This window comes from Dama dama, chromosome 24 (assembly GCF_033118175.1).
Source record: "Dama dama isolate Ldn47 chromosome 24, ASM3311817v1, whole genome shotgun sequence".
Classification (NCBI taxonomy): Eukaryota; Metazoa; Chordata; class Mammalia; order Artiodactyla; family Cervidae; genus Dama; species Dama dama.
In genome coordinates this window covers 49,887,237-49,958,850 of record NC_083704.1, presented here as the reverse complement: position 1 = coordinate 49,958,850, position 71,614 = coordinate 49,887,237, and the positions used below count along the sequence as shown (strand labels likewise).

The 71,614-nt window shown below is 45.6% G+C and overlaps 1 protein-coding gene across 5 annotated transcripts; it reads right to left on the bottom strand.

The window, feature by feature from the left end:
- Positions 1–36,214: 36,214 nt before the first annotated feature.
- On the bottom strand, positions 36,215–57,575 carry WNT5A (Wnt family member 5A). Of its 5 annotated transcripts, none has more exons than XM_061128339.1 (5): positions 56,237–57,575; positions 50,203–50,336; positions 48,693–48,943; positions 44,268–44,560; positions 36,215–40,988 (listed from the first exon to the last, which is right to left on the bottom strand). In XM_061128339.1, exons 1-5 carry the CDS (start codon positions 56,240–56,242, stop codon positions 40,530–40,532), a joined length of 1,143 nt encoding a protein of 380 aa, XP_060984322.1. In that variant the 5' UTR covers positions 56,243–57,575; the 3' UTR covers positions 36,215–40,529. The 5 variants fall into 5 exon arrangements, with proteins under 5 accessions (XP_060984322.1, XP_060984327.1, XP_060984325.1 ...); XM_061128344.1 differs by lacking the exon at positions 56,237–57,575 and adding an exon at positions 54,412–54,517; XM_061128342.1 differs by lacking the exon at positions 56,237–57,575 and adding an exon at positions 52,327–52,403.
- Positions 57,576–71,614: the final 14,039 nt, after the last annotated feature.

The window sequence follows — 71,614 nt, the reverse complement described above, 5'->3', positions numbered from 1 at the left end:
CTGTTTGTATATTTTGAAAATCTCTTATAGAACACATTATTTGCAAATATTTTTTCTCATTACGAGGTTGTCTTTTCATTTAGTTTGTGTTTTCCTTTGTGGTACAAAAGATATGAAGTTTTAATTAGGTCCCGTGTTTTTGTTTTTATTTTAATTAACTTGCAAATGGACCCAACGATATGCTGCTGTGCTTTTTGTTATGCTATTCTGCCTCTGTCTTCCTCAATGAGTTTTATAGTATTTACTCTTGCTTTTAGTTTTTTGTATATGGTAGTACAATGTGTTCTTACTTCATTCTGTTGCATGTAGCTGTCCAGTTTTCCAGGCACCACATATTGGAGAGGGTCTTTTCTCCATTGTACATTCTTGCCTCCTTCATTGTGGGCTGACTGTAGGTCCATGGAGTACTTCTGGACTTTCTATCCTATTCCTTGATTTATATTTTTCTGTGCCATTCGCATACTCTTGATGACTCTAGCTTTGTAGTGCAATCTGAAGTCAGAGAGCCTAATTCCTCCAGCTCTGTTTTTCCATCTCAAGATTGCATTGTTTATTGGAGGTCTTTTGTGTTTTGAGGGAAATTTAAAAATTTTTTGATCTGGCTCTGTAAAAAATACCTTTGATGATTTGACAGGAATTGCATTAAATCTGGAGAATGCCTTGGGTAGTACACTCATTTGAAAAATATTGATTCTTCCAATCAAACACAGTACATTTTTTTCTTCTGTTAGTGTCATCTTCTATTTATCAGCTTCTTAACATTTTTTGTTTTACAGGTTTTTGCCCACTTTGGTATGTTTAATCCTAGGCATTTTATTCTTTTTGATGTAATGGTAAACAGGATTGTTTGATTCATTTCCTTTTCTGGTCTCTCATCATTAGTGTATAGAAATGCAACAGGTATCTGAATACTAACTTTGTATCCTGCAACTTTACTGAATTCATTGATGAGCTCTTATAGTTTCCTGATAGCATCTTTAGGATTTTTTCTGTATAGTATCATGTCATTTGGAAACATTGACAATTTAACTTCTTTTCCAACTTGGATTTCTTTTATTTCATTTTCTTCTATGATTGCTGTGACTAGGATTTCCAAAACTGTATTGAATAAAAGTGATGACAATGGACATCCTTGCCTTCTTCCAGTTGTTAGAGGGAATGCTTTCAGCTTTTCATTCTTGAGTACGATGTTAACTGTGTGTTTGTCATTGTCATTCAGCAGCTAAGTCATGTCCAACTCCTTGCAACTCCATGAACTGCAGCATGCCAGGCTTCCCTGTCCTTCCCTATCTCCCTGAGTTTGTTCAAACATGTGTTCATTGAGTCAGTGATACCATCCAACCATCTCATTCTCTGTCACCCCCTTCTCCTCTTTCCTCAATCTTTCCCAGCATCAGGATCTTTTCCAATGAGTCGGCTCTTCCCATCAGGTGGCCAAAGTTTTGAAAGTTAAGCTTCAGCACCAGTCTTTCCAATGAATATTCAGGGTTAATTTCCTTTAGGATTGACTGGTTTGATCTCCTTGCAGTCCAAGTTACTCTGAAGAGTCTTCTCCAACACCACAGTTCGAAAGCATCAATTCTTCAGCACTCAGCCATTTTTATGGTCCAACATCCATGCATGACTACTGGAAAAATAATAGTTTTGACTATATGAACCTTTGTCAACAAAGTGACGTCTCTGCTTTTTAATATACTGTCTAGGTTTGTCATAGCTTTTCTTCCATGGACCTAGTGTCTTTTAATATTGTAGCTGCAGTCACCATCTGCATTGATTTTTGGAGCCCAAGAAAATGAAATCTGACATTGTTTCCACTTTTTCCCCATCTGTTTGCCATGAAGTGATAGGATCAGATGCCATAATCTTCGTTTATTGAATGTTGAGTTTTAAGCCAACTTTTTCACTCTTTTCTTTCAACTTCATCAAGAGGCTCTTTAGTTCCTCTTCACTTTCTGCCATTAAAGTGGTATCATGTGCATATCTGAGGTTATTGATATTTCTCCCAGCAATTTTGATTCCAGCTTGTGAGTCATCCAACCCAACACTTCATATGATGTATTCTGCATATAAGTTAAATAAGCAGGATGACAATATAAAGCCTTGACGTACTCCTTTCCCACTTTTGAACCAGTCCATTGTTCCATGTCTGGTTCTGTTGCTTCTTGTACTGCATACGGGTTTCTTAGGAGTCAGGTAATGTGGTCTGATATTCCCATCTCTTTAAGACTATTTCAATTTGTTGTGATCCACACAATCAAAGGCTTTAGCATTGTCAGTGAAGCACAAGTAGATGGTTTTCTGGAATTCCCTTGTTTTTTCTATGATCCAACGTATGTTGGCAATTTGATTTCTGGTTCCTCTGCCTTTCTAAATCCAGCTTGTACATCTGGAATTTCTCAGTTCAGATACTGCTGAAGTCTAGCTTGAAGGATTTTGGGCATAATATTGATAGCAAGTGAAATGAGTGCAATTGTATGGCAATTTGAACATTCTTTGGCATTGCCTTTCTTTGGGATTAGAATGAAAACTGACCTTTTCCAGTCCTGTGGCCACTGCCGAGTTTTCCAAATTTACTGGCATAATGAGTGCAGCACTTTAACAGAATCATCTTTTAGGATCTGAAATAGCTCAGCTGGAGTTCTGTCACCTCCACTAGTTTTGTTCATAGTGATGCTTCCTAAGGCCCACTTGACTTCACAGTCTAGAATGTCTGGCTGTAGGTGAGTGACCACACCATCATGGTTATCTGGGTCATTAAGATCTTTTTTGTCCAGTTCTTCCATGTATTCTTGCCACCTCTTCTTAATATCTTCTGCTTGGTCCCTACCATTTCTGCCCTTTATTGAGCCCATCTTTGCATGAAATCTTCCCTTGGTATCTCCAGTTTTCTTAAAGAGATCTCTAGTCTTTCCCATTCTGTTGTTTTTATCTATTTTTTTACATTGCTCAGTTAAGAAGGCTTTCTTATCTTTCCTTGGTATTCTTTGGAACTCTGAATTCAGTTAGGCATATCTTGCCTTTTTTCCTTTGCCTTTCTCGTCTCTTTTTTTCTCAGCTATTTGTAAGACCTCCTCAGACAACCACTTTGCCTTCTTGCATTTCTTTTTCCTGGAGATGATTTTGGTCACCACCCCCTGTACAATGTTAGGAACCTCTGTCCATAATTCTTCAGGCACTCTGGCAACCACATCTAGTCCCTTGAGTTTATTCATCACCTCCACTCTATAATCATAAGGGATTTAGGTCATACCTGAATGGCCTAGTGGTTTTCCCAACTTTCTTCAATTTGAGCCTGAATTTTGCAGTAAGAAGCTGATGATCTGAGCCACAGTCAGCTCCAGGTCTTGTTTGTGTTGACTGTATAGAGTCTCTCCATCTTTGCCTGCAAAGAATATAATCAATCTCATAAATGGTCTTTATTATTTTGAGGTAGATTTCCTCTACCCATTTCCTGGAGGTTTTTTTTTTTTTATCATTAATGGGTGTTGGATTTTGTTGAAAGATTTTTCTTCATCTATAGAGATCATCATGAGAGTTGGACTATAAAGAAAGCTGAGCACCAAAGAATTGATGCTTTTGAACTGTGGTGTTGGAGAAAACTCTTGAGAGTCCCTTGGACTGCAAGGAGTTCCAACCAGTCAATCCTAAAGAAAATCAGTCCTGAATATTCGTTGGAAGGACTGATGCTGAAGCTGAAACTCTAATACTTTGGCCACCTAATGTGAAGAACTGATTCCTTGGAAAAGACCCTGTTGATGCTGGGAAAGATTGAAGGCAGGAGGAGAAGGGGATGACAGAGGATGAGATGGTTGGATGGCATCACCGATTTGATGGATATGAGTTTGAGCAAGCTCTGGGAGTTGGTGATGGACAGGGAAGCCTGGCGTGCTGCAGTCCATGGGGCCACAAAGAGTCGGACACGACTGTGACTGAACTGAACTAAATAGAGATCATCAGAGGGTTTTCATTCTCTGGCTTGTTCATGTGTTGTATCACACTGATTGGTTTGTAGATATTGAAAAGTCCTTCCATCCCTGGGATAAATTCCACTTGATCTTGGTGTATTTTGTTTTAATGTATTGCTGGATTCAGTTTGCTAGTGTTTTGTTGAGGGTTTTTGCATCTATGTTCATCAGTGATATTGGCCTATAGTTTTCTTTTTTGTGATATCTTTGTCTGGTTTTGATATCAGTGTGATCATGGCCTCATAGCATAAATTTGGAAGTGTTCCTTCCTCTGTAGTCTTTCAGAATCATTTCAGAAGGATAGGAGTTAACTCTAAATGTTTGGTAGAATTTGCCTATGAAGCCCTCTGGTTTTGGACTTTATTTGTTGGAATTCCACCCCCCCCCCCCACAGGAGCTTTTGCAACAGTTTATTACTACAGAAAGAGGTTATTTAAATCCAATAAAGCACTATCCCCATTTAACCTTCTTTATGAAGAGGTGAGCTTAGCTATTATAAAACATCTCTCCAAGTTTGGGCTTCAAAATAATTATGCAGACAAAGATTTGACATTGGATAAGAACATGGGTTTTGCATTCAGAAGGTCTGAATCTTTGCTCTCATTTACTTAACTGTCTAATCTCGGGAAAATTAACTCCTACCTTCCCTCACTGAGAAATAGAGGAATATTGAGCCAGTAACAGTGCTAGTGGGAAATAAATGTCATAATGTAAATAAAACACCCAGTCTAACATCACAGCAAGCATTCAACAGATGGTAACTGTTTATATCAATTGAGCTATTTTAGTTTGCAATTAGACTTCCCTGGTGGCTCAGATGGTAAAGCGTCTGTCTACAATGTGGGAGACCTGGGTTTGATCCCTGGGTGGGGAGGATCTCCTGGAGAAGGAAATGGCAACCCACTCCAGTATTCTTGCCTGGAAAATCCCATGGATGGAGGAGCCTGGTAGGCTACAGTCCATGGGGTCGCAAAGAGTCGGACACGACTGAGCAACTTCACTTACTTACTTAGTTTGCAATTATATTAGAAAATTGAGTTCTTTTATATCAATTGAATTATATTAGTTTGCAGTTGCAACCTTTCCTTTTTTCTTTAGTTTCATTCTTTTTTTTTTTCTCCAATTATTTTTATTAGTTGGAGGCTAATTACTTTACAATATTGTAGTGGTTTTTGCCATACATTGACATGAACCAGCCACGGATTTACATGTGTTCCCCATCCTGATCCCCCCTCCTGCCTCCCTCTCCATCCCATCCCTCTGGGTCATCCCAGTGCACCAGCCCCGAGCACTTGTCTCATGCATCCAACCTGGACTGGTGATCTGTTTCACACTTGGTAATATACATGTTTCGATGCTGTTCTGTCAGATCATCCCACCCTCGCCTTCTCCCATAGAATCCAAAAGTCTGTTCTATATATCTGTGTCTCTTTTTCTGTCTTGCATATAGGGTTATCATTACCATCTTTCTAAATTCCATATATATGCATTAGTATACTGTATTGGTGTTTTTCTTTTAATCAGATTCAATTTTAGTAATTGCGATTGTGTTCATCTATTTCTTCCTGGTTCTGTTTTGAGAGATTGTCCCTTTCCAAGAATTTGTCCATTTCTTCCAGGTTGTCTGTTTTATTGGCATAGGCTTGCTTGTAGTAGTTTCTTATGGTCCTTTGTATTTCTGCAGTGTCTGTTATAATTACTCCTTTTTCATTTCTGATTTTATTGATTTGAACTCTCTCCCTTTTTTTGATGAGTCTGTCTAAGGATTATCAATTTGTTGTCTTTCCAAGGAATCAACTTTTAGTTTCATTGATCTTTTCTATTGATTTCTTAGTCTCAGTTTCACTTATTTTTGTTCTGATCTTTATGATTTCTTTGCTTCTAGAAACACTGAATTTTGTTTGTTCCCGTTCTCTAGTTGATTTCAGTTTAACATTGGTTGTTTGAGATTTTTCTGGCTTCCTTAGATAAGCTTGTATCATTATAAATTTCCCACTTAGAATCGCTTTGTCTCTTCCCCATAGATTTTGGATTGGCATGTTTTGTTTTCATTTGTCTCGAGGTTCCCGCCGCCCCCCACCCCGCCGCCCCCGGTTTATTCAGTGATCCTTTGGTTGTTTGGTAGCATATTGTTTAGCTTCCACATGTTTGTGTTTTTTGCAGTTTTTTTTTTCCCCTTGTACTTCATTTCTAATATCATAGTGTTGTGATTGGAAAGGGTGCTTCATATCTTCTGTGCCCAGTATGTGATCTATCCTGGAGAAGGTTTCACTTGAAAGTGCATTGTGCTGCTTTTGGAGAGACGGCTGTATAATTATTATTTAATCCTGTCTGGTCTAATGTGTCATCTGAGTCCTTTGTGTCCTTATTGATTTTCTGGGTGATCTATCTGTTGATGGAAATGAAGTATTATAGTTCCCCACTATTAGGTTGCGGTCAGTTTCTTCTTTTGTATCTGTTAACAGTTGCCTTGTATATTGACATGCTTCTGTTTTATGTACATATATTTACAATTGTTGTAGCTTCTTCTTGTATTGATCCCTTAATTATTATGTAGTGTCCTTCTTTGTCTCTTGTAACAGTCTTTAAAGTGTGTTTTTCCTAATATAAGTATGCCTCCTCTAGTTTTCTTTTGATTTCCCTTTGCATAGAATACCTTTTTCCATTCTCACATCCGTGTGTAAGTGTGCAGATCTGAAGTGTGTCTCTTTTAGAAGTTGTATATACGGGTCTTTTTGTATCCATCCAACTAGTCTGTGTCTTTTTGTTGGAGTGTTTAACCTGTTTACATTTAAGGTAATCATCATATGTACGTTCACATTGCCATTTTTTTAATTGTTTTGGGTTTGTTTTAGTATGTCTTTTTTCCCCCCCTTTCCTCTTTTGTTATCCTCTCTTGGTATTTGATGTGAAAGTGGAAGTGTTAGGCACTCAGTCATGTCCAACTCTTTGCAACCCTATGGACTGTAGCCCTCCAGGCTCCTCTGTCCACGGAATTCTCCAAGCAAGCATACTGGAGTGGGTTGCCATTTCCTACTCCATGGGATCTTCCTGACCCAGTGATCAAACCCAGGTCTCCCAAATTGCGGGCAGATTCTTTACCATCTGAGTCACCAGGGAAGCTTCCTCCAAACTGGAGTGAGTAGCCATTCCCTTCGCAAGGGGTCTTCCCAACCCAGGCAGGTCTCCCACATTGCAAGCAGGTGCTTTACTTTCTGAGCCACCAAGGGTGTGTGTGTATCTATTATAGATTTTTGGTTTGTAGTTACCATAAGATCTAGAAACAGCACTCTGTAAATACATGATTGTTCTAAGTTGCTATCTCTTAATTGTAAATATCCTCCATCTTTACTCTCCTCTCATGATTAGTGTTTTTGATAATTGTATTTTACATCTAATTATTTTGTGGGTCCGTTAACTTATTATTTTTTATATAGATAATCTTATTACTTTCATCTCTTAACCCTCCTACTGGTTTGTGTGTGGATGATTTCTCTTATTGGATGCTTGCCTTTACCAGTGAGCTTTCCCATTTTATCATTTCCTTGTTTCTAGTACTGACCTTTTCTTTTCCACCACCTAAAGAACCTCTTTAGTATTTGTTGTAAAGCTGGTTTAGTGGACTGAATTTTAGCTTTGATTTGTCTATAAAGATTTTGACTTCTCTATCAAATCTGAACATGAGCCTTGCTGCATAGCCTTATTGACTGTAGATTTTTCCCGATCATCACTTTAAATGTATTGTGTCACACCTTTCTAGCCTGCAGAATTTCTGCTAAAAATCAGCTAAGCCTTATGGGAGTTTCCTTTTATGTTCTTTGTTATTTTTTCCTCATTTCTTCTCACATTTTCTCTTTATTTTTTTTTTTCAATTTGATTATTGTGTGTCTCAATTTGATTACTATGTGTCTCATTATGTTCCTTCTTGGTTAATCCTGAATAGGTCTCTGGACTTCCTGGACTTGGATGACTGTTTCCTTTCCCATGTTAAGCAATTTTTCAGCTACTCTCTCTTCAAACATTTTCACGGGCCTTTCTCTTTCTCTTCTCCTTTTGGGACCCCCCATAATTTCTTTCTCTTCTTCTTTTGGGACCCCCAATAATGTGAATGTTACTGTGTTTGATGTCTCAGAGGTCTCTTAAACTGTCCTCATTTCTTTTCATTTTTTTAATCAATATTTTTCATTGGCGTATGTAGTTGATTTACAAATGTTATGTTTCTGCTGTACTGCAAAGTGATTAATTTATAAATACATATTCTTTTTATATATCTTTTTGCAATATGGTTTATCATAGGATACTGAGTATATAGTTCTCTGTGCTATACAATGAAAGTGAAAGTCACTCAGTCATGTCTGACTCTTTGTGATTCCATGGACTATAACAGGCCATGGAATTCTCCAGGCCTGAATACTGGAGTGGGTAGCCTTACCCTTCTCCAGGGGATCTTCCCAACCCAGGGCTCAAACCTAGGTCTCCCACATTGCAGGGGGATTCTTTACCAACTGAACCACAAGGGAAGCTGAAGAATACTGGAGTAGGTAGCCTATCCCTTCTCCAGGGGATCTTCCCGACCCAGGAATCAAACCGGGGTCTCCTGCATTGCAGGCAAATTCTTCACCAGCTGCGCTATCAGGGAATACTTGTGCTATACAGTAGGACCTTGTTATTTATTCTATCTGTAAAAGTTTGCATTTGCCAAACCCAACCCCCCACTCCATCCGTCCCCCAACCACCTCCACTTTGGCATCCAGAAGTCTCTTCTCTAAGTCATGATTCTGTTTCTGTTTCATTGATTGGTTCATTTGTGTCAGATTTTAGATTCTGTATGTGTGTTTATAATGTGGTATTTGTCTTTCTCATTCTTCCTTGCTTCACTTCATTATGATAATCTCTAGTTGCATCCATGTTGCTAAAGCTGGCATCATTTTGTTCTTTATGAATGAGTAGTGTTCCATTGTATGTATACACCACATCTTCTTTATCCATTCATCTGTTGATGGACATTTACGTTGTTTCCATGTCTTGGCTATTGTGAATATTGCTGCTGAGAACACAGGGGTGTGTGTATCTTTTTGAATTATCATTTTATTTGGGTATATGCCCAGGAGAGGGATTGCTGGATCATATGACAAATTTTTAGTTTTCCAGGGAACCTCCATATGGCTTTCCATAGTGACTGCACCAACTTACATTCCCACCAGCAGTATGGGAGGGTTCCTTTTTCTATACTCTCTCCAGCATTTGTTTTCCCTAGACTTTTTAATAGTGGGCTTTCTGACTGGTGTGAGGCCATACATCATTATAGCTTTTGTTTGTATTTCTCTAATTACCACATTGAGCATCTTTTCATATGCCTATTGGACATCCTTATGTCTTCTTTGGAGAAATGTCTATATTTTCTTCTGCCTTTTTTCCCCCTTTTTTTAAAAATTATTTTTACTTTAAAAAATTTATTTTTTAATTGAAGGATAGTTGCTTTACAGAATTATGTTGGTTGCTCCCAGACATCAAGATTAATCAGCCATAGATAGACATACGTCCCTCTCTCTTGAACCTCCCTCCCCATACCTGTTTTTTTTGATTGGGCTGTGTTTTTGCTATTGTTGTTATTGAGCTGTATGAGCTGCTTACATATTTTAGAGATTAATTTTGTTGATTTACATGCACCTGCCCAGCTTTCAAACACCATTTGCTAAAGAGACTTATCTTTTTCCCATTGTACTATATTGTTGCCTCCTTTGTCAAAGATGCATTGACCATAAGTGTGTGGATTTCTTTGGGGGTTCTCTATTCTGTTCTGTTGATCCATATGTCTATTTTGTGCCAATACATGCTATTTCGATTACAGTAACTTTGTAATATTGTCTGAAGTCTGTTAGGATTATGCTTCCTGCTTTACTCTTTTTCATAAGGATTTCTTTGGCAAATCTGGGTCTTTTATAGTTCCATATGAATTTTTGCATTATATGTTCTAGTTCAGTGAAAAATTTTATAGGTAATTTGATAGACATTTCATTAAATCTGTAGATTATTTTGGATAGTAGGGCTGTTTTAACAATATCAGTTTTTTAAAGCAAAGAGCATGGGGATTCCTGGCAGTTCAGTGGTTAGGACTTGGCCCTCCCACTCCTGGGGTCCTGGGTTCAATTCCTGGTCAGAGAACTGAGATCCCACCAGCTGTTCAGTATAGCCAAATAAACAGACAGAAGAGCATGGAGTATCTTTCCATTTCTGTGAGTCATCTTCAATGTCCTTTATTAATGTTTTATACTTTTCAACATATAAACCTTTCATCTCTCTTGTCAGGTTTATTCCTAAGTATTTTAATTTTCTGAGTATGATTTAAAAGTTATTATTTTTTTACATTCCTTTTCTGATACTTCATTGTTGATGTAAAAAGGACATCCAGTTTCTGTATATTAATCTTGTATCCTGCTGCCTTGCTGAATTTACCAGTTCTAGGAGCTTTTGTTAGGTGTCTTTAGGGTTTTCTATGTATACTATCATACCATCTGCACATAATGCCAATTTTACCTCTTCCTTTTCAATTTTGATACCTTTTATTTCTTTTTCTCATGTGATTGCTGTGGCTGACATTCCAATGCTATGTTGAATAGAGTTGAGAGTGGGCATCCTTGCATTGTTCCAGATTTGAGCAGAGAGTCTTAGCTTTTCACCATTTAGTATTATGTTGATTGTCGGTTTGTCACAGATAGCATGTATTGTATTGAGACATGTTCCTGCTAGACTCACTTTGGTAAGACTTTTTTTTATCATGCATGAATGTTGAATTTTGTCAAATGCTTTATCTGCATCGATTGGGATAAATATGTGCTTTTTGTCTTTTATATATATGGTGAATCACATTGGTTGATTTGTGTATGCTGAATCATCATTGTGATCTTGGGATGAATTACACTTGGTTGTGGTAGATGATCACTTTTATGCATTGTTGGGTTTGATTTGCTAATATTTTGTTGAGAATTTTTGCATCTATATTCATCAAAGAGTGTAATTTTCTTTTTTCATGGTATCTTTATCTGGTTTTGATATCAGGGTGGTGATAGCTTCATATTAATAGAATGTTGTTGGGCGTGTTCTCTCTTCTTCAGTTTTTTGGAAGAGTTTGAGATGGGTCAGTAAAAGTTTTTCGTTTTATGTTTGGTAGACCTGTGAAGCCATTTGGCCTAGGATTTCGTTTGCAGTGTGTTTTTAAGTTACAGATTCTATTTCACTTTTAGTGATCAGTCTGTTCAAAGTATCTGCTGCTTCTTGGTTTAGTTTTGGTGGATTGTATGTTTCTAGAAACTTGTCCATTTCTTCTAAGTTGTCAAATTTGTTGACATATAATTGTTCACGGTATTCTCTTGTGGAATTTTGTATTTCTGTGGTATCAGTTGTTATGTCTCCTTTTTCATTTCTTAGTTTGTTTATGTGGATTCTCTTTTCTTCTTGACTAGCCTGGCCAGAAGCTTGTCTATCTTGTTTATCCTTTCAAATAGCCAACTGTTCATTTTATTGATTTTTTTCTATTGTGTTTTATCTCCTCTCTAATCTTTATTTCCTTCCCTCTACTGACTATGGTTTAGTTTTGTTTGTTTTTCTAATTCTTTTAACTGGTAGGTTTGGTTATTTGAAACTTTTCTTGTGTTTTGAGGAAGGCCTGTACTGCTATGAATTTTCCTCTAAGAACTGCTCTTGGTTCATCCCATAGATTTTCTATGGTTGTGTTTTCATTGTCATTTGTCTCAACATATTTTTATTTTCCTCTTTAATTTCCATGTTCATACATTGTTTTTTCTAGTCACGCTGTTTTTTTTTTTGTTTGTTTGCTTAGTATCCATGTAATCATTTTTTTCATAGTTTCATGCTATTTAGTCAAAAAAGATATTGAGATAATTTCTATACTCTTAAAGTTGTTGAGGTTTGTTTTGTTTCTTAGTATGTGGTCAGTCCTAGATAGAGTTCCATGTGTACTTGAAAAGAATGTGCATTCTGAGTTCTGTGGATGTAATGTTTTGAAAATATCAATTAAATCTAACTTCTGTTGTACCAGTGGAATCTTTGTTGCCTTATTGATTTTCTATCTTGAATATCTGTCCGCTGATGTGAGTGGGGTGTTAAAGTCTCCTACTATTGTTGCGGTCTTGTCAATGTTTCCTTTTATGTCTGTTAGAATTTGTTTATGTATTTGGGTGTGTCTATATTGGGTACATACTTGCTGACACATGTAAAATCCTCCTTTTATCATTACATACTGTCCTTCTTTATCTTTCTTTATGGTCTTTGTTTTTAAGTCTGTTTTTTCTGAAATGAGTATTTTGACCCCCACTTTCTCGTATTCTCTGTTTGCCTGGAATATGGTTTTTCATCCCCTCACTTTAAATCTATGTGAGTCCTTTGCCTTAAGGTGGATCTTTTGTAGACAGCATAATATAGGCTCTTGCTGTTTTCTTCAATCTGCAACTCTGTGTCTTTTGATTGGACCATTTAGTCCATTGAAACTTAAGGTAATTGTTGATAAATTTGTATTTATTGCCATTTTATACCTTGTTTTCCCATTCATTTTATGTTTCTTTTTTATCACTTCCTTTTTCTATTTGTGTTTCTTTTGTGGTTGATGATCTCCTTTGTATTACACTTACATTCTTTTCCTTCTGGTTTTTGTGACTGTATTGTCTCTTTTTGATTTATGGTTACCCTATTTTCAAGTATGCTACCCCCTTCCTGTATGTGCGTACCTTAAACTGGTAGTCATATAGGCTCAAACAGATTCGGGGTGGAGGGATCTATATTTTATTCTTTTCCTCCCCCACATTTCATGATTTTGATGTCCTCTTTTACATTTTCATGTCCATCCTTTTGCTGTTCATGGTGGTCATTAACAGTTTCAGAGAATACTTTTGCTTTTTTAAAGATCTGTGTACTGGCTTATTAAGTCATTTGCTTTTTAACTGAGATTTATATTTTCCCTATAGATTCTTACTCCTTTTCTATTTAGAGAAGACCTTTCAATATTTCCTTTAAGATAGATTTAGTGTTACTGTATTCCTTTAGTTTTTTCTTGTCTGAGAATTTTTTTCTCCTACTCTGAATGATAATCTTGCTAGGTAGAATATCCTATATTGTAGATTTTTCCCTTTCATAACTTTGACTATATCTTGCCACTCCTTTCTGACCTGCAGTGTTTCTGTAGAGAAATAAGCTTTATGGGGGTTCCCTTGTAATTAGCTCTTTATTTTTATCTTGCTGCCTTTAGAATCCTCTTTATCCTTAACTTTTGCCATTAATTAACATATGTCTTGGTGTAGGCCTGTCTGGGTTCATCTTGTTTGGAACCCTCTGTACTGGTAAACTATTTCCTTTAGATTTGGGAGGCTTTCCACCAAAATTTCTTCAAATATATTTTCCATTTCCTTTTATCTTTCTGCCTGTTCTGGAATCACTGCTATGAGTAGATTGGTTCACTTTTTACTATCCCACAGGTCTCTTATATTGCTTTTTTTTTTTTTTTTTTGGCTTTTCTGCTGTCCTGATTTGGTGATTTCCATTATTCTTTCTTCTAGGTCATTTATTTGTTCTTCTGAATTACTTATTCTGCTATTCATTCATCTGAAGTTCCTATCTCTGCAAATCAGTTTTCTATTTTTTCTTGGTTCCTCTTTATAGTTTCTAGTTCCTTTTTATGGTACTCTGCATTTCTATCAATGGTAGAGTTGCTCAGTCATGTCCGACTCTTTGCGACCCCATGGAGGACCCCAGGCTCCTCCGTCCATGGGATTCTCCAGGCAAGAGCACTGGAGTGGGCTGCCATTTCCTTCTCCAGCAGATCTTCCTGACCCAGGGATCAAACCTAGGTCTCCCACATTGCAGGCAGATGCTTTACCGTCTGAGCCACCAGGGAAGTCCGCATTTCTATCAATAGCCTTTCTTAATTCCTTAAATATTCTCATTGTACTCAGTTGTGTCCAACTCTTTGCCATCCCATGGACTATAGCCTGCCAGATTTCTCTGACCATGGAAATTTTCAGGTGAGAATACTGGAGTGGGTTGCCACTTCCTACTTCAGGGTATCTTCCCAACCCTGGAATCGAACTTGTATTTCTTGTGTCTCCTGCATTGGCAGACAGATTCTTTATCATTGTACCATTTTCATTATATCCTTTTTTAAATCGGTCTCTTCTAAAGAAGAGGTCTCTTGCCTTATTTGGCTTTTCAGGGAGTGGTTTCTCAGCTTCTTTATTTTATTTATATATCTCTTACCTTCCGAGTTTAGAAAAAACAGTTATCTACTGTGGCCTTTGTATGTGGGGGCATCACCGTGTAACTTGTCTGAGTTTAATATATCTGGTGCCAGGGTTGTTTTTAGTATAGATGCCTATTGCCTCTTTTCTCAGCACATGCTGATCTTCATGCACTTGATAGGGGTATGCAGATGTGGCAGTTGATGCCTGGTCTTGACGTGCTTGGTGGTGGTGGAGGCTCAGGGGACCCCTGGAGCCCGTGATGGGAGTGGAGGCAGCTCTCACCACTTGTGGAGTCCAGGTGGGCAGACTCTGTGCCTGTTCCTGGTGTTTGGGCAAATGGAGGCAGCAGTTCACAGCTTCTCCAGGAGGGTGGTGGCAGCAGATCATGATCCCTTGATTCTTTTTTTCTATATTGTGTTCCACTGCAGTGATTTCCACTGCTGTGTCTTCCAGCTCACTGATCCATTCTTACACTTCATTTATTCTTCCATCGAGTCCTTCTGTGTATTTTTTCATTTCATTTATTTTATTCTTCAACTCTGTTTGGTTGTTAATATTTTCCTTTTGTTAAAAACTACATGTAACTTCTCACTTTGTTACTTCTTGCATCCTTTGTTTTCCTAAGTTCTTTGATTGTTACTCTGAACTCTTTCTTGTATGGATTTCCTTTTCCAGGTAGATTGTCTGTCTCCATGCTGTTCAGTTGATCTTCTGGGGTTTTATCTTGTCCCTTCATCTGGAACATATTCCTCTCCCATCTAATTTTTTTCTAAATAACTATTTGTATTTTCATGATATGGTATGTTTTGTTTCTCAACCTTGGAGAAGTGGCCCTCTTTAGGGGAAGTCCTATGTGTCCCAGCAATGCACTCCCCTCTTGTCACTCAAGGGCTAGGGACCGGCTGGCCCCAGAGTAGGTTTTGGTCTTTGTTTGCAGACTCAGTTTCACAGGCTGCGGGCTTGTAGATTTTTGCCTCTGGTGTACCCTGGTAGATGAGGTTGATCTAGAGGCTTGTGCAGGCTTCCTGGGTTGAGGGGCTCTTGCCTGCCCACTGGTGGGTGGAGCTGAGTCTGGGCCCTCTGGGCAGGGCCATGTCAAGGGGCATGTCTAGAGGTGGTTATGGGCTTAGGAAGTGTTTAGGCAGCTTGTTTGCTAATGGGTGTGGATGTGTTTCCACCCTGATTTTTGTTTGGCCTGAGGCATCCCAGGTCTTGGTTCTAATGACCCAAGTAAGATGTCAGCCTCCAGCGAGAATTTATGCAGATGAATACTCCCATAATCTCTGCCAGCAGTTTCTATGTCCCCAGGGTGAGCCACAACAGGTCCCCACCAACTACCCAGGGCACCCCGCCAAGAATAGCAGGTACGTCTGGCCCAGACGCCTGTGAAGCTTTTGCCCTGGTTTCTGGTGCATGTGAGACCTTCTATGTACCCTTCAAGAGTGGAGTCTCTGTTTCCCCCAGTCCTATGGAGCTTCTGCAGTCAAGCCTCATTGGCCTTCAAAGCCAAATGCTCTGGGGGTGCCTCCTCCCAATGCTGGTCCCCCAGGCTGGGGAGCCTGACATCAAACTCAGAGCTCTCACTTCTGTGGGAGAACTTCTATGATATAATTATTCCCGTTTATAGGTCACCCATCCAGGGGATGTGGAATTTGATTATATTGTGTATATGCCTCTCCTACCATATCATTGTGGTTTCTTCTTTATGTCTTTGGATGTAGAATATCATTATTGATAGATTCTAGTGTTTTTTATTGAGCCCATCTTTGGGTGAAATGTTCCCTTGGGTCTCTAATTTTCTTGAAGAGATCTCTAGTTTATCCCATTCTATTGTTTTCCTCTATTTCTTTGCACTGATCACTGAGGAAGGCTTTCTTATCTCTCCTTGCTATTCTTTGGAACTCTGCATTCAAATGGGTATATCTTTCCTTTTCTCCTTTGCCTTTCACTTCTCTTCTTTCATAGCTATTTGTAAGGCCTCCTCAGCCAGTCGTTTTGCTTTTTTACATTTCTTTTTCTTGGGGATGGTCTTGATCCCTGTCTCCTGTGTAATGTCACAAACCTCCATCCATAGTTCATCAGGCACTCTATCAGATCTAGTCCCTTAAATCTATTTATTACTTCCACTGTATAATCATAAAGGATTTGATTTAGGTCATACCTGAATAATCTAGTGGTTTTCCCTACTTTCTTCAATTTAGGTCTGAATTAGGCAATAAGGAGTTCATGATCTGAGCCACAGTCAACTCCTGGTCTTGTTTTTTGCTGACTGTATAGAGCTTCTCCACCTTTGGCTGCAAAGAATATAATAAGTCTGATTTTGGTGTTGACCATCTGGTGATGTCCATGTGTAGAGTCTTCTCTTGTGTTGTTGGAAGAGGGTGTTTGCTATGACAAATGCGTTCTCTTGGCAAAACCCTGTTAACCCAGGCCTTTGCCCTGCTTCATTCTGTACTCCAAGGCCAAATTTACCTGTTACTCCAGGTGTTTCTTGACTTCCTACTTTTGCATTCCAGCCCCCTGTAATGAAAAGGACCTCTTTTTTGGGTGTTAGTTCTAGAAGGTCATGTAGGTCTTCATAGAACTGTTCAACTTCAGCTTCTTCAGCATTACTGGTTGGGGCTTAGACTTGGATTACCATGATATTGAATGGTTTGCCTTGGAAATGAACACAGATCATTCTGTCATTTTTGAGATTGCATCCAAGTTCTGCATTTTGGACTCTTTTGTTGACTATGATGGCTACTCCATTTCTTCTAAGGGATTCTTGCCCACAGTAGTAGATATAATCGTCATCTGAGCTAAATTCATCCATTCCAGTCCATTTTAATTCTCTGATTCCTAAAATGTAGACGTTCACTCTTGACATCTCCTGTTGACCACTTCTAGTATGCCTTGATTCATGGACTTAACATTCCAGGTCCCTATGCAATATTGCTGTTTATAGCTTCAGACCTTGCTTTCATCACCAGCCACATCCACAACTGGGTGTTGTTTTTGCTTTGGCTCCATCTCTTCATTCTTTCTGGAGTTATTTCTCCACTGATCTCCAGTAGCATATTGGGCACCTACCCCCCGGGGAGTTCATCTTTCAGTGTCCTATCTTTTTGCCTTTTCATACTGTTCATGGAATTCTCAAGACAAAAATACTGAAGTGGTTTGCCATTCCCTTCTCCAGTGGACCACATTTTGTCAGAACTCTCCACCATGACCTGTTAATCTTGGGTGAAAGAGGAGAGTGAAAAAGTTGGCTTAAATCTCAACGTTCAGAAAACTAAAATCATGGCATCTAGTCCCATCACTTCATGGCAAATAGATGTGGAAACAGTGGCAGACTTTATTTTGGGGGGCTCCAAAATCACTGCAAATGATGACTGAAGCCATGAAATTAAAAGACGCTTGCTCCTTGGAAGAAAAGTTATGACCAACCCAGACAGCATATTAAAAAGCAGAGACATTACTTTGCCAACAAACGTCCGTCTAGTCAAGGTTATGGTTTTTCCAGTGGTCATGTATGGATGTGAGAGTTGGACTATAAAGAAAGCTGAGTGCCAAAGAATTGTTGCTTTTGAACTGTGGTGTTGGAGAAGAGTCTTGAGAGTCTCTTGGACTGCAAGGAGATCCAACCAGTCCATCCTAAAGGAAATCAGTCCTGAATGTTAATTGGAAGGACTGATGTTGAAGCCGAAACTCCAGTACTTTGGCCACCTGATGCAAAGGACTGACTCATTTGAAAAGACCGTGATGCTGGGAAAGATTGAAGGCAGGAGGAGAAGGGGATGACAGAGGATGAGATGGCTGGATGGCATCACCGACTCAATGGACATGAGTTTGAGTAAGCTCCAAGAGTTAGTGAGGGATAGGGAGGACTGGTGTGCAGCAGTCCATGGGGTCGCAAAGAGTCAGACATGACTGAGCAACTGAACTGAACGTTTTTTAATTGATGGCTGTTTAGCAGTTAATTGTGATTTTGGTATGTTCATGAGAGGAGTGAGCTCAAAGCTCTTCTGTTTGTTGGGAGAGTGTGTAATTTCCTTGGTTCTGTCTTACTGCAGTAAAGATTTGAAATGGTGGACCAGTGTTACAGCTCAGTTACAGCTCTGAGTTTTATTCAGCAAACAAAGGATAGTACACCCTTGAGGTGTGAGGGCGGGCTGACCCCCAAGGAGAGACCTCAATCTGTCTTGGCTTCCTCTTTTTATGTTTTGTCTCCTCCCTCCCTGAGCCTGCTCTGTGCAAATTGGGCTAGCCACAGGAAGGAGATGTATTTGTTTCACCTGAGGTTCTCACTTTGGTGCATGGATTTTCTTTTGTTCCATTTTCGCAGGCTTTTCTCTTTCTTTGCCTTTTAGCCACTGCCATTTGGGACTCTCTTTTCCTATTCTAACAACCTAACATGTTGATACTTCACCATCTTGTCTCCCATCCCACAAAGGAAGTTATAGTTTCTTGAAATACATTTTTTATCCCATTTTGTCCTTCTTCTTCTCCTTGGATCCCTATTATACATAGATCGACTCATTTTTCTTGTCCCATAGGTCTTGTATATTCCTTTCATTTTTTTTAAATTTGTCTTTATATCTGGTATTCTCATTGAGTGATTTCCATTATTCTGTTTGCCAGACTACTTACTTTTTCTTCTGCATTATTTCATTTGCTATTTATTGACTGCAACTTGGCTTCATCTCATCAAATGCATTTTCTAATTGGCTCCTCCTTATAGTTTCTAGTTCCTTGTGACAGTGATCTGTATTTCTGTCAATAGCCTTTCTTAATTCCTTCAGTATTTTTATTATGTCCTTTTTTGAACTAGGGATCTACCGTGCTGGAGAGGTCTGCTTCATTCTTCACTCTTATGGGAAATTTCTCTTGTTCTTTTAATTGGGAGTGTTGCCTCTGCTTCTGCATTTCTCTAACACTATGAATTGAGAAACAGTTATCTACTGTGGTCTCGAAATGCTGTTTTTATGTAAAAATGTCCCTTTGTAGCCTGTTGTTGTTGTCGTTCACCACTCAGTCGTGTCTGACTCTTTGCGACCCCATGAACTGCAGCACACCAGGCTTCTCTGTCCTTCATCATTTCCCAGAGTTTGCTCAAACTCATGTCCACTGAGATGGTGATGCCATCCAACCTTACCTTGTCCTTTGTCATCCCCTTCTCCTGCCTTCAATCTTTCCCAGCATCACGGTCTTTTCTTATGAGTTGGCTCTGGGCATCAGGTGGCCAAAGTATTGGAGCTTCAGCATCAGTCCTTCCAATGAATATTCAGGATTGATTATCTTTAGGATTGACTGGATTTTCCTTTAGGGTTGTGATCCACACAGTCAAAGACTTTTGTATAGTCAGTGAAGCAGAAGTAGATGTTTTTTTCTGGAATTCTGTAGCTCTTTGGATGATCCAACAGATGTTGGCAATTTGATCTCTGCCTTTTCTAAATCCAGTTTGAACATCTGGAAGTTCTGGGTTCACATACTGTTGAAGCCTAGCTTAGAGAATTTTGAGCATTACTTTGTTAGTGTGTGTAACTGTGCAGTAGTTTGAGCATTCTTTGGCATTGCCTTTCTTTGGGATTGGAATGAAAACTGACGTTTTCCAGACCTGTGGCCACTGCTGAGTTTTCCAAATTTGCTGGCATGATGAGTGCAGTGCTTTGACGGCGTCATCTTTTAGAATTTGAAATAGCTCAACTGGAATTCCATCACCTCCACTAGCTTTGTTTGTAATGATGCTTCCTATGGCCACTTGACTTCACATTCCAGGATGTCTGGCTCTAGGTGAGTGATCACACCATTGTGATTATCTGGGTTGTGAAGATCTTTTTTGTATAGTTCTTCTGTGTATTCTTGCCACCTCTTCTTAATATCTTCTGCTTCTGTTAGGTCCATGCCATTTCTGTCCTTTATTGTGCCCATCTTTGCATGAAATGTTCCCTTGGTGTCTCTAATTTTCTTGAAGAGATCTCTAGTCTTTCCCATTCTATTGTTTCCTTCCATTTGCACTGATTACTAAGGAAGGCTTTCTTATCTCTCCTTGCTATTCTTTGGAACTTTGCATTCAGATGTGTATATCTGTGTAGCCTGCATGAGTCTAGTATTTTTAATGCAAGAGCCTTTTTGAGTATGGGTTCCTACCACATCTTTCCTTGGTGAGCTCTGGCCATGATTGTCTGATGGGAGTCATGACTGGTAGTGTGACCAGAGCTGGTCAGGATGTTGACAAGGGTCTCTTCTTTGCTCCGTGATTTTCAAAGCCCTATCCAGGGTAGGATCTGCTCCCCAGCTCTCTCTCTGACTTGCAGTGTGAGTAGGTGGGACTGGAGTGCTTCAGCTGGGAGAGAATCCAGTGAGTATTCCTTCACAGGAGCCTTCCACCAGGAAGTGCACCTGTATCGTCACCCATCACCCACTGTGCCCACTGCCCGAGGGCACTCTCACTGGGCCCTGCCCTTGGCCATGCCTCAGCCTTGGAGATGCAGGCAGTCAGCCCAGATGTCCCTCGGGCACTGAGCTCACAGCCTCCAGTGCAGATCCATGGAGGTCAGGTACTGGAAGAAGCTGTGGTCGCATGCCTGGACCCACCGTGGAAGCTATGAGGTGAGCCCCGACCCTGGCCTCACCTCCACATGCTTGCAGCCACAAAGCCTGCAGCAGCTGATGCGGATGCACCCCACCATGGGAATACCTGCAGTCGGCTCAGATGTCACTCAGGCATTGAGCTCACAAAGGTGCCAGCAGCATCAGTCCTCCAAAGCTGCCAAGATACAGCTTAAGTTTCAGCCCCACTTCTGAAATCACATGGACCAGGGTGACTGGCTCAGAGTTTCAGCCCCGCCTACACGTGTGGTCAGCCCATGGCTGCACACCCGCAGACCTCATAGAGGTGGAGCCACCCCCACTGTGAGCCCTCGGGAAAGAAGGTGCAGTGGTGGGCCTCACCCTTCTCTCTAAATGTGCATTAACGAGGGGGCTTCGATGGTCGACCTGGGCGGGGCTTCCATCCTGCCTATACCTGCAGTGCAGCCAGGGGTGGATACAAATTCTATCCCCTTGGGGTTGTCTCCCCACAGCCAGCCCCAGTCCTCTCTGCTGATCTTTTTGTTGAAACCTGAGTTTCAGCACCCAGCCACTGCGCACGCCAGCAGGTGCAAGACTCAGGCTGTGGACTGCAGCCAACAGAAATGGCCAAGGTCCACGTGGTTCCTCTCTTTTGACCCACCACAGGCTCATTGCCACACTCTGCTCTGAGCCTGTGAAGGTCCTTCCTGTCCTGGCTGATCTCCCAGCTGTTGAAGGGGGTTCCCAGAGTGAGGGAACCTCTCCTGTTTCCTAGCACCCTCTCAGGGGTGCAGGCCCCATGTTGAATCCATTTTGTTTCCCCTTCCTTTGTACATGGTCACTTGGTGATCTTTCTTGCAGGTTTATTATTATAAATTATAAATTAATATTATAACAATATTATATAAGTATGATATAGTTATAATATTATTATAAATTAATTTTAATAATTTAATTTTGACTGTGCTGAATCTTCGATGAGACCTGGGCTTTCCTCTAGTTGTGGTGAGTAGGGGTTACTCTCTAGTTGCAGTATGCCAGCTTCTCATTGCAGTGGTTTCTCTGGTTGCGGATCACAGGCTCTGGGCTGCATGGGCTTCAGTAGTTGCAGCTCATGGGTTCAGTCGTTGCGGTCCCGAGCTCTAGAGCACAGGCCCAGTAGTTGAGGTGCACGGGCTTAGTTGCTCTGCGGCACGTGGGATCTTCCTGGACCGGTGCTGGAACCGGTGTCACCTGCATTGGCAGGCGGGTTGTTTACCACTGAGCCACCCGGGAAGCCCTTTCGTGCAGTTTTGATCCTAGGAGATCTTCTGCCAGCATTGAGTAGGTGTTCTGTGAGCATTTTTCCATATGTAGATTTTTTGATGTATTTGTGGGAGGAGGAGAACTCCATGTCCTTCTGTTCTACCATCTTGATCTCTCCCAAAAGATATTGAATATAGTTCCCTGTGCTATATAGTAAGACCTTTTTCTGTATCTATTTTATATATAGTGGTTTGTATCTGCTAATCCCAAACTCCCGATTTATCCCTCTCCACTCCCTTTCCCCATTGGGTAACTCTAAGTTTGCTTTCTATGTCTGAGATTCTATTTATGTAAATAAGTTCACTTATATTGTATTTTATATCCTACATATAAGTGATATATGATACTTGTCTTTCTCTGATTTCACGTAGTGTGGTAATCACTGTCTAGGTCCATTCATGTTGCTGAAAGTGGCATTATTTCATTCTCTTTAATGACTGAGTAATATTCCATTGTGTATATGTACCACATCTTCTTTATTCATTCCTCTATCATTGGACATTTAGATTGTTTCTTGTCTTGGCTGTAGTGAATAGTGATGTGATGAACATAGTGGTGTAAGTATCTTTTCGAATGAGAGTTTTGTCTGGATACATGCCCAGGAGTGGGTATTTGTAAATCATATGATAACTCTACTTTTAGTTTTAACACATTACTAACTGGGTGATTTTTGCAGGAACTAATGCCTGTGACCAGCAATTCGTTATGTGTGAATATTGAAACACCTGCCTTTGAGTAAATATCAACAATTTCTTGCATTTAATGTATTTGTTTGAAACTTTGTAGATGTCTCGCTAAAGCATGGCTCAGATGGTAAAGAATCTGCCTGCAAGTTGGAGACCTGGGTTCAGTTCTTGGGTTGGGAAGATCCCCTGGAGAAGGAACTGGCAACCCACTCCAGCATTCTTGCCTGGAGAATTTCATGGACAGAGGAGCCTTGCGGACCGTGGGTCACAAAGAATTGGACACGACTGATTGACTAGATGATGTGACATAGTGTGATAGGCGGTGTAGCAGACACCTCTGTGCGGGGAAAGAGAACACCGATTACAAATACATAGTGTTTCCCTGTGCTGGAAGAGCAGCCTCTGTACTTTCTGGCAACCTTTTATTTTTAGTCCTGTGGGTATTACTGCGTCTAGAATGTGTTCTTTTGTTTTACCTGATACTCAGTAGGGTGGCTGTCTGCCGGGGGCTCTTTTAGAAATGCCACAAGAAGGACCAGGTGTGGGACTACCACTGCATTCAGCAGAATGGTCAGTGACCCATTATCTAGGTGCTGCCAAGAGAAATTGCTTGTCAGGCATTTTATTTGGAGCATTAAGGCTATAATAAATTTTAAATGCATTGAACAAACTACAGTTATTCAAATAGAAACCCACTGTCTTATACCATTTTCAAGTTTTCCAGAGGATATTAAAGTTTGCCAGATACTGATGGATTGATCAACTCCTTTCATATATTTATTATACTCTAAATGTGCCAATGGGGTTAGTTACGTGATAGCCAGTCCTCTTGTCTTTCCGTGTAAGAATTGCTTCCCCCTTCCATAAGAATGTCATTTCGCCCCTCTGTAGATTTTTAGATTTCTCCTTAAATTGGTTTGGTAGACCATGATTCTCTCTTATAGTCCAACAAACTCTGGTTTTATTTTTCAACAATATTTCAGATGTGGACACACACCATTATAATAATTGTCTTGGTAAACATGGCATGGTTCCCTGACCCAAAATATGGTTACTACCAATAATATTGTTTCTTAGTTTCTTCCCTTCCCCTCAAGGTATAAATCTCAAGGTTGCGTATATGTCCACTTTCACTTTCACTAACCATTCTGACCAAAATTCCATATTTTGTGAGTTTTCCTGGATTATAGGTTTTGAATCAGAATCATCCGCTTCACTTTTATCATTGTCTCATCAAGTGATAGCTCTTGTGTGAATATATACAGCAATTGAAATTTTGGTAGAAAATAATCCAGAAGAGGCTTAACTTTTGAAATTCCCTCTGTAGGAAGTGGAGTTGCCAAGTTGTCATTAAACTAAAGAAATGTCATTATTTGTTTGAATCTTCTTCTTGTCATAAACTTTGGAAAGATAGATGTTTCAAGTAAAGTATCAGTCAACCAATATTTCCACTGTGATTCTTATTTGTCCCATCAAAATTATTATCCAGGAAACTTCCTCATGTCACTAGTGGCTATATCAGTCCATTTTAAGGCCTTACCATAGTTTTTATATGATTTTGCATTCTGTTGGTGATACAAGTTTTGAGAAGCAACCAGCTCGAAAAAAGTCACTACCCGAAATTAAATCTGTTATTCACAAACACTGTGGGTTATTACATTCAGTAGTTACACCTGACACACCTAGAAAGTCTTCATGAAATTCTGTCTTCAGTCCACTCTTGTGCAGAAGCAAAGGCGCATTCTCCATCACCATGCATTCCATTTTCACTGTCTGTATCAGAATCAGTAAGGTTTTTTGTCTTTCTGTTGGTCTAATATTCACATCGTCTGAATCAGAACTATATTCTGAAGAACAATCATCTTCTGAGATACTAGTATATATGTTGCTTGAACAATCAGAGAAAATATTTGCATAAAATTCACTGAAAGAAATCTCCACTCATTTTTGCAATTTTTTTGTGATGAGTCATTTTTGAAAATTTTACGGTAATAAACTTGTGTCTATAATGTTCATGATTGGTACAAAAACCTAATGGAGCAAAATGTGAATGATGATGACAATCATAAGTTATATAATAAACCTGTGATCGATTTTAAGCTCTAACAACTTCGCACAATAATGTTAATTGTATCACTCCCTAAAAACGTATTGATATGTCTCTAGTCAACAATATTCAAGTAGCAAAAGGCATATTAATATGTCTCTGATCAATAATGTGTTAGGGAACCTCCATGCTATTCTCCATAGTGGCTGCACCAACCACGTTCCTGCCAACAGTGCAGAAAGGCTCTGTTTTCTCCACGTCCTCTCCAGCATTTGTTATTGATAGGCTTCTCAATGATGGCTGTTCTGACCAGCATGCAGCGATACCTCACTGTAGTTTTGATTTGCATATCCCTGATAATTAGTGATGTTGAGCATCTTCTCATGTTCTGATTGGCCACCCATATATCATCTTTGGAGAAATGTCTACTTAGGTCCTCTGCCCATTTTTAAGTGGATTGTTTTTTTGTTATTGAGCTGCAAGAGCTATTGGTGTATTTTGGAAATTAAGCCCTTGTCAGTTGCATCATTTGCAGATAGCTTCTCCCCATCCATCCATACATTATCTTGTCTTTTATTTATGATTTTCCTTTGTTGTGCAAAAGCTGCTAAGTTTTATTAGTCCCATTTATGTATTTTTGTTTTTATTTCTGTTGCGTTGGGACACTGACCTAAGAGAACATTGCTGCAATTTATATCTGAGTGTTTTGCCTATTTTCTCTTGTAGGCGTTTTTGGGTGTCATGTCTTAGGTTTAAGTCTTTGAGCCATTTTGAATTTATTTCTGTGGATAGTGAGAGGATGTGTTTAACTTCATTGATGTGCACGTGGCTGTCCAATTGTCCCAACCACACTTGCTGAAGACAGACTGTCTTTTTTCCATGGTGTATTTGGGGAGGGACAGAGCAGGGACAGGAGCAGAGGATGGGACGGGAGATTGCTGACACTAACTTTAATGCTTTTTGTCAACCATTTTGAAAAGTGAGTCAAGGAAAAGTTGTTGATTATCTACCTTTCTCATTTAGATGAAATGAGCTTTAGCAAGTTGTGAACATCCTAGACGGGAAGTTTAGGTTTATGTCTGGCTACAGACTGTTAGCAGAAGGACTTCAATAGCAAGTGCCTTGTACTTTAGACAGGGTCTTATCCTTGAGAATCAAACCTGTCTGGCTAGCTGCCTTTCCTCTTTCCTTATCTACTTCCTTCAACTTCTCCACTATGAATTCTAAATGGAAAGATATCATTTTAGTAGAAAGCCCCAAATCTTCACCACAATCTGCAAGCTCTTCTTGACCTCCAGCTGAACTTCCTAGCCTCGCTGGCCACCGTTGCCTCCATTCTTGGTCATCTAGTCCCACTGGCCATCTTCCAGCTTCTCAGACATGCCATACCACAGAGGACCTTTGCATTTGCTATTTCTCATGGCTGGAATACTCTCCCGACTCCACTCTTTCCAACTCTGCCTGTGCCCAGGGTACCTCCTACTTATTCACTGAGCTTTGGTTTAATCCCCAACTCAATTTTCATTTCTTTGAGGGAAACCTTCCCCGGTCCCCCGACTGGGACGAGCTTCCTCGTAGAAACTCTCAGAGCACCGAGAGCCCTACATGTCAGGCTCCGCTGGCATGTTCATGTCTCTGGGTGTACTGGTTTGAGTGTCTGTTTTCCCATCTGGTTAATCCCATGGCAATATAGACAGTGTGCGCTAGTTCACACCTGATTCCTCAGTGTCTAGCACACAGCTTGGTTATCATAATATTTTGTGAGTAAAGAAACGGATGAAGAACTGTCATTTATACCCAGAAAAACATCCACTTAAGACTGATGGTTAAATAAAAGCATTTTCCATAAAATAAAAGCTAAGATAATTCCCACTAAGATAACTCACTAAAAGAACATCTAAAGGCTGTACTTCCAGCACTAGGCAAGGTCAGTACAAATCACAGATGGTCTGAGAAACAAGATCTTGGCAAATATGTTGGGAAATCTAAATGAACACTAACTTTATAAAATAATACTTGCAGTGTCTATTTTAGGGCACTAAACAACTAACACACTGGTCAAATAAAAGCATATACATTAGGAGAAAAACTAAAATTGAAATCATCTAAGAACCTCACGTTGTTTGAGATGAGGATCAAGGTACTGATTAACATTTGACTGTCTTCAATATAAATGTTTAAGCATATTAGGCATCCACATTATCAAAAAGTAGGAAATGTGGTTTTCAAAAAAAAAAAAGTCAGAAAATGGAATGAGGAAAAGGAAACACTACTCACCCCAAAGAAAAAGGAAGATAGATGAAAGAAAGAAAGTGAGTGAAATTTCTCTCAGTCGTGTCTGACTCTTTGTGACCCCATGGAATAGTCCATGGACTTCTCCAGATCAGAATACTTAAGTGGGGAGCCGTTTGCTTCTCCAGGGGATCTTCCCAACCCAGGGATCAAACCAGGTGGATTCTTTACCAGCTAAGCCACCAGGGAAGCCCAAAGAAAGAAAAAGTAGGACAAATAGAAAGCTCAAAATATATCAATGATCACAGTCACTGTAATGAACTGACTTTTAAGTTAAAAGACAAAGAGTAAAAGGTTGTCAGAGTAAAGAAAACCCAACTCTGGATGTTTAAAAGAAATACTCAAAATCTAAAGATTCAGAGCAGTTGAATAAAAGGATTGAAAGAGACAAGTACCAACCAAAAGAAGACAACCATAGCCATATTGATACCAAACCCAATAGACTTTGAGGTGCAAACATTATTTGATATTAATAATTGTACATATAAATTATAAGTTTATAATTATGAATAATAATAGTAATGAAAGTTCCTGTTTGCAAGCAAGATAGCAAGTGAACAAATAAGTAAGATGCCCTTAATTCATTTGTATCTTCAAGTCGTTGAGAAAACACGTCCATGGCAAGGGGGCAGGCAGCTCCGGTGAAGCCCAGGGGGAGCTCCCTCCCAGCTTCCTCCGTTGCTGGGACGCACTGCCTGCCAGGAGCCTGCGATCCCGCTTTACCACAGCCTCGAATGGAAGGACCTCCCTGTGCTCACCACAGCTTCGCTTCCCTGGACTGCTGGCCGAGGGGGCCGATCTCCACTGCTGTTTGGCCCAGCTCCTCAGTCACCCCCGCTGAAGGCCACAACCGCTCAGCCACACGTCCTCGGTCCCCTGTTCTTCCAGCCCCAGGTCAGAGACGTAAGGGAACCCACATGCTCTGTGTCAAGTAAACATCCTCCAGCTATCCCTCCTCTCCAGGCTTCACCATGTATGCGTGTATATAAGCTTAGTCCCTTCAGTACTGTCCGGTGCTATGTGACCCTCTGGACTGCAGCCCGCCCGGCTCCTCTGTCCATGGGATTCTCCAGGCAAGAACACTGGAGTGGCTTGCCACGCCCAGGGGATCTTCCCGACCCAGGGATCAAACCCACATCTCTTACATCTCCTGCTTTGGCAGCCGAGTTCTTACCACTAGCACTCTGATTCCCCCCCACCCCCCAAGCTTCACCCTGTGAGTCTGACTTAAATTCTTTATCTGTTCCCTCAGCACTTTAGAATAATTGTCAGCACTGAGCACCGTCCCAAGTACAAAGAAAAAACTCCTTAAGGGTCCTTAGTCTGACATTCAGGAACTATCCTAGCACATCCTGCTTCTCTGACTCCCGGGCAGGGAGGAGTGTGATAACAACTGCCAAACTCCTGAGCGACCCTCCACCCTGGGACCCAAAACTTCTCTAATTTCAAACCTGAAGGTAGCCGACAGAGATCGTTTTCCACAGTTTTCCCAGGCATAATCACACATGTCAACCATTATTTCATATATCCTTTTATATGTTAAAATGACTTATTTGAAAAAAATTCATTATCAATATTATAACATAAACATTAATCAAATTAAAAACTGACTCTGCTGCTGTGAACACTTTTGTGCCCTGCTATTCAGACATTCCCCACCCACACACACACGAATAGTTTTCCCCATTCATTTCCATTATGAAATAGAGCATTTAGTCTAAGGGCAAAATTGAGATGAAGACCCCTGGATATCAGCAAGTCAGGCGTGTGACTCACCCGTTAAAATCACGTATTCTCAGGACTAAGTTTTCCACTGAAAAGTTGCAAAATCAACAACACGTTAAATAGTAAGAGAAATGGTTTCCCCCCAAAAGAAAATAAAACATAGCTCTTTGAATCAGTTATCTGTGACTGCATGACAGACTGCCTCAGCACCCCCAGACGTCACAAAATGCAGTCCTGAAACGGCATTGCCCTGCAGGAGCCGTGTGTGCGCTCTCTGGACACCTCATCAGAACACTCTCTCTCTCTTTTTTTTACCCCCCTTTAAATTGTGGCAAGAACACTTAACAGGAGATCTACCTCTTAACAAAGTTTAACTGTACAATACAGTATTGTTAACGGCAGGCGCAGGGGTGTACAGCAGGTCGCTAGAATTTATTCTTCTTGCATGCCTGAAACCCTATACCCTTGAACAGTGGCCCCCACCTCCCCTTCCCCTCCATCCCCTGGCAACCGCCCTTCTGGTCTCTCTCTCTGTAGGCGCTGGACTATTTTGGATGTTTCATGTAAGTGGAATCACGCGGTACCTGTCCTGGGACTGGCTTCCTTCACTTAGCATCACGTCTGTCCTCCAGTTTCATCTGTGTTGTCACGTATGGCAGCATTTCTGGGCTTTTTGTTTTCTTTGAAGCTGAATAATATTTCCTTGTGTATGTACGTTATCCATTCATCTGTTGATGGACGTTTAGGCTCTTTTCAGATCTTGGCTGTTGTGAATAAAGCTGCAGTGAATATGGGAGTGCAGATAGCTTTTTGAGATCCTGATTCAGGTTCTTTTGAATAAAGACCCAGAATGGAGGTTGCAGGGTCCTATGTTAATTCTAGGGATTTAGACCCCAGGAGTCAGGCTCAGCTCCCCACCCCCACCCCCAAGCGTGCCAACTGAACAGTGGCAGATCCCCGCTCAGGGGCCTGGTATTCAACCTGGCAGGGAGATTTCTAGAAACACAGGAGACCTGGGAGTGCACATCTGGAGCAGGGGTTTCAGCCTCACCCAAGGCGCCCAGAAGGAACAGACTTCCAGGACTCCCTCTGAGCACAATGAGTCTGACGTCCAAAAGAGGGCTCCAGCATCTGTATCTTAGAATATTCCAGCTGATTCTAGAGCACTGACAAATGCGGAGCACGCAGCAGAAGGCAGGTCCGCGAATCTCTGATCTGAGGTCCCCGGAGCCACCCCATGGCTGGAGGCCTCGTTGGCTTCCAGGAGACCTGACACCATCTTCCACGGAGCGGTGGTTTCCTCCAGTTGGAGCGGGATTCGGGGACTGCCGCCCAAAGAACCGTGACCAACCTGGGCCAGAACCGACGGCACTCTGCACGCCTGAGCAGTGACAGCTTCCATTTTGCACTTTGCAGTCGTGGCAGTTCTTGTGGCATCTGCCTCTCTGGGGGGTATTTTCCCACGTCTGGGCATTCTCCGTACGAGTAACGGGTCCTTGCAGCAAGACAGCTGTTATGTGAGTTTCACGTTCTCCATCCTGGGGAAGCTGCACCGTGGATGATGTCTTTCTGGTTTAAACCAGCCCCTGTCCACCGCAGGTGCTGGTTCCGATGGCGGCGGCCCCCGGTTCCTCCTGCTGGTCCATCTTGAGCGTCTAGTGGGTCAAGGTGTGGTTCCGGGCCAGTGCTCCCAGCAGAACTGTTCTCAGAGTGGGAAAGTCCTGTAGCGTCTCCGTCACTTTGGCTGTGTGACTGTTAGGCATGTGAAGCGCAGCTAGTGCAACTGAGGAACTGGATATTTTATTGTTGCTATTTTTTAAATGAATGACATCGTCTTTCTTTCTTTGGCTGTGTCAGCTCTTAGCTGCAGCATGTGGGATCTTACTTTTTTATTTTACTTAAATTGAAATAGCTGTATGTGGCTAGTGGCTCCTGCACTGGACAATGCAGTTCTAGACACTTCACCTAATCAGTTATTGCAAGGCAGGAACACCCAGCTTCCTGTTCCACATGAGGAAATGGATACTCAGAGAGGCACAAGGTCCTGCCTATCATCCCCAAAGGAGACAGGGCGAGGATTCAAACCCAAGTTCAATCCATGATAACTGCTTACCTCCCCCGCAAACACACACACAAACACACACAATGTGTGTGAAACACTGATGCGAATAAAATAAAGCTGAACAGCCCATCTCCGAGGCATCAGCTCTGTTTTAGTTACAAAGCCAAAACAAAAAGGAAAGCCGCAGAGCAGGACACACACTATCAATTCCGCCTAACCATGTAGCCGGCCGGCCAAGGGGCTTGGCTTCTACCCCAGCCGTCCTGGCTCGACGCGGGGCCTGCGGTCGGGTGTGTTTTATTGCATGCCGAAAACTCCAAGACAGCTCGGCCTCCAAGAACAAAAGTGACTGTGGGGTGAAGAGGGAAGGGGGCCAAGAGGCAGGCCCTCCCATCTCCAAGGACGGACACCGCGTCTGACGAGCCACATCCAGGCTTATAAAACGACCGCCCGGGTGCGGAAGGGCCTGGCCGCGCTGGAAAAAGGTCCCTGCTGCCTCTCGGCTCCCCGCGCCCCGGGAAAACTCCATCGCTAACAGTTACGGCCAGCCATTTAAATCACATTACACCGTAAGTGGATATACAAATTGTCAGCCCTAATGAAATTTAGAAGGAAGCAGTGGGAGAGGTGAAAACACTTAGAACTGGTTTCTTGGTTTGTGAGACCCGAATTCAAGTGGTTTACACTGCTCGTTGAGAACGCGCTCCGCGTGTGGTTTTCCTGCCGGCGTGTGGAGGCTCCAAGCAATCGCCGTGCAGCCTCCGGAAGGTTCAGCCTGGACGACCTGGGGGTCACGTGGAGCAGCTGGAGGCACAAGAGGGTGTCCTCTTTCCCGCACCTTGCGGAAGGCCTGGGGCCCAGCTGCGTACAGAGGAGCGGGTGTGTTGGAATAACTCAGGAGCCATCTGCCACTAAGAAATTGCCCCAGGCTTCTCTCTCCAGGGCGGGAGGGATCCCTGCAGACAGGAGGGCTTGCAGGTTAGGATAGTAAGATAGGAGCTTCTCTTTAATGAGTGGTCACCGCTGGCCTACCGCCAGGCGAACCCTTTCCTGGGTTCCCCGGCCCGGCGCCCTGCACAGGGTTTGCCCCTTTCACAGGCCAGGTAATGGGAGCTCAGAAAGGTCGAGGCTCTTGCCCAAGATTGTGCAGGTGTTTATGATTTCGACGCTCAGAGTTGTCCTGCGCCGCCACCTTATGCCCGCCAGAGCTCACGCCAGAGACCTGTGGGTGTGAGGGCGTGTGCCCCGGAGGAGGGCACGTGCCACTGTCATGCCTTCCCTGCGTCGCCCCAATGTCCAGTTGCATTCTCTTTCCACATAGTGGGGTTTGAGGCCTGTTCTCCATCTCCACGTGCCTTCAAATTCCTGGGAGGCGAAACTAGGGAACAGGAAATCAAACTCATTCATGTGACCCTGACCAAACTCTTGTGCGCATGTCAGGAAGTAAGACCCAGAGAAGGTGGGGGATTCGCCCAAAGCCACACAGCAAGGTCGTGGCCAGAGTGGGGCCGCCGTCCAGACGGTGGAGATCTCGTCGCCGGTGGTAAAGCCAGCGTTGGGGTCTCCCTGGTCCGGTTCATGTGTGGAGGGCAACCTTGTCTGACCCACACCGGGGAATCCTTGCACAAGCGTGTGAACTCGGATGAAGGCCTCTGAGGTGGTCTCAGCTTGAAAACTAGGACGAGTGCCTGGGTCAGGAATGAAATGTTGGGTTCCTAGTGTTTCTAGCCTGCCATTTGTCTCTTCCCAGTAACCCTGAGGCGCTATTATCTTGTGGATGAAAGCAAGGGCTCTGTAATCAGCGAGACCCAGCTTTGCTTCTGACCAGCTCTGTAGTTTTGGGAAAGACACTTAATTTCCTGGGGCTTCTCTTTCTTCTGTAAAATGGAAAGAGCGACCCTTCTTTTTTTGTCAGATGCCATGAAATCAAACAGTCATGTAAAGAAAATAAGCTTAAAGAAAATAGCTTAAAAAAATAAGCCACCCAGGGCGTGTGTTCAGGAAAAGGGAGGAATTGCTAACAAATCAGTGGTGTGAGTTGCACAGGTCTTACTGTTCACACTTTATAAACAGAACCTGAGGCCCAGAGGAAGTGCAGTTGGCCCAAAGGCTTCCCACGAGGGCCCAGTTGGCTACCTGCCGCCAGCCAGGTGGGGCACGATGCAGGGTGTACCTGGGGTTCAGGAGCCCAGGCTGCTCTCCTGCGCCCCAGGATCTTGCTCGGTAGAGAGAAGGTAGGTCCCCACCCTGCTCGTGGTACAGGTCTCTCCTAAGACATGGGAAAACATTCCTTGGAGTTTCCCAGGGATGGGGGAGGACTTGGCACGCCTGAGCTGAGGCCGAGCCCATCCTGACTCCCAACCCTCTGCTTCCCCAGCCTGAGCCTGATCAAGAACCTTCAGGAGCCCCCTCCCAGTGCCTCCAAGGAAGCACCCTGCAATTTGCTGAATCAAGGAGGCTCATGAGTCATCAAAAGCAGGGTGATAGGAATGTGGCTAGTTTCTTGCCATGCCGGGGGGTGATTGCTGCCACCATGACCGCTGTTCATGCCACTGCCTGAGGTCCTGTTTGGTGCCATGCCCTTTACTTCCGTGAGTAGCCATCCTCACCTGCACCCTATAGCATCATAGCCTCATGATCCACATGAGAATACTGAATGAAGCTCAGAGAAGTTAAGTAACTGGCCAAAGGACACACAGCTCTAAAGAGCAGAGCTTGGAACCAGGTTTTCTTGACTCCAAAGTCTTCGTCCTACCCACTGCACCATGCTTAAGGTTGGTTTCTGGGGGTGAAAGAAAGGAATCCTATCGCTGGTGCTGTCACAGGAGAGAGGACCTCTTGGACTCTTGGCCTGCGAGGGAGACTGTCTGAAGGTCTTCAGCAGCTTCTGACAATTGGTACAGATCTTTGCACTGTGGCTTCACCACTCTTCTCATTGAGAGGTGCTGTGTGTTTCTCTCTTTGAATCTGGGCTGTGTGTGGGCTTGCTTTGGCCAGTAAATGCAGCGGACGTGATATGCATTCACGCCTCCACATCCACGGGAATTGGTTCTAGGAACTGCCTCAGATACAAAAATCCAAGGATGTTTGAGTTCTACAGTTAGTACCCTGTACCTGTGGATGCAGAGGGATGACTCTAGTGGAACTTTGGAGCTTCCAATCTCACCTGCAGGGGATATGGTCCCACAGTGTGAAAGAGCCCAGGGCACCCCTTATCCCTAAAGAAAGGAGACTGAGTGGAGAAAAAGGCCCAACCAACAGCCAGAACCAGCTCTTGGTGTGTATGAGAGGCCGTGGAGGATCAGCCAGCCCCTTGCCCATCTGCTGGCCCCAGATAAGAGCAGCGGGACACTGGTCCCCTGCAGCTAACCTGGCCCATGTCGGTGACTTGCAGGACCATAAGCGGATACAATGGCTGTGGTTCTAAGCCACTCATTTTTGTGTGAGTGTGCTGTATTATTCAACCATGGACAAGTGGTAGAGTGAGTGACTTGACTCTTCTGGTCTCAGTGTCCTCATCTGTAAACTGGGCCTACGATTGTCAGAGAGGGTGAAGAAGCTCAAGCCTGTGAGCCTCGAGGCCCTGAGTCTGTAGCATGGGGTTGGCAGCATCAGCATCAGAGGGTCACCACTGGGGTGAGCAGCTCTGGTCAGGGTCTCTGCGGCAAGAGGCGTGTGGTGAGCCCCTCCGAGGGTACGATGCACATGGTAACTGCTCACAATTGCTTGGGCCACAATGTCATTAAGGATGACATTGAGAAACTTAGAAGGAAAATACTGGCAAAGACCATGGCAACTGCGTGAGCCTGCGGGCTCAGTTAGGTGGCAGAAAGACTGGCCAACCGGACACACAGCCTGGATGGGTGGGGTCGGGGGGTGGGCACCGGCTGCTTGGGTGCAGCTGAGTGTCCCCTGTGCTGGGGACTTATGGCGCCGTGGACCCAGGTGGCCAGTTCTTCCCGTGTCGTAGCCAGAAATGCAACCTTGAATGTGAACATACTGATCTTTCAAGTGCTGGCAACTAAATTTTTTTTGTATATTTTTTATGTTTTACCGGTCAAAGAAAACACATCTGGCAACACACAGCCAGGGGCCCACGATGTGTGAGCTCCCCCAAACACTCGGAGGGCCTTCCTGGCACTGAGCTGGCTGCTGGGGGTGTTGTACCCACAGGGACCCCGCTCTCCAGGGTGTAGTCTTTCCAGACTTCTTCCGTCCTTGCTAGCTAACCGAGAGCAGGCCCTCACTGTGGACTCGAACCTGCTCTGAACACCCCGAACATGGCAACTCTTGTTCACAGACCCCGCAGTATAATATTCTCTCACGTCAAACACGGGCGCTCAGAGAGGTTATACAGCTTCCCACGGGGACAGCGCTAATGGCAGTACCAAGATCTGAACCCAGGGCGTCCGGCTGCAGAACCTATGTGTGTTTTGAAAGTATCTGTCTGGCTGGCTGCGCCAGGTCATGTTTGCAGCACGCGGGCTCTCCCGTCGTCAGTTGCGGCATCCGGTGGAGATGCAGAGCCTGCACTTTCGGCCGGGCTGCCCTCTAGAGGCTGCTGCAGCCCCGTCCTCCACATGGGGAAACTTGCAGGCGACTTCTTGGGCTCAGGAGTCACCCCGGGCAAGCACCCGTCCACCATCGGCCCTCCTTCCCCGCGTACTCAGAACCTCATTCCCTCCATCTCAGGCCGTGCTTCTCAGCTGGGGGTCGATTCTACTCCCGGGGGTATACTGGCCCCGGTGTCAGGAGACATTACTGCTTGTCACAAATGGGGGCCCTCCTGGCATCTCGTGGGTAGAGGCTAATGATGCTGCTAAACATTGCACCCCCACAATCAAGAATGATCCAGCCTCAGATGCCAAGAACGCCAAGGTGAGAAACCTGATCTCAGCTGGCTGGCAACCATGGCAACATCCAAAAGGGAGCCAGCAGAATATTCCAGGTGATTCAGTCTGTTTCCCTAAGACTTTATTCTCTCTTCTCAAATCATTCTTTCTTCTCTTCCGCAGGAATGTCTTCATAATCCGATGTCACTGTGCTAAATGCCTGCACTGTCTAACGATCTCCCAAATACAACTCTTATATGTTAGTAGCAGCAGAACAAATAAGAAATGGTGGGGAGTGGGAAATAGCTGTAGGCAAAAAGAAAGATAAGTATTTAGATACACGATAGATCCTTGAAATCTGACCATAGGATGTACATGCCTGAAATGTGGATATTTTTTCTGGATTCTCTGAGCCATCATCAGGCTCTAGGCCCACATTAAACTTCAGTCGTCATGAATACCATCTCTGCCAAACATAACACATGACTGCACTGATTTCATAAAATGATTTTAATAGAAAAGTAGTACAAGATATGAACAAAAATAAATAATCTTTATCTCATTTCTAGCCCAACAAATAGTACACTGCACGTAAAACTGGTCTACAACGCAATTTTCCTCATTTCTTGTTTGCCTCTGAAATACAGAGACAGCATGTTAATTAAATCTTCTAGATTAAAATTGATACATTTTTAAGAAAAAATCATACCGGCCTTTAATCATTCCACATCCATTTTTTAAAAGTTGGCTAACAAGATGCTGTTTCTCTAACATTAAAATATTATCCAGTCATCAGAGTTAAATATAAGGTCTGTGTGAATAGGTAAATTGGAAGATTCTTTTACTCAGTTTTAATTCCTGCATTGCTGTTTCCAATATTAAGAATGCATTTCATTGTCTTACTTTCAAAGTATAGCATCTGCATCTGGCTCTCACCAATCCACAGAGAGGGGAGAGTAACAAATACTTTTAAAAAAATAAATATTTTAGAAGTATATTTTACAGTGATAATGCAGTACTGCAGACCTATGCCTTGGTGTGTATTTGCATCATATATATATATATCCTTTAAGTTATTAGTACTTTTTCTAGCTGTCTCTATTTACATTATGGATCACTCACTCTTTGGGGGCTGCTTTTGCTAATGATCTCTAGGAGTCAGCCTGTGACAGTCTCTTATTTGGAATACTTGTGCTAGCATGTCATCTTTGATGATTCTGGTGGCTTGAATAAGGTCTTACAAAAACAAATTGAAAACTGTATTGGAAAATAGAACAAGCAGAGGGTTTGCATGGCCTACTGAACAGTGCCAGTCTCGGGAGGTCAACAGCTCAAAGAACTGAACAGATATACTGGACTAAAGCTTAAAACAGCCTTCCTTTTACTTAAGCCCATAATTACTATTTTGAACATATATCTCCGTTTGCTGCTGCCTGTATATAAATTTTTTGTTAATTTTCCTGTATTGGGAAGATCTTGAATGCAGTCCAGGATGAGAAGAAAAAAAAAAATATGCTGACGCTCCTAAATCGAATATATGTTTTTGCAATAAAGAACACTGGTCAATATACAACTGAGGAAAAACTGAAACAGATGTGGGTCCTAGAACCACAAGCGTTTGAATTTGCCCAGAAATGCTATTTTAAACACTCTATATGTTGGTCTACTGTTTTTTTGTGGAATAATGCATTCTTGGCATCCTTAAAAGGTTTCAACATGTTACAAGGTTATCCAAGAAAAAAGCAAGGGGCTAACGTATCAGTCTGTGCGTCGCGGCCCAGACTCACTGCGCCTTCAAGAAGCACGAGGGCTCGTATTAATTGCACTTAACACAACGAACCTTCAGTTTCCTTCATTCTCTGCAGATTGAGGCTTGCTTTTAATAAAACTACTTTCCAAGGGGCGAAGAGACACTCCATACACAGGAAGTTCAAATAGAGTGGCGCACTAGCTGCAGTGGTGAACACAAATACACTTTTTTTGCACTAAAATTCTGTTCATGGATAAAAGCATGTGCCTTTTCAGTTCTCCTCTGAGATGCTACAATACCAACACGCTCTAAAACAATTAAGTTACATGCATAATGCTCAAAGAATGTGAGCAATCCTATAACCAGCTTTAAGCCATCTGCTTGATTTTTTTGAGGAACATATATAGGAAAAGAGAATTCCCCTTTTGTTCCGTTACATATAGAAATCTTTTGAAGCTCCCAAATAGTTTGGTTTTGGTAAAATTCTCCACTCTTCTATTATTCTGACATGTAGTTACCCCTAAACTATCCCTCATGTTTTCTCAAAAACTCTCCACATGAAGTATCTGAAGGACAATTGAAACCACTTACCAATATACAAGTAATATTTTATTTTATATTCTATCTTCCATTTGGCATAAGCCTTTCAATGTTTGTTTTTGAACCAGTGAAATATACAAATCACACAAGACAGACATATGTACATTAAAAGTACAGAATAAAGGCCATAGAAGATATACATAATATCTGAATGACAAGTAGAATATTTTACATTAAATAGTTTCTTTTAAAAACTAGGATTGTTAAACTCAACTCTCTTCATAAACATGAATCACTAGAAAGGAACAAAAAATCTGGTTTAGCAAATAAAAAAAATTACTTCATGGTTTTTGTATAATAAAAACCAAAAAAGTGACATTTTAAACTAATTAGTGCTTTTTACTTTCAAGATCTTTTGCTTGCAATTCACTGCAGCTGGGGGCAGGGGGAGTGAATATCCTTGTGCAATAAGAGCCGCAGGTGGCCGGGGTGACCTGAGGGCCACTGAGCCTGTGAGGGCTGCAGGAGAACGTGTCTCTCCCAAACTTCTCAAACAGTACAAGATGAGAACACAGGTGATGGCACTCTTTGCAAAGAGATGTCCTGGTTTTTTGTTTTTGTTTTTTTAAACTAGCTAAAGATGTTGTGAGCTGGATTTTCCCTAGGGACTCGGTACAGGTGCCCTCAGGTCTAACGGGCACCAAGTTCCACCCTGCAGAGTGAGCAAAGGAGACAGAAATGCTGACAGCGTGTCCTCTTCATTCCCACCTCTGTAATGAACAAGTAATGCCCTCTCCAGAAAGGGTTCAGAAAACGAGGCTGGAGAACCAGGGGACGGAGCAGGGAGACCAAAGAAATCTTCCAACCACCATGCCCATGACTAAGACCTTCCAGATTCCTCAGAAACACAGCTCCTTCGTGATGCTCAGCATGTAATGGCATCAGGGCCACAGCCCGAGCTCAACTTAGAAACCGTCGGGGGAAATCCCATTTGGATTGCAGTGGAGGACCACAAGGCTCTAGACCGAAGAAATAACCCCAGAGTAAACTGTAAATCTAAATCACTGGCTGCACTGATATATAATTATATTTATATATATATATATGTATGTTATGTACAAGAGACTGAGCTATCAGGTACCATTGAACCAATCCCCCCCTTATAAAGCCAACTGTTCAAGTCCACCGGGAACAGTTCCAGGTACACCTGCAGAGGAACAGGAAGCGTCAGTGGAGAGTCTGAGCACAGGATCAGAAGACAGAAATGCTGCCACACCTCTGTGAAGCCCATTCGCCAAGTGATGTCATGAAAACATAGAAGACTACTGTTCCTCGAAATAAAAGTTGTAAGGGGAATAAAATCCCCAAGTAGCAAGCTGTTTTCCAAGCGGAGCTCCTAAGGTTTCATTTCCTGTCCTACAATCAGAGGGGACCCGGTGGAGCTCCGCTTGGAAACGAGGCCGCAGCGCAGCAAGGCACGGAATCGGAGGGGGCTCGGGGTCAAGGAGGGAGGGCGGAGGTCACTTTTTCCCCTCAAATAGGTTTTCTGCTTTGGTGCAGGGCTGAACTGCACACAATTACCTTGTAGTTCGGGCTGAGGATCTGTGAATGGAATTCATGTGTTATTTTCATTATTATCATTTATTAACCAAGTATCCCTAAGAAAATTACAGTATATTTTCCTTTATCGCCAAGCCAACCTCTCTGCCCTTCTCCAAACAAAAAGTCTGGTACCAGAATCATTCAGGGATCCTTTTCCAAGTGGATAACCTGATTCTCACAACAGCTTTGAATGTTAAGTCAACTGACTCAATATAAGGAGTTGTTGTTTTTTTAATGTCTGGGGCTTCTCTCCCTGCTCCCCAGGTTTCAGTAGCTAATAGAATGCACCAGCTGTAGATGGAATGCTGGAGGACAGTGAGACATGTGATAAACCTTTCTTAAAGGGAAATGAGATTCTCATTCTTAAATTTTAAATACATTTTGGAAATACTTCAGGCTGGCAGCCCCGGGGAAAGACCGGGGGTGGGGTTCTCATTGTTTTATCTGTTTCTCAGGCCCTCCTGGCTTCCCCAGAGCACAGAACCCCTTCTGGTCACAGATGCTGAGTCATGCATGGCTCTGCCCCCCTCGTGCAGTGGGGTGCCACCTGTCCCATAGAACACTGAGACAAAGGAAACAATGTTTCCTTGGCCTCCAGACGTGCACACATCTCAGCAAGGGCATGTTTTATCCCCCCATCCATTATACCATCGAAACAAGTCTTGCCTTACCTTTCCAAAGATCCACAAAATAAATATTTTCTTGGTTCCCAACCCCCTTATTGCCAAATAATAATTATAATATTATTAACCACAGAGTTCTCAGATGGGAACAGGGGGTGGAAATGGTTCTGGTTGCAATTCTTGGGGATGGAAAACACATTAAAAAAAAAAACCCAACAACAGAATCACTGTACTTTCTATAAATAAGTGGGTCCTGGGAGTGGGGCCGGGGGGCGGGCGGGCGGCGGGGCGCCCACTACTTGCAGACGAACTGGTCCACGATCTCCGTGCACTTCTTGCACTTGACGTAGCAGCACCAGTGGAACTTGCAGTGGCAGCGCTCGGTCTGCACCGTCTTGAACTGGTCGTAGCCGCGGCCGCAGCACATGAGCTCGCAGCCGTCCATGCCCTCCGACGTCTTGTTGCACAGGCGGCCCTGCGTGCCCAGCGAGCCGGTGCTCTCGTTGCGCACGCAGTAGTCGGGGCTGGGGTCGATGTAGACCAGGTCCTGGGTGGTGGGCGAGTTGAAACGGCTGTTGACCTGCACCAGCTTGCCCCGGCTGTTGAGCCGCATGGCCGCCGCGCTGTCGTACTTCTCCTTCAGGGCGTCGCCCACCTTGCGGAAGTCGGCCAGCTGCAGCCAGCACGTCTTGAGGCTGCAGGAGCCCGACACCCCGTGGCACTTGCAGGCCACGTCGGCCAGGCTGTACACCGTCTGCGGGGACAGGGGGCAGTCAGCGGGGACACCCTCACCTGGGAGCCCAGACCCTGGTCACCAGCTCAGCCTGGACCACCTCCCCCTCGTCCTCCAGACCTGGAGCCTTCTGTGGCCTTCTTTAAAAACTAGTCTGCAAAATAAATCCGTTCTTAGCCCCTCACTGTTACACATCATCATAATAAACTACCTGGTTTTGAATGGGAACAAGAAACAAAATTGTTGCCTTGGCTTCTTTTGTGCAGGGAAGTAGGAGACTGCCGTCAGATGATCACCTAGACTCCTGCCACCAGCAGCCTGTGAGGGAAGAGCTCTACCGCCTGCATCTCAGAGGAGCAAAGTGAGACCCAGTGAGGTGTGTTGCCAGCCCAAGCACTGGGAAGGAGGGGCCACGACTGGAACCCAGGCAGGTGGGCTCCAGGCTCACGCCACGGGCGCCCAGCTGGTAAGTGGCCAGGATTCAAACCTCTCCTCACTCACTGTTCGCACTGCCGTGGGGCGAGCCCTATCCTAGGAGCCTCCACACACTCATCTCACGTCCTCCCAGCAAGGTTGTAACCTGGGCGGGACTGGACGAGGGCCCAGTGACGTAGAGAAGGTGAGTGGCCCAGATGGTCACACAGGCCGGATAGAGGGGGACCAGGCCTGGATCTCAGGTACTCCTGCTTCCTGCACGGCCCCTACCCTCTGCGCAGGCTGAGAGCCTCCACCCTGGACCCAGGCAGACACAGATTCTGTCCTGCCCCTGCCCCTGAATTTAGGCAAGGGCATCACCACGCTGGGCCTCCACTCCCCATCTGCGAAGGGCACTGTGATGGTCCCAACCTCACGGCAGTGTTACAAGGATAAGACCAAGAGATGCTGGCTTCAGCTACTTACAGGCAGGATGCACTCAGTGAACCTGGTCTGCAGGGTGATGAGGGCATGGTGCTGGGCCCTCACCAGTCCCTGGTGCTGCAGTAGCGGCACCCATGGCTCTGGGAGGCGGGCACTGCCTATTTATAGGGCCGCCTGCCCCGTGCCGTGCCAGTGAGCCTCCGGAGCCGTGAGAGGCAGCTCCTGCCCCAGCAGCGACCCTTTCCCTCCAGGGCTTCAGAGTGGCTTTCCTCAAAGGGCAACTCAAGCGTACCCCCTCCACATGAAGGGTTTCAGGTCCTCAGCTAGTGTGGGAAAGGGTTTTGCAAACGTAATTAACCTTTACTCCCCTTTGAGGAGAATCGGAAGCTAGATTTCCTTTCTAGGAGTCTAATACAGTTTCCTGACCCAGTATCCAGCTTTCCTCCTCTCACCCCTACGATCCTGGAGGAAAACCATCTTCTCTGTAACCTCATCCACCAGGATCAAGCAGAGTTCACGGCTCCAACTATAACATTTCCAAAAAACCTATGTAGAAATGCCCATGTTAAATGAAATTATATTGAATGTGCTTTTCCCACTCTCCAACCCCAACTGTCTCCCCTTGGAAGTGCCTTGACCTGCTCTTCTTGGTTCCTAAGCTCCTGTGATTTCTCTCCAGGACAGAAGTCTAGGAAATCCCCAAAGAAGGCTGAAAGCACCAGAGAGGGACACAGTAGGGCCCGAGTCAGCCATACCTCTGTCCTGGAGGCATTTGTGGTCTGAGACGCTGGGCACCCTGCATGCAGATTAAGGGGATGTGTCCTGGATAGAGAACAGGACCAAGGTGCTAGGCTGCCGAGACAGTGGGGTGGCCGTGCCCACTCCGAGGCCTGGGCCGGCTGCAGGGGGCAGAAAGTCCACCCCAGGTACAGGCACCCCAGCAAAGGGGAGCCTCAGAAAGGAGAGGCCACACTCCCCTGGAGCAACCATCTGACCCCTCAGGCATCACAAGTAAGATAGGTCGAAGTTGAGAAGAAACAGGTTACCTGGAGGGATCTGGGTTATCTTCCACTTTCTAGGTGCTTTGCTTCATTAGGTCTAGTGACTCAGTTATCATTTATCAAGCACTTACCACTGGTTGACACTGAACTCAGCCCTTCGGTTGAGTGTTATTATTTAGAACTCAGAAGTGGCCAAGTGTTGATAACAAGGTTCATCTACTGTATGACCCCAGCGAGTCCTCATGGCAGCCCCAAGCGACAGTGTTAATGTCCATCTAACCGGTGAGCAGATGGGGCAACGGAGGCTCAGAAACAGAACAGGGTGTTAACCTAGATTTCTTTAATACCCAAACCTGCAGCCCTTTACCCTCGAGCTGCAACGCCTTAGTTTAAGGAAAAAAGTGCCTGGGCTGACAGCTCCATCCCCTAATTCTCTGCCCTGGCCTGGAAGTGGTTCTCCAGCCTCAGTTTCCCATCTTTCACACAAGGGTGTGTGGCGGGAGGGCTCTCAGGTTCCTTCCTGTCCCTTGGATGTTACTCTGTGATTACCATTCCTGTTCCTCACCCCAAAATACAGAAGAGTGAGATCTCTGACCAGAAAGTTCCTGGCACCCACCTTGGGTTCTCTGAAAAAAATAATGGTCCTGGTTTTCAGTGCTGCCAAAGTTAGGAAAAGTTTTCACCCCTTCATTTTAAAGCAGCCATAAAGTGCCATGTGTTTAACCGCAGGAAAAAAGGGTCTTTTTAACTATTGTGAGGGAGCTTTTCACAGCCCCAGTAGGGGAAGGAAAGAGTGAAACGGGATGGGGTGGCAGGCAGGCTGCCTTGGGAGGACTTTCTGTCTGGACACTTCCGAGGCCCTCTCTCTTCCCTCCATGGGCCTGATCATCAGACCTACGAAACTCCACACGGTTGGAAAGTTTTCCTAGAAAAGCTCTTTTTACAAACCCTCAATCCATCAGGCCTGCTGTCCCAGGACACAAGGAGGGGCACAGAGAAGGGAGGAGGTAGCCCGGGTGCTGGGTGAGGGCTTTCTCAACTGGGCACCTACTGAAATAACTCCCTCTCCCCGATTTAATCGCAGCCACAAACTTGTTCCAGGGAGGAGGGCTGCGAACCTAAGCAGCATGTTTAGCTCTGGCCTGGCCAATTACACTGGGGACTAATTAAAGAGGCGGAGAAAGATCTTTCTCAGACCACTGCAAGCGCCCCTTGGCTGGAGCGGGCCACAGCGGCCTGCTTCCGCTCCAGGAGGCCTTTCTGGGGTGTGCACCCCTCTCCAGGGAGGCCTGTGGGGAGCTGGCTGAGGCGAGTGGAGGGATAGAGAGGAGCAGGCAGGGGGGAAATAGATCGGAAAAGCTCGGAAGAGAGGCGGAGACAGGAAAAGAGTGTCGGAGAGCCAGAGCCCCGGCCCCTCCCAGGCGGCGGACCGGACACTCACCCGGCGGCCGGCCTCGTTGTTGTGCAGGTTCATCAGGATGCGCGCGCTCTCATAGGAGCCCTTGGCGTGGATGCGCTCCCGCTCGCGGGCGTCCACGAACTCCTTGGCGAAGCGGTAGCCGTAGTCGATGTTGTCGCCGCAGCCGCCCCACAGCCAGTCCCGCGGCAGGTCCTTGGGGCGCGCGGCGCGGCTGCAGCCGCAGGTGGACAGCTCGCCCTCGCGGCAGGCGCGGCTCATGGCGTTGACCACCCCCGCGGCGCTCACCGCGTACGTGAAGGCCGTCTCGCGGCTGCCTGCGGGCGAGGGCCGGTCAGCGGGCGCCCCCCTCCTCCGCAGCCCCGGCCGGCGAGCACCCCTACCCCGCTCCTAGAGGGGGAACTAGAAAGCCCCAGGACCCAGGCCCTCCTCCCCAACACGCAGAAACAACCCGGGAGAGTATTAACACCCACCCACCCCACCTCTGCTCTGGTCATTTCAGAGCCCAAGGCTGGATGCTCAGAGACCCATGCTCTATACACCTCTTCGGAAAATAACCCAAATGCCTAGAAAAGAAGTCGCCAAGGGAAGAAAACACACAATTGGGGAAAACTTCTTGCACTTATTTAACATTTGTTTCTGTTTTCATTCTGAGTGACCTACAGGAGGGGGGCACAGAGGCTCAGAGCCTCTGAAAGCCCTAGGCCCCCAGGGAAGCCAGACCCTGCAGCGCTCCTGTGGCCCCGCCGGTAGTAACCTGACTTCCCCTTCCTCCATCTGCAGCATCAAGTCTGACTCAGAACAAGGCTCCTGACTTCCCCAGAGGCTATTTCTCAACCGGTTCCTAGAGAGTTAAAATGAAATTCTTGCCTCTTCTCAGTTCCCAAGCTGACCAGCCTGATGCTTCTCACTCAAGAAGGTGAGTATCTTACTTCCACAACAGCCTGCCGTTCTTTAAAGTCACTTCTGCGACTCCCCAGCAGCCTCTGACTCCAAGTGTCAGGAAAACAACAAAAAGGGCGGGCGGGGGAATACAGTCTTAAGGAGAAAAGAAGAAAAAGGTTCTCCTTCCCTAAAACTTGTAAAGAATATCTTCCTGTCAAACAGTTCTCTAGGAGCCCTATTTGTATGGAGAAAAATGGAGATGAGCAGAGACTACCTTAATTTCCAGTTTCCACTTGTACCTAGAGACATTTCTACCTGGAACAAGAACTCACTTAATGAAAGTGTTATACTATGAGGGAGAAAGGGTTAATACCCAGCCAGCTGAAGCTGGGCCTGGGGGCAGGGGGTGATGAGGGGGCCTCATTTTCCTCAACTATAAAATAAGGGTATTGAACTAGATGCCCCGGGGGAAAAGGCCCCTTCTGACACTGGGATCCCTGTACCAGGATCAGTTTCTCTTAAAGAGCTTGCTAATAATTTTTTTTTTGGGGGGTGGGGGTAGGGAATCACAACAGCAGCTGACCACAGTACTCAAGGGCCATCCTGCAGAGGGTGGTTCTGCCAACTCAGGGAATCTGCAGACGGCCCTTCCTTTGGGCTTCTGCCCCTCAATCTGCGACCACTTGTGATTCCCCTCTCAGAAATGGCGATGGCTCTGATTTACCAAACCTTCCCTCCCACACTGTAAAAAATGAATAACTTGAGGAGTGTGCTGGTGGTTGGCAGGAGGATCCAGAAAGTTCCTGTGGGGGTGTTCCATCTATCTAGTTGAATTAGCAAGGCCGAGAACATCAAGGGAGTGGTGAGAAATGAGGAGAGCAGACAGATCCTAGGGAGTGATCTGAGGATTAACACTGATAGTACAGAAAATCCTGTGGACGGGAGACTTGTAGAATACAGAGGTAGCTTGAGGGAGAGAGAAACCCTCCTCTGGAGACAGAGGAGGAGAAAAAAACACTGTCCTGCATACAGAGAGCATCAAAGGGGTAGTATACAAAGCACGACAGTGCTATCTTGCCCATTTTCTTTGTCTGCCCCAGAATTCGAACCTGGTAGCGATCTCTAAGCTAGCTGGTCACTGCAGGGAAGGCGTCAGCATGAGACGTGCTCTTTGGCTGCAGCGTGGGGACTCAGTCATCCTGGAAGCAGCCCTGCGTCCGGTGACAGCTCCTCCCTGAGAGAGCACCCTCTCCTGTCCTCACCCTCTGGGAAACGGCGCCTTTCTTACACATCTTTTCACAGCAGGCAAACAAAGACAAGCGGGAGACAAAAGCTGGAAGGAAAGACTTAGCACGATGAAAAATGAGCAAGTTTTCATACTGAAGAGGCGACTGTGTACAGCGCCTGGACTGGCCTCTCGAGAAAGCAGGTGAGCGCCTGGGGTGGCAGCCTGGCCCCATTGACACTGGCCCCATCACAGCGTCAATCTGGGACGAGAACCAGCTTCTGCGTCCCTGGTGAACGCCATGCTCTGGAGTGGGCACCCACACACTTAGCATCAAAGGTGTTTCAAAATTTCCCTTAGCTCATTCTCATCTAAGTAGAAAAGTGAAAATGAAGTAACTTTTCCACCGTTGGGGTGGGGTTCAGGTTCCTCTTCCATAAAAATCTATTCTGATTTTTCTTCTCTCCAAGGCCCTGTGTTCAACCGTGAGCCACCCAGCAGCAGCTCGCTGCTCTGAGAACTCGGACACCTGAGGATCCTCTGGTGAGGAGGGCTCCCTCCTCTGGGGCCATCATGAGCTTCCACTCCTGCCTACTTCCCATCAACCAAGACGGTGCCACACAGCTAAGGACCAGAGAGTCTACTTACAGGGGACAATTAAACACAGGCCTTTGTACCAAGGTTTCTGCTTGTTCCCTGAGGAAGCAGGCTCTTTGAATCTTGGACCACATTTTAAATAAATCTTCAGCAGAACTCAAATCCACTTAGCAAATGATAGCTTATTCTGAACATTTTGGCCCCAAACAGGCTACATACAAAGAGGATCTTAAATCAAAGCTGTATTCCAGTGACTACACAGAAAAACAGTTCCAATTGCTGTTTTCCTTCCTTGTTACCATCAGAGGTGTATGATTTTCACTAACTCATACACATGGGAAAAACTCCCAAAGTCTGAGAGGAAGGCAGATAGAGGGAACACATAAGGCAAAGGTTTAGAGAAAGCTGAGAGGTTACTGTGATATAGCTGACAAAGATGTTTTTGGATCACTCACAATATCATCAAAATGCAGGAGAATTAAATCTTCACTACAACCCAAGTTAACCACATAAGGCAGCCCATATTTGAGGAAAACTCCTGTGTTCCTGAAGCTTAACTCCTAGATTCAGGTCCCAGAATATGCGTTAGCACATTTTAATCATTAACAGGAAAGCCCTAGGAGGCTCTGTAGGCTGAGGCTGCAGACCGTTCTCCCATTCAATTAGGGGAACGGCTTCCAGTCCTGTATTATTTTAGTTTATGAAGCTGCTTGGCTCAAACATCTACTGACAACTCTTTTTTTCTCAATGAATGCACTTTTCAGGGTTTTTTTAAAAAGCATTTTATCCATCCGTGACGGACATTAAGCCAACTTTTTATCTTGAGTTAGTATAAATAGTTAATTGCTTTGATAAATTGCTTCTTATTTTAGGAGTCACTGCAGTCATATTAATTATATGGGCTTGTTTGCATAAAAGTAAAGAGACCAAAAATATTCACTAGCAAACACACACACGACCACATCTGTCAGACTGTAGCCTACACTATTCAACCAAACCAGAGGCAGACTGATTTTCCAAATTCTTTGCCTTTAGCCCAGTTTTGGTGCCACCTTCTCCCTGAATAGAATAACAAGTTCAACAACACATTTAAAAATAAAGAATTGGACTGTGAATGATACATCGAACACTCGTAACGTTGCCCGTTGAAGCAGGTGTTCTTATATCAATGGCCAACTCAGAAATGTAAATTGGATCACTGCTAATTAAAATTCTTCCTGGGACTAAAAGTAAAGTGTCTAACACATATATCTCGATAGATAGCTTTAAGAAATATCTATATTAGGAAAATTAAAACCTTACGTCCAGTTCATCCAGCATTGTGTAAGATGGCAATTTTCAGTTTGATGCCTGGGCCATCTAAATTATGACTTAGGAAACTTCTAATAGCTAAAGAGTTTTGAAGTTTAAGGACAGAAACGACTCCGCTTTCCCCATCTACTTTTTTAAAACCAAAATAAGTGTTCTGGTACTATGTTACACAAAATGCTTTTTAGGAAAATTAAGTGATCAGAAAAATGAAGGTGTCGTTGATGCCCACCCTCTCCTGATCTAATTCATGAAGCCCAAAACTTATCATTAGACATCTAGAGCACAGGCACGAACACAGCCATAATGACACAAGTCCCAAGCCACTACCCTGCTGGAAGAGTCCCATCAGATGAAGCTTGTAAGTAACACTAGAGACGTTTCCTAGGAGAACAGTTTCTATATATTTAACAATATCTGAAACGATTTCCTACCGATCTGCATGACCCTGCCGAAGACAGAGGTGTTATCCACGGTGCTGCAGTTCCACCTCCGGTGTCGGAACTGATACTGGCACTCCTTGATGCCCGTCTTGGCGCCCTCTCCGATGTACTGCATGTGGTCCTGGTACAAGTGGCAGAGCTTCTTCTGTCCTTGGGAAAGTCCTGCCAGTTGGCTGCAGAGAGGCTGCGCTCCTATGATATATACTTCTGACATCTGAACAGGGTTATTCATACCTAGCGACCTAAAAAGGGGGGGAGATGTGCATTCAAGATTTACGTGAACTCTCAAGGTGGGCCCCCCTGAAAACATGTCAGCAATACAGAAGTTTAAGCACACAGATGCTTTTTCTCTCCTGCTTGTCCTCATGACAAAGTATGAGACGGGCTTCATAGAACTCCTCTGTTTAAACTCCACTCAGAAAACGGAGGCATTGTGTAGCCCCCATCCCGCCATCTGGCTTCTCAGCTACAGTTTTCACTCTCCTCCTTGCCCCTCTCTGCCATATACCTGAACCAAAATTTCTGATATTCCACACCAGAAAAGGGGGTAAAAGGCAGTCTGGGGGGATGGGCCTCTGACATGAGAGAAAATGACTCACTTTGCCCCACAAATTGGACCGATCTGCCTTGAAAATGTATGAATATGGAAAGCAGACACAATTCGACACGGGTAGGAGATAGCAGTTCCTTTTGACTGATGGAAGAACAGGAGGACAAGTATACAGACGGAAGAAAATTCACCCTGTTCTGGACGTTTTAAAAGGGCTCCTTATGTGACTGAGGGACCCAAGACAGAGTATCCGGGGAACAGAAGTCATGTTTGACAGAAAAACGCTGCTCATTTACAGTTTTAAAAAAAAAAAAAACCAGAACGCCGTCAAAAATAATCCTCTAGATATAATGCAGTCTACCTCGAGGCCCCTACCAGCAAGAAACCCGCATTTAGGGACACTGAACTAGTCAAGGTAACCTCTTTTGATTAAATTTCAAGCCCCCAGTACTTCCCCACTTGGAGTTTAGCTATCTTCCTAGTAACTCTGCCTAACTCAGACCCTGAAAGTTAGTAACCTCAAGTGACAGAAAATAAATGTTGGAACTCACTTTTACTACCTAGAGGTAGCAAAAAGCACATTTTATAGATAGGCTTACAATTATTAGAGAAGTGAATTCTGGTTTCCCTTAATTACATGATGTGTACTACAAGCATAATCTGAACCTCAAAAAAAACAAAAGTTAAATTTATAGCTTCTATTCCCTATGGAACTAAAGATAAGCTTCACTGTTAAAAATTAGCAAAAATTCACAAAATTTAAAGAAAAATTTGATTTAAAGATACATATATGTTTATATATATACACATATATAAATATATATATATATAATATATATATGTGTGTATTACATAAATGCACCCAGATTCACGACTGAGAATACTGCAGCATTCATTATACAATGCAAATGAATCTTAAAGTAAAAGAATATGCATATAGGATAAACTTACCACCAAGAATTAGCTTCTATTACAACCTGGGCGAAGGAGAGAAATATGGCCAAAGCCATTAGGAAGAACTTGGAAGACATTGCCCTTCCAGCCGTCCCCCAAGCAACTCCTGGGCTTAATATTCCAATCGACTTCTGGAGAGGGAAGAAAGGAGCAGATGTTTATTGCCTCTCAGATAATTTTCGAGCATACAAGTTTAAACAACGGAAGTATCCGGGGTCTCTCAAGTTTACTGTTGATTGACTGCGCTTCTCCTCCGTGAGTTTTTTGATGGCAAGATATAGGCAGTTTCTTTTTCCAAATTAATCCACCCACGCAACCTCACCAGGAAATCTGATTTCGCTGGGATCCTGCGCGCGGGGCACGCCAGCGATTACAAACATGTCTCAATGCTGTTGAGTCAAAGCCCCGGTGCCAGGCGCTGCCTCCTTCCTGCTTGCTCGCGTCCTGCACCCCCTCGCTCCCCTCTAGTTCCGCGCTGCGCTGAGTCCCTCCTCGGGAATTCACTCGGGGACCCGCTGCCACCCTCGTCCTCTCCCCGACCTGGGCCGAGCAACAAGTGGAGCCGGAATTAATTCCATGGGCGAGAGGAGCGCGAGGGCGAGTGGAGCGCGCCGCCGGCGGCTGCGGAGGAGGCGGGGTGGCCGGCGCGGGGGTGGGGGGTGGGGGCAGCACGCGGGAGGGAAGGGCAAGGGGTGGGGGGCGAGGCCCCCGGGAGCGGCGCGCGCGGGAGTGCCCAGCTGGGAAACGCAGCTCTGAATTAACAGCATCAGTTTCATAATCAGTTTACGGCCCGCTCCGGGGCTAGCCGCTTCCATAGCGGGAAAGGCAGCCTGGGTTTCCTTAGACCGCTCTTCGGCCAGACTGGAGTGGGGAGAAGGAGATGGGGGCGCACGGGGCATAAGAGGGTGGGCGAGCTGCTCTCCCAACGCAGGAAACCGGAAAACAGTGCCCTCTCCTGCCTCCGGCCTCCGCCTTGGAGTGTATCCCAGAGGAGGGATACACCCTCCCCCCCCCCCCACCCCGGTCGCGCTGTCCGAGGAGAGGGGCTCTCTTCCCTCCCCACAGCGCTCCCCCAAAATCTGATTTTCTCACTCCCACTACCGCTCCCTCCAGTCCCCACTTCTAGCAGCTGCCACAGAGAAAGGGGAAAGGAAGCCGAGGGGACTCGTTTCCTTTGGTCCTGGTCTGGAGTCGATCATCTCGCCATCGGGGCACCTTGAGTGTGGTCTTGAAACTCCACTACCCCACCCTCCAGCCCAATTCGGACGCGGTTGGGTCAGCCCCGCAAGATGAGGGTGCGGGGTGAGGCCCCGGCCCCTGCGAAGGAGCCCCCGGCTGGGCCAGAGATGCGCTGGCTCCCGCGCCTCGGCCGAGCCCCTGGATTCCAGGGCGCAGAGGGCCTCGGCAGCGAAGGTTCCCGTCGTCAAGAATTTCGGGGGTAGGGGGCGGCCTCGGAGGCATCTGCCGCCGTCCTCCCCACTGGTGACTTCTCCACCTGTAGGCGGCAGCGGAGCGAGACGGCGGCGGGTGGGAGGAACGGCTTTCCAAAATCCCCTTTTACATCTCTGATAAGAGTAACCCTGCCGCGCTGCGCCACCCTTGGCTGCCAAGGGAGCCCCTTCCTCGGAAAAGGAAAGGTGAACCTCCTCCAGGCTGCAGAAGGGCCTGGGCTGGAACCGGCGCCAGAAAAGACTGGGGGGACCGAGGCAGCGGTGGAGACGCAAAGGGGGTCAGGAGCGCGCCCCAGCGTTCCCTTGCCAGCCTCCCTTTTGGCCTGGATTCCTCAGGGCTTCTCTAGAGGAAATGCTTATGCGGTCCCCAGTGCCCGCCACCCAGGGCTCCGCGCCCGAGGCCCACTCATCCCTAAAACGTCGCAAAGCTGGGGGGCGCATCCCGCAGAAGAGAAGCCTGGGGTTTCCCCAGCCCAGGAGAGAGAGAAGGCTCGGTCTTCCTCCCCACCCCCGCCCGAAGTGTCAAGTTTCCTCCAGGGGAGGGGGTGGCTCGCGAGGGCTGCCTCTCGCGCGGCCCAAGCTGCGAAGTCAACTCTCCCCATCGGGGGCCAAGGCCGCGCGCGTGCACACACTCATACACACTCACACTCTGGCGCATTCATACACTCACTCGTGCACAGACACACACGCTCTCCGACGTGCTTCCCAGGCGGAGGCAGAGACCGCGCTGCGGGCCGCGCGCACTTTTCCAGCTTTCAGACGGGCGGGGCGCTCGAGGCGGGGCTCGGGCAGCCGAGAAATTGATAACAGATTCCCCGGATTACTGCGGATCTCTTTGTTAGAGGAGAAGCCACACAAACCGATCCCACTCTTGGCCCGACGACCTCGGGGAGAAGCCACTCGTTCACAGAACTGGGGCCAAAGTGGGAGCGGGGCAGTTGGCTTCCGCGACGCGGGTCTCTAAGCCCCGGGCTGGGAGTAGGCCGGAGGTGTCCCGAAGGGAATCTGCTGGGAGAGCCCCGCGAGTCGCGTCTCCACTTAACCCGCGCGCTTGCCCGGAAACATCTTGGCCCTCTTCCCGCTCCAATCCCCCATGCAACCCAGAAAAGGCCCCACAAGTTTAAAGACTGAAGGAACCCACAGCCAACTCACTGATACACCGAACTGTAGGGTAAACGTCCCTGCCTGTTTACCAAGAGAACTGATCCGAAAAGAGGACAAAATAAGACCTCTCCGGAGACCGTAACACCCGGGGTAAAAGTTCTGGGTAGAAGCTGAATTCACCAAAGACCGGGCTAAAAATTTGGAACAATTTCAGGGTCCGAGGAAATGGACTTTGTAAGGATACTTGGAATCTGTTTCTAGCGCGCGTCAGAGAGGAGGGCTGCGGGCATTTGAGAGGTTCAAGCGCAAGGGAGGGGTGAGGTGGGGGTAGGGCGTTTGCGCGCCCTTGTTTCCAGCCCCAGAGCAGATCCACGTAGAGTCGGCTTATACTGTCTCTCCTCCAAAGCCTTCCCACCGGATTAAAAGCGTCCCTAACCCTTCTTTATCAACTGGTGTGCGGGCCGAGAATCCTCTAAACTCCGTCACACGAGTTTAGAGGACTTTGGGGGGCGGCAGAAAGCCTGGGAAAGCACGCCCAAATCGGAGGCCAGAGGCGCCTAAAAAGAAATTCCCTCGAGGCAGGGAGGAGATTCTCTCCCCTCAGCCACTGGCCCTACCTCACTCGGTCTGGGCACCCCAGCCCCAGCCCCCAGGCCCTAATCTCTGGGAGCGGAAATGATGCAGAAACTGGGAGAAGAAATTAGATTGACCTGGGCTCGTGGTGGCGAAAAACACAGGAAACTCTTAAGAATCTCAGCCCTTAGTGGGAGATGTATTTTGTTTCCCTCACTTCAATCTCTCCCGAAAGCAAGGAGAGAGAGGTGGAGAAAACTGCAGGAGAAAAATTCAGTGGCAGCCACAAAGTTGGGGACTGCGGGGAGAAGCAGGAGGGGATGGTGGGCTGAAGGGAGGTCCGCTTTGGGGGAGCCCGGGAGGAGCCCGCGCTCCCCCAGGCCTCTAGCCTGGAGCAAGAGAGCCCGAGCTGCCCCAAGCCGCCCGGATGCGTCCACAGCACCGAGGGTGGGAAGGGGTGGGGGAGCCGAGAGAGGAGGTGGCGGAGGGAGTTCCTTGAGCCCAAATCAGTGGAAGGAAGGTGTGCAGCTTCTGACTGCCGTGACTCAGAGGGACACCAAGTGGGGTACCAGGGTGTCTCCGAGGGAAGGACAGTGGTCAAGTCTAGTTCTCTCGCTGGCCTCACCTCATCCATCCTCAGACAAAATCTCCAGACTGCAAGACAACTCTCTCTCTCACACACACACACACTTGGGGGGACAGCGGGAGGAGATAGAAACTTCACTTCTACCTTCCCACACAAGAGGTCTAGCCTAGCTCTCTAGGCACAGGCTCTCAACTCTGTCCCAAATAACTGTTTGTCCGCGGAAGGAAAGAGAAGGAAAATTACAGAACGCTCCAACACCCATTTTTCAGAGGTGATTTCAACTCCACTTTTTAATAGACAAGAAACTGAGGCCGAGAGAGAAAAAGAAGCGCTGGTCCTCGGCTACAGGGTGAACCAGTGAGGGCATCAAGACCAGACCCGAGACTTCCTAGGGGAATGCTCCTGCTCCTTGCTGTGCCCGGGAGAAGGGGTACTAACCCTTCTTCCACTCGCCCGAGCCCCATTCGCTGGGTCGGACACTTGGCCCCTTACTAATGCAGCCGCGCAGTGCAGGATGTCCTCTGGGGGCCTCCGAGGGGCCCTCCTTGGAGAGTGGGACCTGGCGATCCGAAGGGATGTTCTTGTAAAGCCAGAGGTGGGAGGAAGAGGCGAGCAAGCTGCCTGACCGGCCAAGACGCAGGCTCCAAGATGTCCTACCCCAAGGCAGCCAACAGGGGGCAGCCGGCACCGCAGAGCGACAAAGAAAAAGGCAGAGGACTAGCTGAGCTCTGGCGGACGGTGCTAACCCCTTGTGCACCAGAGCGCTCGGTTGAGCGGAGGGAAACGCAAGGGACTCTGACCAAGCCTCCTGGGGAGGGAGGGTCTTCCTTTGTGGCACCGGGCCTGGCTGAGGCTATAGTATGTACAAGACCCGAGAACAACTGGCCCTTTACTCTCTACAACATGCAGGGCACAGATCCACACACTTGGACACACAATCTCCACTGCCTGCACACCCTTTGCTCCCCGCAGAGTTTGTCTAGAAGCAAAATCTCTGCATCTGGCCTGAGTAGCCTTGAACGTTGGCAGGAGGGCAGCGGGTGAGGAGGTGTGATCCCACCACTGATTCCAAGTGACTTCCAGACAGCAAGCTGTTCATTTAAAGAAAGACTGGAGGGGAGAAGGGGCCCCCATGCCAGACTGCGATCGGAGAGGAAAACAGGCCACGGGATCTCCAAGTTGTGGGGTTTTTATACACTTTTTTTTTGGGGGGGGGGGGGGGGCGGTGCTTTAGGAAACATCTGAATTCCAATCCCAAACTTATTTTCTAGAAAACTTGAGAGGAGAATCAAGAAAAATGAAAATAAGGATCGAAGCTTGGAGAACAGAGAGGAAAAACTGTTTGGAAAATAGCTAGTTATACTGCAGGAAATGTTAACTTTTCGTAAAAGTGAACTCTCGGTGACCCTCGGAGTGTGTGACTCGGCTTTAACATACAACTGACAATTAAAACAAACAAGAGTTCACAAACTGCCCCCCGCCCGCTCTCCCAACCCGGAGGCCCAAATGTCTCTAAAGGACAAGGAGGATTCCGCGCGGGGGGCCGGGTGCGCTCTCCCAGCGGACCCACCCGGGGAGAGCCACCACCTCCAGTCCTCCCCACCCCCATCACCGCTGCAAAGTGCGGAGCTCACCCAGTGGCGGCTAATAATGCTAATAACGCGACCCTGATCCCTGCGCCAGGGTGCGAGCTGGCCCCCTGCCAGGCACTCTTAAAGGCACAGGGCCTGCTGCGCTTGGGTTCCCCGGCTGCGATGAGCCGGCAACCTGGCCTCTGGCAGCAGAGGGCGGGGGTACGAGGCTCAGGAATAGTCGGCTCCTGGTCTGGCTTCACGGTCTCTCAACCAAGGAGTCCCCTTCCTCTTTCTGAGCCCCGGCCACACACCCTCTCGGGGTCCGCGCCAGTGGGCGCTTGGTAAATATTTGTTGAATTGAATCATTATCCTGTTACTGAAATATACATAGTAAGATACACTTGAGTTTCTCAGGGCAAAAGGAAAGTCGTCCGCGGACCTCTCTCAGTTTTTCTGCGCTGTCTCTACCCCGCTTTTTCTCCAAAGTCTAAAAAAGTTTGCAGAACTTTTGGTGGGACAAGAAGAGGTCTGTCTCCCGGGAGACCGAGGTAGTGCACGGGGATGGGGTGAGGGCGAAAGGGTAGGGGTCTCTGCCAGCTACGTGGGGGGTTCTAGTGTCTCCAGAGGTAGGAGAAATGAAGTGGGGATAGGGAGAGGTTGGGGGGGAGGTCAGTTAACCTCCAAAAGAAAACAATGTAAAGAAAAAAAAAGTGATGAGCGTCGGCGGCACACAGAACACCTACCTTCATTGCGAGGGGGAGGGGGCGCAGGGAGGAAGTCCCCACCAGAGCCGAAGAATCCAAGCGGAGCGGCCTCGTTAAGCCTGCGGAGACGATCCTGCGCAGAGCTGCGGCTTTCTCCACGGCTCGTCCGGCAGGCTCTGGGGACTGGAGCCTAAGCCGTCACTAGCGTTCGAGTTTGGGTGTCCAAGCCAGAGTAGCGCTGGGATGCGCGCGGGAACCGAGGGGGCGCCGAAGTCCGCCTGCCGGCAGCAGGAGCAGAACCTGGCCGGCGCGCAACAAGGGAGCCACGGGTCCGGCGAGGGCGCGCAGGCGACTGTTCCTCGGCGAGGCGCTCCCTCTCCAACGTCCATCAGCGACGGCGGTAATTAGGGCTTTCCAACCCCAAATGTGGGCGTGATTGTGCAAAAGACTTTACAACAAATAATAAAAAAAAAAAAAAATTCTTCACAAGAGGGTGAAAAAAAAAAATGCCCCACCACTCAACTCTGGCCCAGGGCGGGGGGTGGGGGAGGTGATCCCTGCGCCCAGGTGCCTCCGGTTCATTCACACTAGGATCCTGCAGACTTTTGGCGGCTCACGCCTCCCGATAGCCAGCTCCTCCTCTAAGAGTCTGAGTCTGTGGCCGAAACGTCTGCTTCCAGGCGCTGATCCCGCGGCCGCGAGCGAGTGTGTGGACGTCTGTGTACACACACAGACACACACCCAAACACACCCCCCCACACACACGCGCACTGCAGCTTGGGGGCCACAGAACAATCAGACGCACACGGGTTTTTCTCCTGGAGATGCCGCTGAAAACGCTCCAGTCGTCATCCGAGCTACCAGAGTCAGCGCCAACTTTTGTCCTTTCATTTTAGGGTTTGGCAAAAAGGTGGGAGCAAACTGATAAAAGTCGTCCCTTAAAGTTCTGCCTCTGGTGGGTTCGGGGACATGCGCGACTGCCCCCGGGGGAGACACCGGTTTCCCCTCCCCACCCTCTTCTCTCTCTCTTCTGGTTAGTCCCCCTCTTTCCCCCCGCCTTTCCAGGGAAAAGGGCGAAGAGACGCGAGGGCCAGGGGCTTCGCTGAGGCTCTTCAGCTCCGGCGGTCCATGGCCGGCGTGGCTGCCCACCTCCTCGTTTGGCGCCGGGGCCGGAGGGGCGGGAGAGCGGGCAGCGGGAGGCGGGCGGTCCGGGTCCGGCAGCGGCGAAGGAGCTCGGTCGGCAGAGGCTGCACGGAATCGGACTGCGTGCAGCGGAGGCGGCGCCTGGGAGCTTGCAGCAACCTTCCACGCGATCCTGCGCCCCGCAGACAGACTGACCGACCGCAGGGACCGCGTCCCCCCCCCCCCCACCCCCCGGCCCTCCTGGCCAACTGCCTCCTCCTCTCCCTCCCTCTCTCCGGACTCCTCTTTCCCCTGGTGTTCTCAGGAAAAAAAAAAAAATTAAGTTGCAGAACCAAAGGCGGCTGGAAAAAGAAGGGGCGGGTGGGGGGTGGGGGGGCGGTAGACAGGAGGGGAAAAAAAAAAAAACCCAACTTTGCCTTTGCGCATGCGTGGTGAGGCCGACCTATGACAAAGTCCGCAGGATTTTAAAGCCGTACCACAAGCTGGGGTGCAGGGGGGGCGTCGGGATACACTCCCAGCAGGAGACCCCTCCTCTTGGTTTCCCATCCCCCAGGCATCTGATGAAAGAGAGAGGTCCACTCCTTAGCCGCAGCCTGACCGCCGCCTGGCGCTCTGCTCTCCTTCCAAAGCCGCCTACCCGCTGGAAGGTGAACCCCAACTTCAGCTTGGACCCCTTGGCTCGCCTGTCCAAGGCTGCTTGCACTAGGCTGCACCGGGGCTGCCGCCATGCCACGGAAGCTCTAGGAGGACCACCTCCCCATTCTTATCCCTGGGGGAGGGTCCCCAAGCCCCTGGGCTGGAACGAGGGTAGTGTGCAAGTCCTGCACCGCCCCTAGTGTAGCATATTTGGGTACTCGATGCGCGATTGAGCATCTGGCTGTGACCCAGTGCATCTAGAAGCGACCCGTGGTCCTGCCGGTTGGATCTTGACTGGTTCCCAACCTCAGGTGAGAAGTCTGCAAAGTTCGGCAAAATCGGGTTCCACTGAAACTTCCAGGCACTTCCAGACACCTGTGGTTTGGGGGGTCCTGCTTGGGCGGGGTTGACAGATGTGTCCCCTACACCCAGCACGCCAAGGGCGCCACCCAGGTTAAACCATGCCTCACCCTGGAGCTCGGTTCCTCTTCTCAGCCCTCGCCATCCCCAACCGAAGGTGGAAGGAACACCCACACCCCACAGACACACATACACATACCACACACACATACACATTCCGTTTCCGCAGTAACTCCAGCATGTACCTGACCTTAAGGCAGGTAGGATGGTAGCTGTTTGTTCTTTCCATCCCCCACTCCCATCTCTTGGCAGACTACCCCAGGGCATCGCCGCCTGCGCTTCCCAAGTCCCTTCCTGACCCTGACTTGTCCTAGCTGACTGCACCCCTCCAAGGCCCTGACCTGCTGGGCGCACCAAAATGGCAGTGTGAGGCTCGCTTTGTTTCACCAGGGGTGCGCGCAGACCTAGGGGCCAATGCACATTTTCCTTAGATCCCCTTGGGACGCAGCCCATTCACCTGAATCCCCTTTCCGCTAGACCTTCTCTAGGCCTTGACCACTTGGGGGGCTATTTTCCAATTTATAATCTAGCCTTAGATCTGCCCTTGGGAGGGAGGGTGTAAACAAAGGGGTCTCCGCTGGCATGCCGACCCCCTCCCCCGCAGTTCCCTCGCCAGTTCCTTCACCCAGCAGTTGCACCCTGGCTTCTCCCGGCCTGGGGAGCACACTCTCATACCAGGCAGGCGCCCCAGTGATGCCCCACAGACCCAGTTCACCCACGGAGGCTCTGACAAGTGGCCAGAAGTAAGCTGACTAAGAACACAGTTCCCCTGGTGGGGGTTGTCACCCAAGTGCTGAACTCCGATGTTTACAAGATCCTACTCCCAGAATTTGCCCCCCACATACCATCAGTCCAGAAACACCAGCTTCCTCACCGCAAACCTCTTTTTAAACTTGTTAACCTCTTTTTAAACTTGTTATATTCTGAATTATCTGAACAATCGCCTTCTCTCTCCCGTTGCCTCTGTTTGTGTGTGGACACAGCCCCAGCACTTTTACTTCCTGCTCTGCTGGGTTACGGCTGAGCATAAACTCTGAAGTCTGGAGTTCCAGTCCTAAAATTGCCACTTTCTAACTGTGAAACCTTAGACAAGTCATTTAGCCTCTCAGAATCCTCTTAAACACACACCTATGACAACAATAACAAAAATATTGATTTTGTTACAATATAAACAAACAAAAACCATAGAAATATAATGACCTTGCCACACAACAAAGAAAAACAGAAATATGATGACCTACCTGGTAGGAAATCAGTGAAAATGAAACAGATGACCTTGAAATCTGGGGTGCAGTGAGAATGAACAGCGGTGTACATGGAGAACTTAGCAGGGCTCAGGCAGCACACAGGGTACTCATTACCTGCTCCTCTACAAAAAGGAGCTCTGAAAATGGGTTTTCACAGCTCCTTTGGTGGTGAAACTGGACCTCCTGTGACAAGATCATTTAGAGTCTTAATTTATCCCAGTTGAAGTGAATGTTCCTACTTTTCACAGAAGAAATACGAATGGTGTTGGGTTACTGGGTACTTCCCCAGACCTCACGGGGGCTATTTGCAAACTAAATTATCATATGCCCCCATTTTATCTTTCAAAAAAATTCTAAAATTTCCAACAAATAAATCTATCCCCAAGGAGTTCAGATAAAAGACTGTGAACTTTATCTGATGATATTAATAATGTCTGTGCTGAGATTACACCCCAGGAGGATGCAATAAACTCAGTAACAGTGTTTTCCACGACTCTCACTCACTTTACTGCTCAGAACAGTACCTGGTACTTAGTAAGTGCTTGGTAGTGTTTGATGAATGATCTGATGAATGCATGAATGGATGAAGGAATTCTTTCCAGGGGAAAATGTCAAGGGAAACCAACTGTGAAATCCACTGTGAGCCTTCGATCAGGTTCTCCTCTGGAAAGCGGACTCTGTTGTAAGCAGCAGCCCCACCATGGGTGTTGGTTGGTTTGGCTGGCAGACAGGCAGACAGCCAGGAGGGAAATGGATGCCCCTTCACCTCTCTCTTTAGATATTCTTGTCTTACCTACCTCCAGTTTATGCAACTCCATGGTTTCCCTTTTCCAAGCGTGTGTGCATTTGGGTGTGTGCATACAGATTGAGTCATCTGCAGACACACTGGCAAGGCATCGCCATACTCCACTCATTAAAAATGCTTTTGAGCCTGTGGAACAAATAAATCAATATTTTTGGCTGCTCTCCCACCAGGGTTATTTCACAAAACAGAGTGTGAGATAAGGAATTTATGAACGATCGCATCCCCGTGCTGCCTTTCTCAGTGGGAGAAAGCAGGGCTGGGCTGTCATTCTGGGAAAATCCACCCTCCTTTTATGCCCAGCAAATAATATTTTATGGCCCTGGGTTTATGGTGGTGTTTTAATGATCCGCTGTAGAAAGCGGTTTTCTCTCCAGTCACTAGAATTTGTCAAGAAGGGCTGGAGGCCATAAAAAAGGGACGGGCCCCAGGGACAAACAGGCTCCATCTTCTGAAATAAACTAATAAAGATTCCCGAGATGTTTACTCCTCCACCTCAGAGTCAAGACCAGCCGGGCAGCCGGCGAGGGGCCCACAGATGGAGCACTAAACAGGACAAAGAGGCCGGAAGGGGCTCAGGGCTCCTCACCACCACATGGCCACAGTCAAAGTAATACCAGCACATTGTGTTGCCACTGGCCTGGGTGGGGGGGCGTGGGGGGAGCCGGGAGACACTTTGTGACACCCGGCAGACTGAGAGTCTCTCTGAGAACCTTGGGCTCTCCATTTGCTGGGCCTGGTCACAGTTTTCTAATTTTAAGTCCTCTTTATAGTCATTGGTGCTTTCTGTGTGGGTGTCAGGGGTATTTGGGGGGGTTAATAGTTTTTTGTTTTTTGCTTTTTTAGTTTTACAAGACATTGAGGTCAAACAGACCTGACTCTGAATCTCAGTTCTGCTTCTTGCTGACCTGGCGACTCTACAGGGGTCACTTCCCCTTCTGAGTCCCGATTTCCTTACCTGTAAACATGGAACTTGTTAGGAATGTTCTCACAATTGAGATCATGTCCAAAAGGCCCCTTTCCAGATCTGGCCATGGAGAAGATGGCTGCAGTGATTTCAACACAAGGAATATGCGTCCCTGGGTCTCTGAGTAAATCCTGAACCAAATGAGTTGCCTGAGAAGGGTATGGATGGAAGTGTGGGAAGAGAAAAATATGGGATACAATTATATGTGATCCGCTGGGTCTGTGCGGTAGAACTCAATAAGGATGAGGCTGATAAATGCTGAGATAATAGTGAGTAATGAACAATAGTAATAATTGCAGGTAACATTTATTGACCTCTTCCGGATCCATTGGTTGCTTTCAGAGATGACTGGTGGCTCAGACAGTAAAGGGTCTGCCTGCAGTGCGGGAGACCCGAGTTCGATCCCTGCGTCAGGAAGATCCCCTGGAGAAGGAAATGGCAACCTACTCCAGTACTCTTGCCTAGAAAATTCCATGGCTGGAGGAGCCTGGAGGACTACAGTCCATGGGGTTGCAAAGAGTCGGACACGACTGAGCAACGTCACTTCACTTTATTATGTACCAGATACCAGCCCCTGTCTGAACTCTTTAAATTCACTGCTTTGTTTCACCTTCACTATTTCATGAGGGAAGATCTTGTTATTATCTGCACAATATGGAGAAAAAGAAAGGTTCAAAGAGGTCACAATTTCTATAAACCCAAGCAGTTCTAGTGTTCAAACCCAAGAGTTTGAGCCTTGGTAATCTGACTCTAAATAACAGAGGCTTAACCACCATACTTTACCTATAAATAATGAGAAACCTATTTGTTTTTTCAGTTATCTCCCTGGTTCCCCAGATGTGGCCACACTTCTTGCCTTGGCCAGCTCCATAAAAGGTGTACCTTAGTGGGAAGAGTCTTTCCCTGAAATGTTTTGATTCATTTCACTATGCCCCAAACATGGAAACCTCTGGAATAAGCCACACTGAGTTCTCCTGCACTGCAGGCGGATTCTTTACCAACTGAGCTCAGGTAAGTTCCATAAGCCACACCAGGAAAGCCTGATTCAAGTCCGGTTCACTTTGATGGATCTGTCAAAGACGGGTCCTTATTTCACTCTCTGGCTTGCTAGGAAGCCATGACTTCCCTGCCTTCATTCCAGCAGCACCATCAGCAACCAGAGCATCCACACTCAGCAACTCACCGTGAATTCTGACCTTGTCTGGACGGCATCCTTTGGATTCCCTGCTCTTTGCAAAGGCCTCGGTCTGATGTTCTTCCCATGTTAACTCTGAAGCGAGGGATGAGGACGTGAGGGCTCACTCCCCAGTGAGGCTCAGATCACATCACTCCCCTGCTTGAGGTCCTGCACGGACTTCCCGGTTTACCAGATAAAGTCTAAACACGGTGGCCTGCCTGCCAGCTTCACTGCAGTATGTCCTCTGCACTTACTGTTCCCTCTGCCTGGAAAGCTGTTCCTCCCAGCCACGTCCCCTCACTGCATTCCGGTCACCACCTCAACATATGCATTAAGCTAAGAGAAGCCCTGTTCGCCCCGCCAGTGGTTCTCTGTATGATTTTCTTGTTCTACCCTGGTCTAAAATGATCTTGTTTCATTGGCATGCATGTTTGTTTTCTGCTTCCCCTTGCTAGATGTAAGCACCAGAAGGGCAGGGGTGTCCCCTCTCTTTTCAGACTGTAACCTCCATTGAGTGGCTGAGAGAAAGCGCTCGGAATGAATGAATGGCCATGCTCATAGCTGCGTAACTGCTAAGCAGCGGTCTGAACATTGATAATCTGACTCTAAATATTAGGGGTTTAATATTGTATATATACTTTACCTGTAAAGGCAAAACTCTTCTTTAATCTCTCCCTGTTTCCCCAAATGTGCCCCCTGCTTTCCCTTCTGACGTCTCCCATATAAGCCTTACCTTAACTGGAAAGAGTCTGATAAGAGAAATAGTTTCTTGTGAAGAAAGACAGTATTCCATGACTTCCCCTTTTGCTATATCATTTCTTTGGAAAGGTGATTTTTTCCCTTAACTGGCATTTTTCTTTTAAAAGGCAGCTGGCATGATGAGTCTTGCTGCCCATTCCGCATTCTCTGTGGTCCAGTGCACCTCTTGATTCTGGGTTTAGGAGAATACAGATTAACTATTTGTAGTGGAACCCAAGTCCCTTTACTAGCACAGAAGAAGCTGACTTTCTCTTCACAGAGACAGAAGAAAATGCTGGAATTTTATTGTTGCCTTATTTATTTATTGGTCACAAATTTTAGTATCATGTGCCTAAGTCTGTGCATTAGGGTTTAGAAATCTGATTTGGTTACACTCGTTAAAAATTACTTTTGTTCCCAAATAACCTGTTACCCAGCCCAACTTCTTATGTCAGAGCACGTTTTCAAATTCTTCAGCTAAGTTCCTTTCTCTGAAAGGGAAATCTAGAAAAGTGCAATTATTTTTCAAAATTTTTGGACTTCAGCATGCGGTAAAACCAGTTAGTGGAAGAATACAATCTCATTAGAACGGCTCATGTACAGATTCAGTTCTAAGCAGATTCCAGGACAGCTCAAATCTGTTCTTTCCAAGTATGAAGCAGTGAACAGTCTTCCTTTCATGACCACCTAGAAAGCCTACCTGGAAGGTGAGTGTTAAAATGGACTTTGCCTGAAGAAGAAAAGTGCACCTGGGCATCTCAAGACTGCTTAAGAATAGGAACATCTCTTCTTGTTATTTTCAGCTATGTGACACTTCATTTTTTTAATTTCAAACCAATGATGGAGAAAAAATTTTAGTAAGAAACATAATAGCAACATATCTAAATTAAAAGGACAGAATTTTACCATTTAGTCAATTATTTGGTATACAACCTATGCAAAAAATATCTAGGAAGCTGAGGCATATTTTTTTATTAATAACTTTTCCAGAATCTTCTGACTCATCATAGCAACTGCACATCTTGCTGAATTTTAACCAGAATGACTCTGACAAGATATTCTTTCTTCTGTGCAAATATCCTTGACCTCCTTAAAAGGGACCACAAATAATTCCAAGTAGCAGAATGAAATCCCAAGTCCTTTTAATTTTGTATACATTGCCACTATAATCATCAGTGCTCAATAAAGTGACACTGTTATGACTTCTCAAATCTGTCTCAGTAAATCACTGAATTTTGGAGAAAAGCTTCTTTTCTCCACTTAGTTTAATCTGTAATTCAGTGATCTATAAGTGTCCGTTAAGGTCAAGTGACAATTCATTGACTTTGAAATCATGAGAAATACTCCGAGGGCCAAAGATCCTGGTGTCTCCGAATGTATTTAAAGTAAGTGGTTTTGACTTAAGCAAAGATTTCTACTTAACCCAGAAGAAAAGCAGTCACTCCTTGGAAATACCACAGAATTCAGGAAAGTGAAATGAATAATGGCAAAGGATTAGATTTACCTATTCCAGCCTGTCCATATATCTACGGAGTATATACAGGAACACGATGGCTCCACTCACGTGTCATCCGTGGACAGCCCTCCTTTCCTCAACCCAGGAGTATGATCCTCTCCGTCATGCAGACATGTCATAACAGAGATTAGTGGGTATGTAAGCACCATGCCGCCCTCATTCTGCAAGCTCAATTCAAAGATGTTTGAAAATATCTTTCTATTTGAAGACGGAACTCGATCCAAATGGTGGCATCATCTATTTTAAAATTCAATAACAGAAAATAAAAACAAGTCATAGATTTAGATCATCCATTTGTTGGGACTGAATTGCAGCTACAGAAAACAAGTCAAATATCAGCTTAGTACACACGGGAAGTAGTAGCCAAAACCGTGACTGGTGAACTCTTCATTCATTCATTCATTTTTTACTCATTCAGCTAATACTTATGGCTCATCTACTGTGGATCATCAACTATTCCTTTAACAAGCACTATGGTGCATCATTCATCACAGCAGTAGTGTATGTTCTGGGTCATGTTATCATGTTGGTTTGCTCATTTTAGTGAGTAGGTAGTCATTGATCACTTACATTAACCACTAGAACTGAACAGGCTCTAGAATAAGAGGGAGGCCCCCTAAATGTGTCTGTAAACATATCTATTGTTACTGCTGCTGAGTGAGGGCATTGGGCCTCTGGCCTGTTAAGAGCCAAAGTTCAACACTGGGGATCTTTCCTCTTGCTGGCTTGCTACCCTACAAGTTCCAGGGGGGTCCAGCAAGAGGGAGGGGTTTACTTGGCCTAATGGGTCGCCATCAGAAGACAGGCCTTCCTACGGCCATGTAATTGCCAGGGCTCCCAAGCACTGTGGACTTACCAGAGCTGTGAGCACAGACGCACGCTGGCCTCTGTCACCTGAGGCTGGCTTGAGGCTGGAGAACTTGTGAACTGTCTCTCTTCTACAGTCTTGACTACCTATCCCCTGGGAAACAGAATTCCCCACAGTTCTGTCTTAAAAAACTCACTCTTGTCTGTGCTAAGCAGTTGACAGACATGACATCGAGCCTGACCTGAAGGCTGTTATTATCCTGATGTCACAGAAGGGAAACTTGAGCTTGGAGCAGTGAAGCAACTGGCCCCAGGACACAGCCGGGTAAAGATGAGTCCTGCAGATCAAGAACCCTGATTGGCTCTAAGTGTGGTTTCTGGGCAAGGGGGTTAGGAAGCGTCCCATGACATAAGCAATGTTGAAAATGAAGGTGATACAAGAGTAAGCAGTGTCCTAAAATGGAAACAAAATGAGACTCTGGCCTTCTGACCTTGTTGAAGCCTTTGGATCCAGCCATGCCTGAGGCCCATCTTAACCTCCTCACCTTGCTTTTGTGAAATCGGTTTGAGTTGGGTTTTGGCACTTGCCGTTCAAAGAATTCTGACAATACATCAGTGTTTGGTCATTTTAGGGAAATTAATTTTTAAATTAGAAAGGCAAAGCCAGGTTTAGAGTTAAAGGATACCTGTTAGCCACTGGGGGTTGGACCAGCCCCCTCAAAACTAAAGGAGATTTGATGTGAGACCGTCCTCAGGTTCTCTTGAGGCAGAACATCTTGATATCTTGTCAGACCAGGAAGAAACCATGGGGGTGGGTGGGTGAGCACCAATGCAGGAATCCTGTGGGGTGGGAGGAGAATGTGCATGTGAGTCAGGCGAGGGCCCTGGGAATGCTCTGAGGATACACACGGGGGCCTGGGTCAGGGAGCCCATGTAAGGGGGTTCTCTTGGAGGCCAAACACTCAGGGCTGAGGGACAGGTAGGGTGGCCTGCGGCCTCTGCCAGCATCTCCCAGGACACCTGCCTCTGACAGCGGGACTCTCCGTGAGGAAGTCAACAACTGTCTTAAAAGTAGACCCTCGATTTCTGGGGTCTCACTGATGCCATTTCATTTGGAAACATACATGGTTTAAATAAATTCATCATTTGAGCAATAAAATCCACTCAGGGGAGAGAAGGAAGGAATTCCTATTCCTTCTGCCCATTAGGAATAAAATGTGAAATAACTCATTTCTCCAGGTGCATTTGTCAATTTGCTCCACAGAGAATACTTCTGGTAAGCCTCCCGCATGCCTGGCACTTTCCTACAGGCAGGGTTACAGAGCTGGGCAAAAACAAGATCAAGTTCTTGCCTTTATGGTGCTTATATATCTTCCCTGCCTAAGAGATCTTCCTATTACATGGTAGTGAATACATTCATTCTTTCATTCATGTAATGGTTTTCTATTTATACTAACTTGTATAAATACACATATTATATATGACAAAGTGAAAGCTCAGCGAGCAGGATGTTCCAGGAAAAAGCTATTCTTTGATGATAAATTAATTGTTTAGCAAACCGAGAATGTATGAATTAACATGTTAAACTCCTGCTATAACTCTCAGCCTCCTCTTTTTGTTACCTTTGTTGAAAAAAGGAAAATCTTCTTCCTCAATAAATACAGTCTGGTAAACCCAGATGACACCGTCTTCAAAGACTCAGGCATGATGGTGCACGGGTGAGGGTACAGTGCTCAGTGCAGTGGTCATGGACCATATGTGGCTGCCGAGCACTTGAAATACGGCTGCTCCAAATTAAGATGGGCTGTAAGTGCAAAATATAAACTGAATGTCAAAGCCTCGGTATGAAAAAAGAAAAAGATTACAAAATATCTCATTAAGAACTTATATACTGACTATGTTGAAATGGTAATATTTTGGATATATTGGATTAAAGAACTATATTATTGAAATTAATTTCTCCTGCTTCTTTTTAACTTTTAAAAAATATATATATAGCTCCTAGCAAATTAAAAACTATATACATGGCTCACATTATTTTATGTTGGATAGTAATAGGTTAGAACAGGACTCTGGAGTCAAAGTCAAGGATTGACATCTGCCTTCTTTATTTAATAACTGTATGGATGGGTAACAGCCTCACTAAAGCTTGGTTTCCCTCTGTGAAAAGGTTACTAACAGCACCTACCTCACTGGCATTTTCTCATTAAAGGAGAACATATATTTGCAGAGTCTAGCACGATGCTTGGCATGTAGTTCCTTCTTAGTGGATGTCAGCTGCTCAGAGCAGTTGTTCAGTCACTCACTCACGTCCGACTCTTTGCCACCCTGTGAACTACAGCACCTCAGGCCTCCCTGTCCTTCACCACCTCCTGCAGCCTGCTCTAACTCATGTCCATTGAGTCGGTGATGGCATCCAACCATCTTGTCCTCTGTTGTCCCTTTCTGCTCCTGCCTTCAATCCTTCCCAGCATCAGGGTCTTTTCTAATGAGTCAGTTCTTCACATCAGGTGGCCAAAGTATTGGAGTTTCAGCTTCAACATCAGTCCTTCCAATGAATATTGAAGATTGATTTCCTCTAGGATGGACTGGTTTGATCTTGCAGTCCAAGAAAGAGTCTTCTCCAACATCACAGTTCAAAAGCATCAATTCTTCAGCTCTTAGCCTCTTCATAGTCCAACTCTCACACCCACACATGACTACTGGAGAAACCATAGCTTTGACTATACAGACATTTGTTAGCAAAGTAACATCTCTGCCTTTCAATATGCTCTCTAGGTTTGTCATAGCTTTTCTTCCAAGGAGCAAGCATCTTTTAATTTCATGGCTGCAGTCACCATCTGCTCAGAGGAGCACTCTGCGATTGGCCTCTAGAAAGTCAGGAGACTGAACTAGATTAGTACTGACAAAAAATTACACTCTAGGAATTTGCATAAACCCCTGATACTGAGTTGTTTGCTTTTAATTTCCCATTTTTCTAAATCTAGAATACTTACAAAATGCGGGTATTGTGAATGGACAGTCAGGACAAGCCAGGTTCTGGTTAAGCACAAGCTCCAATGAGTTAGGATTTGCTCAGTCGGAGACTTGTACTCATTATAAGTCTTCATGGCCCTGGAGAATACATACGTGCAGTTACGGTCATACACACTATTAATGCAGGTCATGGTGTCTGCGAGCTTACCACGTGCTGCACGCTGTGGCAAGCATTCTACCTCACGGCTGTGCTTCCAACACGAAGCACAGGGAGGCTGAGAGATCTGCTTCAGGTCACCCAGCCGGGAAGTGGAGAGAGAGAACTCAACCCACCTGTTTGACCCCAGAAGTCAATCTAAGTATTACCGATGCAGAAATAATCCGAGTAATTCCTTGTGGCCATAAAATCATGGTGCTTTCCTCAGAGCTCCGCAGACTGTTTAGCTAGAGGAGAAAGCTTGGATTACCACAAGAGTTCCAGATTGTTGTGCCGACAAAAGAGTCAGAGATTTCACAGTAATGAAAAGTTCTGCTTTTAAAAGGTGTCCGTCCTCTAGTTAAGGAAGCAGAGAACATCCATCTGTAATAAAGGCCCCATTAAGTGCAGCCCTTCCCACCTGTGACTCAAAAGTATTACCAGGCGGAAGTGGAAAAGTGGTAGAACTCTTTCTCTGGAGAGTTTTCCAGGACCTTACAAACATGACCCCGTTAATCCACTCAATACCCGGATGAGATAGGTGGTTGGATGTTGTTATTCCTCTCACTTTCAAGATAGAAAACCTGAAGCCAAGAGAGATTAAGCAATTAGGCCAAGGTCAAATGAGCCAGAGACAGACCTGGACATGAAATGATTATCTTCTGAAAGTCCAAACACATGCCCAGAATGACTGGCTAGTTACCACCATGTGTTAATATTCAGTTTGATGCCCTCAGCACAAAAATGACTGGCTTTTAAAGATTTCTGCAGTTGTGTTTGCCCGAACTTGTAGGGACTGTTTTAATACCAATGTCCAAACCAACATCAGATTTTTCCAAAATCTGGCTGAAGGAAAACACAGCTCCCTTCCCTGCTCCAAAGGTGGTATCTGTCTTGCCTAGCTCAGTTACGTCTCATCGTACCTACAAGTGCTGTTTTGCGAGGCTAAGGCGAGAATTGTCTTACAAAGCTCTTCTGCTTGTGTTTTCTTTCCTTCAGAGATAAACTGTAGCATGTAAAGGGGTTTGAATGGGGGAGCATCTTGCAATTTACTCTTCTGTTGAGACTGAGAAAAGAAGAGCATGAACTATTTCAGAGTTATACAAAATCTGGAGTCCAACCTGCCCTTATCATCATTCTTCAGTCAGATACCCTCTATTCTTTTCAGCCGAATACCTCTAACAGTGGGTAGCAGTGTATGAACCAAAGTCAGGGGTCAGGCAAAGAGAACACTTCCAGGTGAGCCAGGAGGATCCCGTGCTCTTGTGAACAACTGCAAGGATGCACATGCACAGAAAACTGGCCTCTGGAGAAAGTGCTGCTAATGGTCTTTCTTGTCCAGTTGTGCAAACAGCCTTGCCCCTCCAAATACCTGGAGCAAATTTTTATTTCTTACTGCCTCCTTAAAACTTAGGTGATTTAAAATCAACTCCCCTGTTATCAGTTTTGACCATTGTTGTCAGAAGGAAAATAGGGCCATTTCATTAGCTGGGTAGAAGGGCATCTATACTCCTAAAAATGGCCACATGCCATGCTCTGAGCTTGTTATTTAAGAATTCACTGTGATCACTTCGGATTTGTTGAAATTCAGTTTCTTTGGCTATAACCAAACGAAACTCTTAGAGAAATTTTTCTCCCATGACTTTTTTTCTTTTTTTTTTTTTTAATTTTTTTATTAGTTGGAGGCTAATTACTTCACAACATTTCAGTGCGTTTTGTCATACATTGATATGAATCAGCCATGGATTTACACGTCTTCCCCATCCCAATCCCCGCTCCCACCTCCCTCTCCACCCGATTCCTCTCGAAACATCCCACCCTCGCCTTCTCCCACAGAGTTCAAAAGTCTGTTCTGTATTTCTGTGTCTCTTTTTCTGTTTTGCATATAGGGTTATTGTTACCATCTTTCTAAATTCCATATATATGTGTTAGTATGCTGTAATGTTCTTTGTCTTTCTGGCTTACTTCACTCTGTATAAGGGGCTCCAGCTTCATCCATCTCATTAGGACTGGTTCAAATGAATTCTTTTTAATGGCTGAGTAATATTCCATGGTGTATATGTACCACAGCTTCCTTATCCATTCATCTGCTGATGGGCATCTAGGTTGCTTCCATGTCCTGGCTATTATAAACAGTGCTTCAGTGAACATTGGGGTGCACGTGTCTCTTTCAGATCTGGTTTCCTCAGTGTGTATGCCCAGAAGTGGGATTGCTGGGTCATATGGCAGTTCTATTTCCAGTTTTTTAAGAAATCTCCACACTGTTTTCCATAGCGGCTGTACTAGTTTGCATTCCCACCAACAGTGTAAGAGGGTTTCCTTTTCTCCACACCCTCTCCAGCATTTATTGCTTGTAGACTTTTGGATAGCAGCCATCCTGACTGGCGTGTAATGGTACCTCATTGTGGTTTTGATTTACATTTCTCTAATAATGAGTGATGTTGAGCATCTTTTCATGTGTTTGTTAGCCATCTGTATGTCTTCTTTGGAGAAATGTCTGTTTAGTTCTTTGGCCCATTTTTTGATTGGGTCATTTATTTTTCTGGAATTGAGCTGCAGGAGTTGCTTGTATATTTTTGAGATTAATCCTTTGTCTGTTTCTTCATTTGCTATTATTTTCTCCCAATCTGAGGGCTGTCTTTTCACCTTACTTATAGTTTCCTTTGTAGTGCAAAAGCTTTTAAGTTTCATTAGGTCCCATTTGTTTATTTTTGCTGTTATTTCCAATATTCTGGGAGGTGGGTCATAGAGGATCTTGCTGTGATTTATGTCGGAGAGTGTTTTGCCTATGT

Coding starts and splice junctions, on each gene's coding strand:
- WNT5A (XM_061128339.1), bottom strand. Junction 48,944..50,202: donor ATAGAAGCTAATTCTTGGTG/GTAAGTTTATCC, acceptor CCCCCTTTTTAG/GTCGCTAGGTATGAATAACC. Junction 40,989..44,267: donor ACAACGAGGCCGGCCGCCGG/GTGAGTGTCCGG, acceptor CTGTCCCCGCAG/ACGGTGTACAGCCTGGCCGA.